We start from the raw sequence: 70,711 nt of genomic DNA on the forward strand, positions 1-70,711 counted from the left end.
TGACCAGTAATCAAACCATGACCTCCTGGTTCATAGGTTGACACTCAACCACTGAGCCACGCCTGAAGGCTCCAAGCTCTGAAGGCTCCAAGTTCAAGTACAGAGTGCCAGCGTGGGCAGGTTCTAGTTAAGGCCCTCTTCCAGGTTGCAGATGGTAGCCTTCTTATTGTGTCCTCCCATGGTGGAAGGGGTGAAGGTGCTATTGGTGGAAGTGGAGTTCTTAGGGTGCTCAGAGGAAAAGAATTTCCTGAGACCCCCTATAGGAGGGTGGAGTTTCATGGAAAGCTTTATTAATGATGTAAAATTAAGGGGGCTCCCCTCCAAGGTCCCATCACCATCCGTACTACCATGGAAAAAGTACAACTGTTCTTCAGCAGGGCCAGAATTAAGACCACTGCCCAGAATTTCTGTTCCCTATTACAGTCCAGTTCAGTCTAGCATCTGGCTAGCTTAGCTGTTGGGTTCCCAGCTGCAGTCTATTGCTTGTGGGTTTCGGAAGTTCACGGGCCATTGTCTTATACACATGGCTACGGAGAAAGAACGGGAGAGGGGGGTCATGGAGCAAGAGAGAAGCAAGAAGGACACAAGAGGCGGGGAGGGCAGTGCCTCACAAACGCTCAACCAGAAAAACAAAACCACCTCAGGCCTCCAATCCCCGGATGGAGCAGCCCCGCCCCCGTGGCCTACAGTCCCCGGATGAAGCAGCCCCGCCCCCGCGGCTCTGCTGCGCGTGCGCATCCCGGGGGCCGCTGCGCCAGGCGGGGGGACAGGGAGGGCGGGGCGCGCGGGGAAGGGAAGGAAGGGCGGCGGTTGGGCGAAAAGGAGGCCACGCCCATCGCGCCGACGTTTCTGCGCATGCGCCACACGTCAGCTTCTAGTAATTTCGACGCGTCGGCGACCGCCCAGCTCAGTTCGCGTCCGGAGACCGGAGGTGCTAGTCTGGTGTTCGGGGTCGCGAGAGGCTGTGGAACTCCCCTTCGTCCTCGTGCCTGGCTGTGGGAGGGAGGCGTCCGTTGGGCCTTTCTCTTCGTCCTGCGTGGAGGTCGGCGGCCTGTGGTAAGTGTTTTGGCGGCGGGGTCGGACCCGCGGGAACCTCGGCGTGGGTGGCGGGGAGAGTGCGGGGCCCAGCGTGGTGCACAAAGGGGGCCGCGGGCCGGGCGGGAAGGTCGGCGTCCGGAACTGGAGAGTCTCTTCGCTTTGTCTAGGCCCGCGGTCCCCTCCCCCCCCCCCAGCCGCCCGCGGGCCTTACTTCCGGGGCGTCACTCCTCCCCTCCCCCTCCGTTTCTAGGAACCGAATCTTCTGGAACGTTCCTCAGAGACAAGGAAGCTTCTTGCCGCAGGTTCCGATGTCCAACTACGTGAACGATATGTGGCCGGGCTCGCCCCTGCAGTCCCCGGCGGCCGCGGGCGGGTCCAGCCGGCTGTCCTCGGCGGCCCGGAGCCGCTCCCGCTCCAGCGGCTCCAGTCGGTGGTCGTCCGGCAGCAGCGGGAGCCGGCCCCGGCGCAGGAGCAGGTCCAGGTCCCGGTCCCGAAGGCGCCAGCAGAGGAAGTACAGGCGCTACTCGCGCTCTTACTCGCGGAGCCGGTCGCGGTCTCACAGCCGCCGCCGGTACCGGGAGAGGCACTACGCCTCCTCCAGGAGGTACTATCGTTCTCCGTCTCCCTCGCCAGACCGATCGCGCAGCCGGTCCCGCTCTCGGGGTCGGTCCTATTACCGGAGGGCCTATGCGGTCACGCGGGGGCGACGCTTCTACGGCTTTGGCCGCACAGTGTACCCGGAGGATCACGGGAGTTGGCGGGGAAGATCCAGATCCAGGTCGAGGTCGCGGAGCCCCACGCCTTTCCGCTTAAGTGAGAAAGGTGAGTGAGCGGTGCAGTAGTACTACCTCCTTCCTCCGCTCCTTTTCACACGTGCGCCCACAGTGTGAGAAGCTGCGGTGTGGTTTTCAATAATTTTGTTTTCTTAGGTGCCTAACGTCTCAATTTTGTTAGGAGGGAGGAAGCAGGCTAATAGTTAAAACTACAGTTTTTTAAGTGGACACCGTTTCTTCCCTCTTGGGATTAAGCTGTGGGCGGTAAGTGGCTCTGGCCACGTGGAGGTAGATAACCTCCTCTCCTGGTGGCTGCACTTTGTGGAGTCTCGTAAATGTTCGTGACTTCCGGTTGCCCGCCCTAAGTTTCTGCTAAGTTCATTGTAGAACGTGAAAAACAGGATCAAAACATTCCTTTTTTCAAAAGTGAATACTATATTGCCAAAAACAACAAGGATTTTGTTCAGTATTTCAAAACAAATGACTTCCGGGATAGGATCATGAAACAGAAAAGGGAATAGGTTTAAAAAAAATAATACTTTTGCCGAAACCGGTTTGGCTCAGTGGATAGAGCGTTGGCCTGCGGACTGAAGGGTCCCGGGTTCATTCCGGTCAAGGGCATGTACCTTGGTTGCGGGCACATCCCCAGCAGGGGGTGTGCAAGAGGCAGCTGATGGATCTCATCGATGTTTCTGACTATCCTCTCCCTTCCTCTCTGTAAAAAATCAATAAAATATATTTTAAAAAAACACCTTTGTCTGAAAATGGACTTAGTAATTTATCAATGATGGTTCATCAGTTGAGAGAGATGTACTTTATGAAAATCTTTTTTAAGTACAGTGTTTCAGAATACATACTTGAAGAGAGCAAAAACAATGTGAAAACTAGGACTTTGGTCAGGAAAACTGAAAACTTGAAATTATTTAGGGATGCTTATTTTACTCAACAAAAGAGGTAGAAATTTGTTTCATGAATAAGGGTATATTTTGCATAAGTATTTGTTTTGCTATTATAAGTAAAATGCAACCTTATTTTGTGATACTGAGTTCTCTTGGGGAATACTGTAAGACTAAGGAATATCTTGTGTTTCTTTTGTAGATCGAATGGAGCTGTTAGAAATAGCAAAAGCCAATGCAGCAAAAGCCTTAGGAACAACCAACTTTGAATTGCCCCCTAGTCTCAGAATTGTATCAAATAACGGTGCAAAATTTGAGGTAAGTATTCTAGGTTTATCCAGACAAAATCTTCAGAAAGCTGCTGCCAGAAAAACCTGATTAGCATTTTTTTTTTCTTTTTTCTTTTTCTTTATTTTTTTTTATTTCTTATTTTTAAATTACATATTATTTTCAAAACTTGAATGTCAAGAGCAAAACTCTGGCTATTAAGTAATAATGCAAATGCAAAACAACAAAATGAGAAATCAGAATTATGGACATATTAATATTTTTAGCTACTAAACGAGTCTTTTGTTGCTGGTGTAGATTTACTCAGAGTCCTTGGACTTGCTGCACAAGACTTTGCAGAAGACTGGAAGCTAACAGTTGCTAGCATGAGCAGGAACATGATTAAAGTAGCAGCTTCCATTTCAGTCTGATTAGCTTTTTTTTCAATTTACCTCAGCCTTTTTGGAAAGGCTAGCTAAATATAATTTGTTACTAGACTTGGTCTCTTCCATAAAAGTGGGAGTTGAATGACCATTATTTTCAGTTGACACAATTGTTTTCATGATTGTAGCTGGTACTTTGGTGATTTCTATGTAGTTACCAAAATTCTCTTGTCTTTTCAGAGTATCTGTAGTTTTCATTTCCAGCATAATGTTCCCAGAAATTCTGTACTCAACATACAGTATAGTTTACCTGCTTTATTTCTGTCTTATAGAAATCATGAATGTGGTCTCCAGACATTGCTGAAGAAAATCTGTTGGTAATTGATACATGGGCATAAAAGCACCAGAGGTTTAACTAATTTGAGGTTTATATTCACACTCTGAAAGCTTAGTTTTTCTTGGTAGATTTATGTGCATATTAGAATTTGGGATAGGTAATATTTGCATAAGATACTGAAGACAGTTTTAAACTAAAGTGCACTTTGTAATGTTGGGGCATCTGTGATCGAGATGTCCATTTCATAATATATGCAATATATTCCAGATGTTTTGAGAGATTACAGAAGAGGAAGCCTGGTTCATTTGCAGATAAGTTTATAATTCTACATGTGCAGGATGTGCATTGGCAAATTGCACTTTGTTCTTTAAGTTATTTTGAAACCCAGAGCATAAAGTCCATAGCTTTAAAGGTTTAAGGTAGTTAAAAATTGATAGTCTGTGTAAACAGGAAAGATAGTAGATAATCCTATCATTCAGGCCCAGAGTTATGGGTATGCTTAAATATTAGTAGACAAAGTCTTAGTTGAGTTGCTTTTAAAGATGACTAGGTGCCCACCTGGGCTAATGCCTTAGTTCAGCGATTTTCAACCTCTTTCATCTCATGTGGCACCAAAAAAAAATTTTTTGCTGATATGCTTTAAAAGGTATAATTTTGATTCATTTACACCAGATGGCTATTGTGTTGGCTGTTGCCAAATAAAAGGGAAGAGATCAGTGCCCCTGACTAAATAGTCAGGTATTGCATGTTGTAGAAATACTTGCAGCACACTGGTTTAAAATCGCAGCTTAATTCTTTACAACTACCCTGTTTCCCCGAAAATAAGACAGTGTCTTACATTAATTTTTTTCTCCCAAAGTTGCGCTAGGTCTTATTTTCGGAGGATGTTTTATTTTGGGGGAAACATGGTAGGTATTTTCTGGTATGGCTTGATTTTGAGTTAAGTTGTATTTGGGAATACAATATAGCTTTATGGGGAAGCCATTTCTTCATCAGATCCATTTATTGTATCAATTTTGTTAACGAAAAACATTCCAGTGTTTGTTTACACTGTTAGCTGTATGGTTAGATCCAACTTGATTCGCTGTGTTTCTACAGCTAAATTTATGTGCAGTTGGGCTGCTTGTACACAGTACTGTAAACCAAAAATACGGTTTTAAAAATACATATTTTCTCTTCCTGTCTAGCTGTCGGAAAAGCTAACAGAAGATGGAACTAAAAATGCCAATGAAAAGTCTTCCCAGCAAAAAAGCATTAGCTCTAATGTAAGTATCTAACCACTGACTACTCAAAAATTGGACTTGGAACATAACATCCAATTTATGGGCTTTTTTGTCTGCTGTGATAATTGGGGGTCTACTAAGTCACTTTATAGACTTAATATTCTCTACACACACACACACACACACACACAAGTTTTAATTCTCACCTGAGGATATTTTTCTGATTGCTTTTCAGAAAGGGATTGAAGAGAGGGGAGGGAGAAGAGAGGAAAACATTGATTTGAGAGACACATGGACAGGTTGCCTCCCGTAGGAACAGGGGCAGGGAGTGGACAACAAATAGAACCCTTGACCCGCTTAGGTGTGCAGGTCAACACACTATGTGACACACTGGCCAGGCCTAATCTCAATATATTTTTGTGTCAGTTTAAAAAATTTTAAATTAAACTTTGAGAGACATTGATGTGAGAGTGAAATTAGTCGGTTGCCTCCTACAGGTCTCCTTTGGCAGTGGTCTGCAAACTCATTAGTCCACAGAACCAAATATCAACAGGATTGAAATTTCTTTTGAGAGCCAAATTTTTTAAACTTCTAACATTTCTTCAAAATAGTCTCGCCCAGGCTGTGGTATTTGGTGGAAGAGCCACACTCAAGGAGCCAAACAGCCACATGTGGATCAAGAGCCACAGTTTGGCACTAAGCCAAATTGGTTAGGCCTTGTCCTTTTTAACACCTTAATATTGTAGTATGTCTTGTATATATGTTTAATTATACTTGGCCATTTCAGGGCTTAAGTTAGAGTGAGGTTACTTATAGATGAGGTTCACACTTGGCATTTGGTTGGTGTTGCTTAAATTTCAGTCTTAAATGGAGTTATTTAATGTATTGTGTAAAGCAAATATTCTAAGTGTGTACAATATATGTGTGCCTGGGAAGCTGACTTGGAAATTTGTTCTCTTACAGAATTCAGTAGCAAAAACTGCTGAAGAGACCTCTTCAGGATCCCTAAAAATAAATAAGAAAAAAAGTCCATATGAATTGTGGAAACCTATTTAAAAAGAGAACTGATGGCTAAGGTTGCTTGAAATGCACTTTATTGCAAGTTTGTGTTTTCTATGGCATTTCATCCCTATGAGCAACTTAATGGTAATTAACATTTTAGATTTATTTTGCAGATATTAGCACAGATGGACCAGAGTTGTTATGTATAGGTGGGAGTCTTGTATATATTCTTGTAAATGTTTTGTATAGTATCAATTGGTTACATAGAAATGGAATTTATAAGAAACAGTAATTAAACTATTGTATATATTTGTAAATAAATTTATTTTTACTATTTTAGTCTGACTTTATGTATCTTCTATATATACAGTATATATAAAAAGCTAAGCAATGACCAACCAGTCGACTACTAAACTGACAAACCTGTCCTGGCGGCCCAGCAGCCACTCAGTCCTGCAGGTCCAATCTGAGAACAGGCCAGGCACCAACGGACTAGTGCTACAGGCATGATCCTGACAGCGCCATCGGCCTCGGGCACTGTGGCCGCTTCCCCTCAGGCACCCCGCAAGGAGGAAATGATATAAAAGCAGCTGCCAGGTGGCCCCCAACAACCAGTGTAAAAGTCAGCAGGATGGATCTGGATCCTGGGCTAGCAGGGGCATCCCACTGCCCCCACATCCTTTGGGATGGGCACAAGCCTCCCTCATGAGCCCGTAGCAGGCACTGTGGGGCCAGGATAAGTGCAGGCAGCATTGGACTTCTGGTTTCAGCCCAATCCCCAAAGACCATGATGAGGGACCCCACCCGGGCATGAATTTGCACTGGGCCATTAGTATCTCCCTAATACTCAATAGACCGAACAGTGGAACAACCAGTTGCTATTATATGTGCTGACCACCAAAAGATGCACGTAGAACAAGGTGGGCATTAACCTGGTTATACAGTAAGTCAGAGAAAACAAGAATTGGCTTTTAGATTTGTAACTGAAAATGTTAATCTGAGCAATCTGTTAGTCATTTTATTATAGTAAAATGTTTGTGTCTCCCCCTCCCATTCTCTTAAAAAAAAGAAATCCATGGGGACTCTGGTGTTGCTCAGTGGTTGAGCATCTACCTATGAACTGGGAGGTCGCTATTGGGTTCTTGGTCAGAGCACATGCCCAGGTTATGGACTCAATCCCCAGTGTGGGGTGTGCAGGAGGCAGCCGATCAATGATTCTCTCCCATCATAGATGTTTCTCTCTCCCTCTCCTTGTAAGGGAGACTTGAAATAATTGACAATACTAGATTTTTATTCACTGTCATTTATCTGGTAACGGAAAGTACCCAATCTGATTATGACCTATATTCAAATAGCTATTTAACATGAGAGGTCTGGCTAGTTGCTATGGATATGTGCCATTTCTGAGATTGCACTTCTACAGTGATTCAGCCTCTTAATATGCTTGATACTTCCCTATTTAATTTCCTTGTAGTCTATTCATTTTTCTTCCCAGTATCCTGGAAAGAATATAGTTATATTCATTTTTTTCTCATAATTACTCCATCCTTGTCTAATTTAACCTTAGTTCAACCTAGACAGGACTACATTTAATCTCCTATGCTTTGAAACGTAAGAAACTGCATACCCCCAAACAAGCTGTCATTACATAATTGGAATACAATAACTCAGTGTGATACGCTGTTACCACATAATCTGTGGACAATACAGTCATGTGCCACTTCAACCACAGAAAGGTAGTTAGCTGATTTCATCATTGTGCAAACGGCAGTTACACAAACCTGGATGGTACAGGCTACACACCTAGGCTACTTGGTAGCCCAGTGGTCGGCAAACTCAACAGAGCCAAATATCAACAGTACGACGATTGAAATTTCTTTTGAGAACCACATTTTTAAAATTTAAACTAATACCATTTCTTCAAAACAGACTCCTGGGCCATAGTATTTTGTGGAAGAGCCACACTTAAGGGGCCAAAGAGCTCGGGAGCCCATTTGCCGACCATGGGTATAGCCTATTGCTCCTGGGCTAGAAATAAAGCACACGAGCAAATACAACCAAGAGTGTAAACATGATGGAACACGGCATACTGTTTTTATAGCAAACTAAAAGTACACTTGCAGATAAAAAGCACAGCTGATGTGGCACTGGTTGAACTCAGGAACCAAGAGGACAAGGTTTGATTCCAGGTCAGAACACATGCTCAGGCTAGGCTCAGTTCTTCGTGAGGGATGTTTCTCTCTCCCCCTTACTTTAAAAAGCAGCATTATTAAAAATAAATACATAAACCAGTAACAATCATTTGTCACCTACCGTGTTTCCCCGAAAATAAGACATCCTCCGAAAATAAGACCTAGCGCATGGGAAGATAAGACATCCCCTGAAAATAAGACCTAGCGCAACTTTGGGAGAAAAAATATAAGACACTGTCTTATTTTCGGGGAAACAGGGTATATACTGTACATAATTATGCTATACCTAAGTCGATTTTTTGTTTTTTGTTTTTTTATATATATATTTTATTGATTTTATACAGAGAGGAAGGGAGAGAGAGAAACATCGACGAGAGTCATCGATCAGCTGCCTCTTGCACACCCCCTACTGGGGATATGCCTGCAACCAAGGTACATGCCCTTGACCGGAATCGAACCCGGGACCTTTCAGTCCCCAAGCCGACGCTCTATCCATTGAGCCAAACCGGTCCCGGCCTAAGTCGGTTTGTTTACATAGCATCACCAGAAACACCTGAGTAATGTGTTTGCTACAGTGACTATCTCACTAGGTAATAGGAATTTTTCAGCTCCATTGTAATCTCATAGGACCACCCTTTAAATTTGCATTCCATCATGAACTGAAACATTGTTATGCATCATATGACTGTATGGCAAGATCAGAATTTGTATCAAGAGTCTAGATTCAGTGCTGTCCAATAGAAATACAGTATTAATTCACACCAGTGAATTAATTTATCCCAGTGTATCTAAAATATTTCAAGACAATATAAGAAATGCTGTGAGGAATCCACCTTGCCTTCTCTCTAGCAGGCTTGGTCCCAGTGTCATCCTCATCTGATGTCATCCGGTCTCAGGAACTCAGGGTAATTGCTGTGTGTGGTTAGCGTGATCCAAAGGTAGAGAATGGATCTTGAAGGAAAGGGTCATTGCTGGGCCTCCAAAGGAGACATTGAGATTCTTTGGCCTCCTGACCTCTGGGGTTTACTGTGGGCAGACTTTGAGTGGACCGAGATAGATCCATGAGTGGGGAATGATTGAAGAATGTACACACTTCTCCTAAGTGCCATGCTCACATGGCTGAATAGACATAGAATCCGAGGCATGGAGGAGGTCAGGGACCTTTGTGCCATTGGTCAGAAAGTAGATTGATTATGTTGGATCTTCCCCTTGGCTTGGTTCAGTCTGTCCAGTAGCAGTTTCTAGCCCAGGGAGAAACACAAGGCCTCTTAGGAAAGACTGACCCTAATTTTCCTGATAAAGAATAATAAACTTTGTAGGCTTCCTATCTAGAGAAGGAAAGTAAAAGTTATTTAATTAAAAAAAGAAATACTGTGATATTTTACCGTGTGTGTGTGTGTGTGTGTGTGTGTGTGTGTTGTGACTTAGGGTGTATTTTTACACTTAAAGCCCAGTTTAATTTGCCCTAGCCACATTTCATGTCATCAATAGTCATATGGTGGGTGGCTACCATTTTGGGGCTGTCCTAAATCTGTTTTCATTTTGGGGCTTACTTATTCATTTCTACGTCGAAATGAATTAGTGGTTACTAGTGCAGAAAATAATAATTTTCATACATTCCTCTTGTATCCAGCACCTTCCTTTTATTAACTTAACGCACCGTTTCCCTGTTGGAGACGAAGAGTAAACAAGATGGACGCATCTGCGCCTCTTCAGTTTACAACGTTGTTCGGGAAATGGAAAACGAACCGAGAGAAATCTCTAACGCTCTTGAGGGAATATGGGGCCACAGGTGACGGTACTAGAGGCCCACGTGAGACAAGGTAGTCGGGGGAGAGCTGACGATCAGGATAAACACCTTGCGCTCTAGGGAGCACACGCCGTGGAGGCGACTTTCTTACCAGGTCCAGAGTCCGCCCTGCTTCCTAGGCCGTCCCCTTCCGCTCGCGTCCCTGCCCTTCTCTCCCCATCGCCCCGCTCTCCCCGCCCCCGTCTTCTGCGGCTGCGCAAGGTCCTGCCCAATCGAAAACCAGCTCACTTGCTAGAAAAAGCAGGGATTGGTCCCAAGCTCCGAGGCTGACCGGAAGGGGCGGGGCTTCCCGTAGGTTATTAACATCTATCAGAAGGCCGACGGAAGTGCTGTGTTGTTGCCGGAAGTAGGGAGGAGAGGGCTGTGATGGCAGCTGCGGTTCTAACCGAGAAGGTAAGTGCCACGGGCTCTACCCGGGGGATTTCGTGGGGGGTCTGAGAGGGGCCGACAGGGCCGAGAGGCGGAGGAGATGCCTGGGCGCTAGAACAGGGAGGAGTAGACACTGTGGAGTCGGGGTCGGCAGTGCGGGCCCGGCGCGGCCTGTCGGGCCCGGCGGGGAATCGGCCTGGGCAGCCCCGGGAGGAGCCGAGCCAGCCCTGCCAACAGCCGACCCTCCCTGTCTCAGGTGCTGGCGACCAGCGCAAAGGAGGAGCAGCCCCTCGCGGCGGCGGAGGAGCTGTCCGCCCAGAAGCGCGAGCAGAGACTGCGCAAATTCCGGGAGCTGCATCTGAAGCGGGTGAGTAGATGCCGAGACCTGTCACTGGTCAGGCCCCTGCGTGTCTGTGGGGAGACGAGGAAGTCGCAGCAGCGTGCCTGACAAACCCGCGTGGTCGGATGCAAGATCTTTCCCGGTGGTTCTCAACGCTGGTAGCACGTTGTAATCACTTTTGAAAATACAGTTGATCCTTGAACATCGCCTGGGTTTAGGTATGCTGAATCCCTCAGTCGAAAATCCATATATGACTTTGGACTCTACAGTTGCCCCGTGGCATACTTAGATTCAATCAACTGCGCAGAATGAAAACAGTATTAGTTATATGCGAATTTTCGACTGTGCGGGGGTGGCACCCATAATCCCTGTCTTGTTCAAGGGTTAGCTGTATTTTTTATTTTACTGATTTCAGAGAGGATGGGAGAGGGAGAGAGAGATAGAAACAGCAATGATGAGAAAGAACCATTGATCGGCTGACTCCTGCATGCCCCTTTCTGGGGATCGAGCCCACAACCCAGGATGTGCCCTTGGCCAGAATTCAACCAGGACCCTTCAGTCCACAGGCCCACACGCTGCCTGCTGATCCAAACCAGCTAGAGTGGATCAGCTGTATATATATTTTTAAAATATACTTATTGATTTCAGAGAGAAATGAAGAGGGAGAGAGAAATAGAAACATCAATGATGAAAGAGAATCATTGATCGGCTGCTTTCTGCATGCCCCCTACTGGGGATGGAGCCTGCAACCCGGGCATGTGCCTGGGACCCTTCAGTTCTCAGGCAACACTCAGTCCACTGAGCCAAACCAGTCAGGGCTGGTCAGCTATATTTTTGATCTGCGGTTGGGAATGTGAAAATACTGTTTTAGATCTGAGGTTGGTTGAATCCATGAAAAAGCTCAATGAAAATCTGTAGTGTCAATGGTTGAGCTAGTCAGTGGGGAACAAGATGATGAAGATAAGGCCTCTGTTTTTAAAAGAGGAGGCAACTTTACAGCTAGAAATTTTATTGTGGTAAATGCCATGCTAGAGTTAGGAACAAAGGCTGGGGAGTACAGAGGAGAGATTAAAACTGTGTGTGTGTGTGTGTGTGTGTGTGTGTCTCCAGGGAGTGTCTTATATATAAGATACCTAAACTATTTAAAAGATTAGTAAGGTATTATCAGACAAAACTTGGAGGGAAAAAATATCCAAGCAGAGGGGACACATGTAAAGGAAGAGAATTCATATTAGAGACAAGAGTCCAGCCAATAACTGGCTGCAGTTGGAGCTGAGAAAGAAAAAAGAACAGCTCTTAACTCACCTTGACAGCCCGGCCATGGTTCCACAAAACTCCAGCTTCACTCTGACTGTTGTAGTGAGACAAACCACAGAAATGACCACATGTCCCCCTATTCTGCTAACATCATAGACTGTTATTTCCAAGTAAAACATTGGTCTTGCTCCATTAATCCTGCCTTGTATGTAAAAACTTAAGATACTCAATACAAAAATTCGTTGGCTTCTGACAGTGCAATCCAGAGCACAACCATGCTTCCTTGAATTCCCCCCCCCCCTCCAGCCGCTGATACCCTAATCCTATGCCTACCCCCCTAACACCTTCTCACTGAAGTGCCTACAGTTCATTATGGTTTTCTGCCTCTTTCAGGGCAACAAACACAACTTGGTTTGATTTCAGGTGTTTTCTTGGTGTCTTCACCTGGAGGGTATGGTCAGCTTCAAGAATAAATAAGGATGGTAGTTGAGAGGAATTTCTCTGTCCCCAAAAGTTAATCTAATAAAGACTTTAAACACACTTAAATATTTACTTGGATGGGCAGTGTAAAGAACATCTGGTTGGAAATTAGGAGACATGGCTTCCTGGACTTACTGCCACCAGTCTGTGACCTAAGAAACATCAAACTTAATTTTCCCTTAAGATGATATGCTCATTTTATTTTATGCAGTTAAATTTATTTTAAAACGGACTCTTCACAGAGTAATCCCACTGGAAAAATTCTTTCATTTGCCATAATGTAAACTGTTAAAATATTTAAAAAGGAGGGGGACGTGGAAAGGATTAGAGGTATTAAGAGAGGTTTTAGAGCACCAGCCCTAAATTGAGGCTTTTTCCTTGAGTTAATCAAGATTAAAAGAGACTGGAGAGGAGAAGGTCATTCTCATCATGTGTTTAACATTATTTCATGCCATCTGAAGTCGTTAGTGCCACTGCAGTAGTCCTTCCCCTTTGTGAAACCGTGTCCCATCCAACCCTAAGGGACCTGCTCAGAGGGACTGCACAGCTCAACAGGTGGAGCCGACATGAACCATCAGGCCTCTGGAGCAGCAAATCAGTGCAGCCAGCACTTATTTCAGATGCAGACCTAGTTAGGTGGTCCCCTTGCTTAAAATCCTTTGCTGGGTCTCTGTTGCTTTAAGATAAAATGGGGTCCCCTTGGTAAGGTGTCTTTCCTGACCCTCACAGAAGGCAAGATCTATTTGGATTGATTTTCATGCTTCAGCTGTAAACTTTCCGTTACGTTTTAGAATGAAGCCCGTAAATTAAATCACCAGGAAGTTGTGGAAGAAGATAAGAGACTTAAGCTACCTGCAAATTGGGAAGCCAGAAAAGCTCGCTTGGAGTGGGAACTGCAGGAGGAAGAAAAGAAAAAGGTCAGGAACGCCTCTGCTGTCTCATAAGTGGTTATTCCGTCTTTCTGTCATATTGACACAGTAAACAGGTGGTTTTGTCCACTGGCTCTAGAGCTGGACTGCCGGAGTCCAGATCTTGGCTCTGCTTTTTACTAGCTGCAACACTTTGGGTGAGTTAATTAACCTGTCTGTGCCTCTGTTTTCTCATCTGTAAAATGGAGACTGATAATAATTGAGTTAATTATGAGTTAAATGAGCCAGTGCCTGTAAAACAGGGTCTGACACCTGATAAATGCTGGATTTTCCGACGTATAAGACGACTTTTTTTTTTTTTTTTTTTTTAATATATTTTATTGATTTTTTACAGAGAGGAAGGGAGAGAAATAGAGAGCCAGAAACATCTATGAGAGAGAAACATCGACCAGTTGCCTCATGCACACCCCCTCACCGGGGATGTGCCCGCAACCAACGTACATGCCCTTGACCGGAATCGAACCTGGGACCTTTCAGTCCACAGACGCACGCTCTACCACTGAGCCAAACCGATTTCGGCTAAGACGACTTTTGAAACGAAAAAAAGTCAACCGAAAATCGGGGGCAAAAGACCAAAATTGCACAAAAATTACCTGCAGATCTTGACGGCAAAGTAAGTCTTTTCTTTGAAGTAGGAGGGGTAGTTTTTTACAGCGAATATAGGCCTAAACCTATGTTTTAACTGTAAAATTAGGGTGTCGTCTTATATGCCGGAAAATACGGTAAATATTATTTTTAAATCTGTGTGCTTATTTGTTATATACTAGAGCAAATTCCCGAATTTTCTTTGATTAATCATTATTTTGAAAGTATTGCTAGATAATTTTATTCAATCTTTCTCGTTTTAAAATAGATAAAATAATTGCTTGTATCATAATTGCTGGTTTCAGCTTTTTCCTTTCTTTTTAGGAATGTGCAGCCAGAGGGGAGGACTATGAGAAAGTGAAGTTACTGGAGATCAGTGCCGAAGATGCAGAAAGGTGGGAGAGGAAAAAGAAGAGGAAAAACCCGGACCTGGGATTTTCGGGTAAAATTGCTTTTACTTAATGAATGGGCTGTTAGGTTAAGCATCGCCTTCAATGTTTCTGACTTATGAAAGGATACTCCCCTTCAGGGATGTCCTCTAAGGGGCATAAACCCAAGAAAATACAAATGCACCTCCTGGGGCAGCAGTAATGGCTGAACTTCAGTCAGCTGGATCCTTTTATTCTTCGTGGTAAAATTAATTGAGGCTTGGATTGTCAGCATCTTCAGGATCAGAAGCTCTGCTTAGATTGGTGTCTTGTGCATATATTACTAATAATAATTTAGATTCCCCCCACTGAATTGTAATGACCAAACAAGGAATATATTATGTCGGATTCTCATTTTCTTTTTAGATTATGCTGCTGCCCAGTTACGCCAGTATCATCGGTTGACCAAACAGATCAAACCTGACATGGAAACATATGAGAGACTGAGAGAAAAACAGTAAGTTGACAGTAATGCAAGGGTTTTTTATTTTTGTATCCTGAAGTAGACATATTTGTGTGTGAGTATATATACAACAGTACACACATAAATAATGCTTAGGTAATGTTTAGGTATGGGTTATCAGGCAGCTGTGTTAAGAATGATTTCTGATCTCCACAACAATATTTATTGCTCACGCCACAGCCTTTAAGCTCATCATCTGGTTATCTATCTAGCTGGGCATCCCAAGACTTGAGTGTGGAGTGGTTAAAACCAGATTATCCTTTTCACTCAGATATTTTCTTAAGAGGCAGATGCTTTAGTGCCAGCATGTGCGGTTTTTTTTTTTTTTTTTTTTAATATAAAGAACCAAATAATAAAGATTTTAGGCGTTGTGGGCTCTATGGTCTCTGTCACAACTGCTAGTACTCAGCTCTGCTGCTGGGATGTGGAAGTGGCACAGAGGACCTACAGACAAATGGCTCTGTCCCCGTAAAACTTTTTAAAAACTGTTTATAAAGTTTGCCAACCCCTGCTTTAGTGGAGAGGGAAATACCTGGACTTGGAGGCTAGCCCTTGACTCTGGCCCTTGGCTCTTTCATCTATAGAACGAAGGGGTCAGAATAAGTGACTTATTAGATCCCTTCCAATTCTATATTTTTATTTATTTATTTTTTAAGATTTTTAATTGATTTTTAGAGTAGGAAAGAGAGAGAGAAAAAAACATTGGTGTGAAAGCGAAGCATCAGTCAGCTGCCTCCTACATGCCCCTTTCTGGAGATCAAGCCTGCAATCCTGACATGTGTCCCGATTAGGAATTGACCCAGCAATCTTTTTATTTTTAAAAAAATATTTTTATTTATTTCAGAGAGGAAGGGAGTGGATGAGAGAGAGAGAAACATCAATGATGAGAGAGAACCATTGGTTAGCTGCCTCTTGAATACCCTGACTGGGGATCAAGCTGACAAACCTGGGCAGATCGCCTGACCAGGAATTGAACCGTGACCTCCTGAGCCACGCTGGCTGGGAAGCCAGCAATCTTTTGGTGCATGGGATGATACCCAACCAACCGAGCCATATGGGCCAGGGCTCTGTATATTTTTTTAAAAGTTAAGGTGGGCCACCCCACAGTAAATATATGTCTCTCTTTTATCTCTTCACGTGAATGGTTGTTTACTTTGAAATTAGGAAATGTGGTGCACTTGTATTGTTACTATAAGTTCATTTTGCTGTCTTTTCAGTGGAGAAGAGTTTTTCCCAACATCCAACAGTCTTCTTCATGGAACACATGTGCCTTCCACTCAGGAAATTGATAGGATGGTCACAGATCTGGAAAAACAGTAAGTACTCAGTAGATCAGTGTGAAATTTTAAGTGCTTAATGGCAAAATGGACATAATAAGCTTAGGATGAATTGAATAGACAGATGTTATACTTGCTAATTTCTGACTTAGCATCTACCATGGTTTTGGGGATAGCAATATGAGTTGAGTCCATACGATTTGGAATGGAGAAGCAAACAAAATATTGATAAAATTGAATTGTTATAATTGAAGTAGGGAAGGATTTAAAGAAAGTTCTTCTTTAAGAACTTTTATTTAGTAATCACTCTGCTACTTGATTTGAAGACTTAAGAAGGTTCTAGTGAATGTACCTCCACTACATTTGTGTTTCTTATATTGATAGAGGTGAATATGAGGCAGAGTGGAATGAATCTGTATTTTAGAAATTAATACATGTGAAGTATTAAGGGTAGTGCCTCAACATACTGCGCCCTCCATATTAGCTGTGGTTATCCTATCTAATAAAAGAGCAATATGCAAATTGACCTTCATACCAAGACATAAGAGGGCCACCACAAGATGGCCGCCACAAGATGGCCTGCAGGGGAGGGCAATTGGGGGAAGTTAGGGGTGACCAGGACAGCAGAGGAAGGCAGTTTTGGGTGACAAGGCCAGCAAGGGAGGGCAGTTGGAGGGGGACCCAGGCCTGCAGGGGAGGGCAGTTGGGAGACAGCATCCTGGATTGTGAGAGGGATGTCTCAGATTGGAGAGGGTGCAGGCTGGGCTGAGGCCTCCCCCGCCCCCATGCACAAATTTCATGCACTGGGCCTCTAGTTCATAATATAATTATTGTAGTCATCTTCTTTTAATATTTTATGTATCCAATCCAGTTGCTAACAAGGTTATCATTGCTCTTTTAGAGGCATTCTGAAGATGAATTTGTATTTTATGGTTCTTACCCAGGGTTGTGCTATTGTGCTATTAATTAGCAGCTTCAACTTGATCTTGATGAAAACTGCTTCTCCCACCCACCAAAGCGTGCTGTTCTAAGTGTAACGATGCTATTCTCAACTACTAGGCTATTTCTGTAGACAAAAAAAAAAAAAAAAAAAAGACAAGCCCTGGCCGGCTAGCTCAGAGTGCTGTTATGATATGCCAAGGTTGCGAGTTTGATTTCTGGTCAGGTCACATGCAAGAATCAATGAATGAATGCATAAATAAGTGGAACAACAAATCAATGTTTCTCTCTCAAGTTAATAAATTGAAAAAAAAATTAAAAACCTTTAAAAATTTAAAAATTATTTTCTTTTCCCCTCAGAATTGAAAAACGAGACAAATATAGCCGGAGACGACCTTATAATGACGATGCAGATATCGACTATATTAATGAAAGGAATGCCAAATTCAACAAAAAGGCAGAAAGATTCTATGGGAAATACACAGCTGAAATTAAACAGAATTTGGAAAGAGGAACAGCTGTCTAATCTCCTTCAGGAACTGTTTATAGAAGCTTGAGATGGAGTGAAAATTTCTGCTAGCTGAACTCAGTCTATGCCTTCCCACTCAGCATTTAAAAATAAATGATTTTTCTTAAACATATATTTCCAAATTTTTGTGTTTGGATATAAGATGTATTTCTTGTAGTGTACTTGTTTTGTAATAATCTACTTTGTATAAATCCTAATTATATTATTTTTCTATGTATTTTAAATGTGTGATTGTTTAATCTTTGAAGCATTTTGGACTTAAGATTGCTTGTACCAAACATAAATTCAGTCACTCTCGCTTTGAAGCATGTTAGGAATTTGACAGAATCTAGAGTTGGACTCAGGAACCATATGGGGATTGTAGACTCTGAAGCTGAGGAGAGTGTGAAGGTGTGGCAGTGGCTACTGGAGGACTGGTGCAGGCTGGACCCAGGACTGCTTACGACCAAGTTCAGGAAGTAACAGAACTATCCTCCTCTGAATATGGACCATGTACTGTTCCCTTTTTTACAAAGCAAATACCCTGTGGAATAAAATCCCTACTAAACCCTCTGCTTATCATTCAAAAGTATGTCTGTATGTATATATATATATATATATATATATATATATATATATATATACACACACACCAATATACATGCTTCCAATTCCATAAACTTAAAATTTATTTTTTATGGGAAATTCGAAACACATTCAAAAGAAGACAGTTTAGTACAATGACCCCCACATACCCAATCCCCATCTCATGGCCAATACAGTTTCATCTTTATTTCTACTTTCCCCTCCATGAATCCCACGTTCTTCTGAAGCTAATACTAGGTGTATGACTTTACCTGTTACACATTTTAAGAATCTGAAAGTCCATGAGCGTCAGCCCATGGAGGTTGCTGGTGTGATTCCCAGTCGGCACATGCCTGAGATGTGGACTTGATCCTCATTGTGGAGCATGCAGGGGGCAGCCAATCGATGTTTCTATCTCTCTTATCCCTCTCCCTCTCTAAATAAAAAGAAAGAAAACATTAAAAAAAAGAGGAAGATATAAAAAAGACCCACATCAAACTGGTAGAGATGAAGACACATTTCTGAGATGAGAGGTACCTTGGGTGGGTTTAACCCAATTGCTGCTGAGTTCCCATTGGCCACTGCTCATTCTGTTCATCTCCCACAAAGCCCATGGCTGGATGATGCTCCTCTCACAGTGCTCCTCTCCTGCCCCTGCCCATCAGGACAGGGCTGACTTCCCATTAGCTCCCCCGCCCCCCCCCCCCCCCCCCCCCCCCCCCGAAAGCTGGGACACCTTAGTGGGGACAACGTGGCTCATTTATTTCAAAGGCCATCTCAGAGAAGTGGGCCTTAATTATTACTTTCAACTGTGTTCTCTCATGTGGAAGGCCCAGTTGAGCAGTTTTTGGCCGGGTGGTGGAGCTGAGCATAACAAAATGACCTCTGTTAGAATAAACATCTTTTCTGTCAAAGAACAGTTTAGACAGCTGCCATTTTGGACCAGGTGACTTGTCAACCACCATGTTGGCCACATGGCTTGCAGTTCCCCTGGGGGCCACCATCTTGAAACAGTAAAGGCCAACCCCTCCCTTTGAATTGGCCAATTGTGAAAGACTGTGTGTCCGACCTCCAATCAAGAGCAAAGGACAGGTCACGTGCATCAGGGATTATAAAGCCAAGCAGCCCCACTGCTCGGTGTGCACGCGCTTCCAGACCAAGTGTGTGCCCCCTTCTACGTAGAAGTAAAGATGTTTGCCTTGCTGCCTGAGTGTTTTATATTCTACCAGAACCCCTGACATGGGGGGCTCGCCTTATTTCTAACATCTACAATAGTTATCATTAAGTGTAGTGCGACAGTGTTCCAAGCTGGCTCTGGAGTGAGTTTGTCCGCATCGGAGTCCTCCGAAGGCCTTAGGGGAATGGGGATGATAGCAGCACTAACCTCACGGGTTGTTGTTGGTATTAAATGGATAATCCAGGCAAAGCACTTAGCACACCGGGCTGTGGAGAGTGAACGCCCATGCATGTTGGCAGTTCCTGTAACATCACATTCTCCAATAAGACTCTTGCTATCTCCATTCCCAGGGCAAGAAGCACTGTGCAAAAGCCAGTAAAAACAGCGACTAAGGTGCCCGACAGCCTGGATTCGAATGTCAGTTCTTCCATTTGCCCCGCAAAAGATCTGGGGCCATTCACTGCATTAGTCTGCTAGGGCTGCCCTAACAGAATACAGACAGGGGGGCTTAAACACCAGAAATATGTTTTCTCACCGTTCTGAAGGCTGGAAGTCCAAGAGCAAGGGACCAGCAGGGTTGACTTATGGTGAAAGCTCTCTCCTTGGCCTGCAGGTGGCCACCTTCCCGCTGTGCCCTCACATGGCCTTTTCTCCCTATTCGTGCCCCCTCCTTTCCCCCCCACAAGGACATCAGTCCTATTGGATAAGGGACTACATCCTTATGACCTCATTTAACCTTTTTTTTTTTTTTTCTGATTGGAAATACTTTTTTTTTTGTGTGTGTGTGTGTGTTTTGCATATTTCATTTATATGACAATCTGGATAAAACAAAACTTCAAGTATAGAGAATAGATTAAGTAATTGTCAGGTATTTGAGGTGGGCACAGGTTAACTACAAAGGAGCAATATTATTTTAATGTTACTATGTTTTTTTAATCAAAACCAGAACTATATATAAAAAAAGTGATTTTTACTATATGTGTATTAAGACAAAAATAGCAACATAAAAAGCAATTAGGTTCTATATATGTCCCTTTCTATACTATATATGTGTAACTTGTCTTCTAAGTTTTCTTTTTTTTCATTTATTTATTTATTTATTTATTTTTAATATATTTTATTTTATTGATTTTTTTTTGCCCCCCTCCCTCCCTCCTGTACATACCCTCCCTCCCCAGAGTTCCATGTCCATTGGTTGAACCTATATGGATGTACACAAGTTCTTCGGTTGATCTACTATCTCCCCCAGATCTTCCTCCCCTCCCCACTGTAATTTGACAGTCTGCTTGTTGCTACTGTCTTTATATCTGTCTTTTGGTTCATCAGTTTATAATGTTCTTTATTATCCATAAATGAGTGAGGTCCTGTGGTATTTATCTTTCATTGACTGGCTTATTTCACTCAGCATGATGTTCTCCAATTCCATCCAGGTTGCTGCAAATGATGAGAATTCCTTCTTTTTTATGGCAGCATAGTATTCCATTGTGTAGATGTACCATAGTTTTTGGATCCAATCATCTGCTGATGGGCACCTAGGCTGTTTCCAAATTCTTAACCTTAATGACTTTAAAAATATATAACTTTATTGATTTCAAAGCGGAAGGGAGAGAGAGAGAGAAACATCAATGATGAGAGAGAATCATTGATCAGCTGCTTCCTGCACAGTCCACACTGGGGATTGAACCTACAACTTGGGCATGTGCCCTGACCGGGAATAGAACCGTGACTTCCTGGTTCCCAGGTCAATGCTCAACCACTGAGCTAAGCAGGCTGGGCTTAATAATTTTCTTAAATAGAGTCACATGGGGCTGAGACCGGTTTGGCCCAGTGGATAGAGCATTGGTCTGTGGACTGGAGGGTCCCAGGTTCGATTCCGGTCAGGGGCATGTACCTTGGTTGCGGGCACATCCCCGGTTGGGGGGGTGTGTGCAGGAGGCAGCTGGTCGATGTCTCTCTCTCTCTCATTGATGGTTCTAGCTCTCTGTCCCTCACCCTTTCTCTCTGTAAAAAATCAATAAAATATATATTTTTTAAAAAACAACCCAAAAAACAAATATTCCTTAAAAAAAAAGAAGTCACACGGGGGTTAGAGTTTTAGCACATAAATTTGGGGGGGACTCAATTTGGCCCATAAAATCACGCACCCTCTTTGTGATTCAGTTTCCCAGCTCTGAAGAGTGTTAATGATGCCTACCTCAGATGGCTGTTGGGGGATTAAATGAAAACAATGTGCTATGCCAGTGCCTGTTCATAGCGGGTTCCGTGTGAGTTATAACAGTAATGAGTCGATAAACACTCTCCCCTGGGCATTTCCTCTACCTGGTCTGCTCTCTTTCCTCCCCTCCTCATCAAGACAGTGCCACATTATTGACTCGGAAATCTCGGAGGGAGGTAGGGTTTCCACGTGACTTACTCCCTGCCCCCCACGTCTTGGCCCCCCCCCCCTTTTTTTTTAGAAAAGTCTCAGCAGAGACTTTCTCTTTTCACCAATTCGGAGCTGCGTAGCAGTAGGCAACCCAGGAGCTTTGAAGCGCCCCGCCCAGACCTCTGTGCACCTCCAGCACCAGCCGCTCCCTTTTTTTTTTTTTTTTTTTTTTTAATATTTTTATTGATTTTTTTTTTTTTTTACAGAGAGGAAGAGAGAGGGATAGAGAGTTAGAAACATCAGTGAGAGAGAATCATCGATCAGCTGCCACTTGCACACCCCCCACTGGGGATGTGCCCGCAACCAAGGTACATGCCCTTGACCGGAATCGAACCTGGGACCCTTCAGTCCGCAGGCCGATACTCTATCCATTGAGCCAAACAGGTTTTGGCCAGTCGCTCCCTCTGGAAGCTCACCGCTTACACAGGACGAAGTTTGCCCTCTGCCTGGGCTGCTTCTCCACTTAGAGTCACAGTCCCGTTCCTGACAAAGGACAACCCCTGGCAGAACTCAGGGATCTGAGACCAGAGTCCCACCTGGCTTTTTGCTTTAATAGAACCTCGTGGTCAAATCATTAAAAAAAAACACAACAACAACAACAAAAACCAAACAATCCCCAAACACCTCTTATCTATAAAAATGTTCACATTTTGGGTGGATAGTTAAGTCTTGTCCCCATGGGTGGGGATGTCATATTTGTGTTGAAAACTTACAGGCTAACGGGAGCTCTATAAACTGTAGGGACCACAAGAAACTAGAAGATACAAACAGCCTCTCACCTGTCTAAAACCTGTGTGTGTGTGTGGTTGTGTATGTGTGTGTGTGTTGGGAGGGGACAGGAGTGTGTTTCTGCAGCTGGAAGTGGTCTTTGGGGGAGAGATGCAAAAAACAAAAATCTTAACGTATGGAAGATGTTCATCACATATTTGTAAAATAAACATAAAACATTTAAAATGTATCACTGTTTTTACAAAATCTTGTAATAGCACTTCTCATTCTTATTAATAAAATAGAAGTTCTCAAATAGGAACTCAGCTATTGCTCTCCGGTTGCTCAGAGGCTGGTATGGCTAGATAGAGACAGAGACTGAAAGTAGAAAGGGGATGGGGAGGGAGAGCAGGGCCGCAGTGATCACTGTTTAGTGATCCACTGAGGCCCTGCTCTGTTTAGTGAGGAACAACTGTTTAGCGCCCCCTTGTGGGATGTGAGGAACATAACTTCAAAATCAGTCTCATTAAAAACAAAACAAAACAAAACACAAGCATTGGTTTTTTCCCTAGATATAACATTAATACGTAGTCATTGTAAACTGTTGTTGACACAGGCATTCTAAATCAGTGACATGTGAATCAGTCAGATTTTAGTAATATTTCGTTCATTACTAGGGAGAGAGAATTTTGGTTTCATAATGCAGCTTCCCAAAGTTTCCATCAAAATTAGCTTATGTAAACATGCTTCAATGGGTGTCTGTACATTTTCTAAACAAAGATATAAAAATGGCCAGTAAACACACAGAAAGGTGCTCAGTGCCCCTTGCCCTCAGAGTAAAACTACAATGAGGTACCACTGTACTTCCACCAGAATAGCTCTAATCGACAACACAGATAATCACAAGTGTTGACAAGGTCGTGGAGAAATCCAGACCTTCTGTTCACTGCTGGAGAGGAATAACTCAGTTCCTCCAAAGGTTAGCCCTGGAGTTACCGCATGAAGCGACAATTTCATTACTAGGGATTCCTAGAGAATTGAAGACACATTGCCACAAAAATTCTTATAAGCAAATGTTCACAGCAGCATTACTTGTAATAGCCAAAGAGTAGAAAGAGCTCAAATGTCCACCAGCTGATGAATGGATAAGTGTGGTATATCCACATAAAGGAATATTATTCAGCAATAAAAAGGAATAAAGTTCTGATACAGGCCACACCACGGTGAGCCTTGAAAACATTTTGCTAAGGGACAGAAGTCAGACACAAAAGACCATGCATACCTTGTCTGACTCCATTTATACAAAATGTCCAGAACAGGCAAATCCATGGGGACAGAACGTAGACTAGTGGTTGCCCAGGGCTGGGGGGGCGGGGGGGGGGAGGGGTGAAGGAGGGAGTGGGTGGGGAATGACTATTAATGGGGACAGAGTTTCCTTTTGTGATGATAAAATGTTCTTAAATTACAGTGTTACACACCCCATGAATATGCTAAAAGTCACAGAACTGTGCACTTTAAAAGGTGAATTTTACAGCATGAGAATTACATCTCAATAAAGCTGTTATGGTTTCTGTTTGTAATCATATCATGAGAAGACTTCCGTTGAGTTTGGAAGGTCTGTTTGACATGCAGGCTTCATAAAATTCATTTGGGGTGATTTCCAGGAGGCCCCTCGAGACGTCAAAACAGCCAAAACAGCCAAGACAGCTTCCCAAGAGGCACACGTGATTGCCTATCCCGAGAAATAGCAACAACTCGACTAAAGGACTCATTGAACAATTGGTTCTGAGCACCTAGCATCGACATGCTAGAAAGTGTTCCAGAAGCTTGGTTATACCAATGAGCAGGTTCAAGGGCTGATTTTATCTTATTATTTATTTATCTTCTTCTTCTAATAATAATAATAATAATAATTCTTTATTGAAAGGGTTGATTTAATTAAATTAATTTATTTAATTTTATTTTTTTAATAAGTCTTTATTGTAAGGGCTGATTTTAGTGAAGCTGCTTCTCAGGTGGGTGACTCTGGACTGATGGCTCCAGGGTGAGCACAGCAGGCATTGAAGGATGGATGTTACCAAGGATTCTCGGCTACCCTCCTCCTGTTCCCGGGGAACCAGGCGATTTAAACAGGTGAGGGAGATAGGAAGTTATGGCATTTGTGAAAGTGTATCCGTACTTGAGAAAGCCAACCGCAGCTAGGAATGTCTTTGGCTGGGAACAATAGAAACCCCAACGAAGAGGCGTGGACAAAGGGAAGACGAGTTTTCTCACAAACACGAGGAGGCGAGAGGTCACTGGGTGCTGGACAAGGTCATCGAGGGCCCGGGACCCGCCCTTGCTGCTGGGGCGTCCTCGGCGTCGGCCTTTTGTGTGTGTCGCCAGCTGTTGCTCAGCACGAGGCAGGAGGCATGACATCCTCATATCAATGTCCCAGGACAGTGGTTGGCAAACTGCGGCTCGCGAGCCACAGGCAGCTCTTTGGCCCCTCTGGTGTGGCTCTTCCACAAAATACCACGGCCTGGGCGAGTCTATGTTGAAGAAATGACGTTCGAAGAAGTTTAAGTTTAAAAAATGTGGCTCTCCAAAGAAATTTCAACGGTTGTACTGTTGGTATTGGGCTCTGTGGACTAATGAGTGTGCTGACCACTGGCCCAGGAGGACGGCCAAAGGGGGCAGGGCTCCCTGTATTCTGGAAAGCGTTCCTGGTGTGTCGCCGACCAGGGCGGGGTCACGAGCTGCACCAGTGCAGGAGGCAGTGTGGTAACCAACCCGCGGGCTGGGGCTTGGTGGTGAAGGCTTGATTCTCTGGGGCCTGGCTCTGGGCTGCAGCCCAACTTGGGTTGGTTCCATGAATCTCATGATGGGGCCTATGAGGATAAAGGGTACGACAATGGTGCAAGCACATGGCAAGCCCCTGTTTGAATCACCTGGTGAAACATCTCTTTGGCCAAATCAACGCACATGGCTGAGCCCAAAGTCCGGGGCGGGAAATCCCCTTAGCCTGCTATGACGTCACAGTAAGGGCGAAAGTATAATTCTACTCCAGGGGCGGGAGGCACCGACGGGCCTTTCCCTGGACCAGGCAGCAGGGTCGGATGGCCACGGGTGGCTTAGACCAAGCTCGACTCACCAAGTCTTTTTAAAAAAAATATATATTTTATTGATTTTTCAGAGAGGAAGGGCGAGGGATAGAGAGCTAGAAACATCAATGAGAGAGAGAGACATTGATCAGCTGCCTCCTGCACACCCGCTACTGGGGATGTGCTTGCAACCAAGGTACATGGCCTTGACCGGAATCAAACCCGGGAACCTTTCAGTCCACAGGCCGACGCTCTATCGGATAGGCTATCCACTGAGCCAAACCGGTTTCGGCATCGACTCACTCACGAAGTCTTACGGTGCAGTGGTTGAGAACGTGACTCTTTGGAGAAGGACTTTTAGGATCAAACCCCAGCTTCTCCACCCACCAGCTGTTTGACCTGGGGCAGTCAGTTTCATGTCCAGATTCTCATCTGCAAAAGGAGGGAATAACAGCACCTGCTCCACGGGGTGGCTGTGAGGACTACGGTGCTTCTGATTCTCACCCGAGGACATTTTTCCCATTGACTTTCTTTTTCTGCTGCAAAAAGCTTTATTGTTTCATTCGGTCCAATGCACGGGAGAGGGCTCCGGGGGTTAAAGGAATGGCTGGTAGTTGGGGGAGAGGCTCGGGTAAAAGCCAGACACCAGGGGAGGCAGAGGGCCCCCCAGAGGCCTGTGGGCTCCACAGGCTCCAGCGGTGCTTGAGGGGGAGCCTTTCGGAGACACCCCCCGGCCCAGCCTGGGGCCAGCAGCCTGCGGAGGGGTGTCAGGTGGTGGCCCATCTTCCTGATGAGTCTCACCTCCTCACCCGGAAGTGGCTCCCCAGGAAGCCCCGGAGCTGAGAGTCCAGGCACGTGGAACCCAGGGCCCGCAGCTCCACCAGGCCGGGCTCAGGCTCCTCTCCGAGGCCAGGCGGCTGCCATGGCTGAGCTGTGCCCACTCCCCTGGGCAAACTTTAAGATACTCCGCACCCTCGGCTTCTCCGCCAACCTGGGGAGAAGTGGCCCTGCCCCACCTCAGGAGCCACGTGGTCAGGGTGGAAACAGAGGCCCAGAGAGGCAGGCGGAGGCCGCAGCCTCCCCTCGGGGGTACAATGCTGACGCATTTGGGAGCTCACGGGGGTTCGGCAATGAGGAGCTGAGGTAGAAAACACCCTGTGTGTGGGCTGGTCCCGGAGGGGGTCCTGCAGGTGGTGACTGGATAAGGGGCGTCCCTGGGTCTGTTCCCTCCAAACACTGCTGAAGCAAGAGGCAGATCTGGGACCGCCGAGGGCATTCTCCATTGATTAAAAAAACAAACTATTTTTATTGATTTCAGAGAAGGGAGAGGGAGAGAGAGAGATAGAAACATCAATGATGGGAGAGAATTATTATTATTATTATTATTATTTTATTTTTTTTTAAATCAATCTTTATTGTTCATATTATTACAAAGGTTCCTCATTTCTTCCTCCCTCCACCAGGTTCACACCCCACCCTCTGCCCCCTCCCCATCCCCCATTGTCCTCATCCATAGGTGCACAGTTTATGTTCAGTCTCTTCCTCCCTCCCTTTCCCCGATAGTAAATCCCTTTTCAGATAGTAAATCTGTTACTTAGCATTTTCTCATATCAATAATACCTCCACATGCCCAATGATACACTTCACACAGAAGACATTTTCAAATAGGTCAACCAGCCTCATCCAGGCCCCACCCAAGGCACTCACAGATCAACACCCCAGCGCTATACTAACTCAACACATCCAGATCTAAGCCTTCATCACTTGATTCAGCAGACCCTCAAGTTCCCGCAAAAGTTTCCAGCCATGTCTGAGAGGCAGCCGTGGGCAGGTACAGGCGAGGAGCAAGCTGTTTCGGGCCTGGCTGCTCCGGGCCTGGCCTCTGTTGCTCTGGTTCGTTCCACAACCAGCTGCTCCGGGTCTGGTCACTGCCGCTCCCGACCTAGTTGCTCTGGACTTGGCTGTTGCTGCTACAGGCCTGGCCGCACCCGACCCGGCTGCTCTGGGACCGGTTGCTCTGGTCCCGGCCGCTCCGGGCCTGGCCACTCCCAGCCTGGCAGCCGCTGCTCCGGGCCTGGCCGCTCCCAGCCTGGCAGCCGCTGCTTCTGGCCTGGCCGCACCAGACCCGGCTGCTCCGGGCCTGGCCGCTCCCAGCCTGGCAGCCGCTTCTCCGGGCCTGGCCACTCCCAGCCTGGCAGCCACTGCTCCGGGCCTGGCCGCACCAGACCCGGCTGCTCCGGGCCTGGCCGCTCCCAGCCTGGCAGCCGCTGCTCCGGGCCTGGCCGCTCCCAGCCTGGCAGCCGCTGCTCCTGGCCTGGCCGCACCAGACCCGGCTGCTCCGGGCCTGGCCGCTCCCAGCCTGGCAGCCGCTGCTCCGGGCCTGGCCGCTCCCAGCCTGGCAGCCGCTGCTCCTGGCCTGGCCGCACCAGACCCGGCTGCTCCGGGCCTGGCCGCTCCCAGCCTGGCAGCCGCTGCTCCGGGCCTGGCCGCTCCCAGCCTGGCAGCCGCTGCTCCTGGCCTGGCCGCACCAGACCCAGCTGCTCCGGGCCTGGCCGCTCCCAGCCTGGCAGCCGCTGCTCCTGGCCTGGCCACACCAGACCCGGCTGCTCCGGGCCTGGCCGCTCCCAGCCTGGCAGCTGCTGCTCTGGGCCTGGCCGCACCAGACCCGGCTGCTCCGGGCCTGGCCGCTCCCAGCCTGGCAGCCGCTGCTCCAGGCCTGGCCACACCAGACCCAGCTGCTTCGGGCCTGGCCGCTCCCAGCCTGGCAGCTGTTGCTCTGGGCCTGGCCGCTCCCAGCCTGGCAGCCGCTGCTCCGGGCCTGGCCGCTCCCAGCCTGGCAGCCGCTGCTCCTGGCCTGGCCGCACCAGACCCGGCTGCTCCGGGCCTGGCCGCTCCCAGCCTGGCAGCCGCTGCTCCGGGCCTGGCCGCTCCCAGCCTGGCAGCCGCTGCTCCTGGCCTGGCCGCACCAGACCCGGCTGCTCCGGGCCTGGCCGCTCCCAGCCTGGCAGCCGCTGCTCCGGGCCTGGCCGCTCCCAGCCTGGCAGCCGCTGCTCCTGGCCTGGCCGCACCAGACCCAGCTGCTCCGGGCCTGGCCGCTCCCAGCCTGGCAGCCGCTGCTCCTGGCCTGGCCACACCAGACCCGGCTGCTCCGGGCCTGGCCGCTCCCAGCCTGGCAGCTGCTGCTCTGGGCCTGGCCGCACCAGACCCGGCTGCTCCGGGCCTGGCCGCTCCCAGCCTGGCAGCCGCTGCTCCAGGCCTGGCCACACCAGACCCAGCTGCTTCGGGCCTGGCCGCTCCCAGCCTGGCAGCTGTTGCTCTGGGCCTGGCCGCTCCCAGCCTGGCAGCCGCTGCTCCGGGCCTGGCCACACCAGACCCGGCTGCTCCGGACCTGGCTGCTCCCAGCCTGGCAGCTGCTGCTCCGGGCCTGGCTGCTCCTAGCCTGGCAGCCGCTGCTCCAGGCCTGGCCACACCAGACCCAGCTGCTCCGGGCCTGGCCGCTCCCAGCCTGGCCGCCGCTGCTCCGGGCCTGGCCGCACCCGACCCGGCTGCTCCGAGCCTGGCCGCTCCAAGCCTGGATGCTCCGTGCTTGGCTACTGCTGTTCTGGGCCTGGCTGCTCCCAACCCGGCTGCTCTGGACCGGGCTTCTCCGGGCCCAGCCACTCCATGTCTGGGTGTTCCTGGACTGGCTTCCCTGGGCTTGGCCACCTCTGCCTCAGGCCTGGCTGCCACTGCCCCAGGTCTGGCTGCTCCAGTGCTGGCCGTTGATGCTCTTGTTCTGGCTGCTGCTGCTCTGGGGCCTGGCCACTGCTGCTCTGGGCCCAGCTGCCACTGCCTTGTGCCTGGCCACTCTAGGCCTGGTCGCCGCTGTTCCAACATTCTGTCCCTTTTTTCTCCTTTTTTTTTCTTTAAAAAAAACAAAAAAAAAAACGCATTTATGTTGCAATGTTGGCTGGTGCGTTGAGTTCTGACTTAGTCTTTGATTTTTCAAGATCTTCTTTGTATTCTTAAGTAATTTTACTATCATTTGCTCTCACTTGATTTCTTCACATTGAGAACTTCTTTGGTTTCTTCCTCCTTGTCCTGGGAGCTCAGCAGGTTGGCCTGTGGCACCCCTTTGTTCTCCATGGGCTCCCGCGCTGCTCCAGCCTGTTGCCGGGGTCGGCGCCGCCCAGGAAGCAGCCCCCGTCCTTGGCTCCGTTGCCAGCGCTCAGCAGTCGAAGGCTCAGGGGCACCCCCCCCACTGGGGGCCCCGTCGCCCGGCTCCTTGCTGGCGCCCGGCTGGCCGGTGTCCGGCAGGGGCTCCTGCTCCTCGTGGCGTTCCTCCAGTCTGGAGCTTTCTTTCTCCCTCCCACTAGGGGAGTCCAGGATCAGAGTCAACAGACTGTCCTCTGCGCACAGTGTGCGCGACTCCGGGGGCTCGGCCTTTCGCCGCGCTCCCAGGACTCCACCTCACAGCTCCGTCTCCCCCTGCCCGAGCCTGGGTCCCCAGGGACTGGCCCAGACCTGGAGTTCGGGGCGGTCTGGACTGAGGCTCAGAGCTGCCGCCGGAGGCTTTGTTTCTTCCGGCTAGGGTAATCCAGCATCAGAGTCAACATTCAGTCCTCTGCGCGCCATGTGCGCGCGACTCTGGGGGCCCCGCATTTCGCCGTCCCCCGGGATTGTCTCCCCCTGCCGGAGCCTGGGTCCCCAGGGTCTGGCACATAACTTGGGGCTCAGCGCTGCCGGTTCGGGGGTTCAGCCCAGGCTGGGGGTTCTATTTCCTTCCTGCTAGGGAACGCCAGGCAGCACCCAGCCCTCTCCTCCTCTCCGGCTGCGACCTCTCCGCGCGCGCGTGCGTGCAAGCGCGCAGCATGTCTCCGTACCTTAGGCTTTTTTTCAGCTCCTCTGATTTTCCTTCTGGTTTTCTCCCTCCTTCCTATTGTAGAGTTTTCAGTCAGTCGACTACCTGTAGCTCTGGGCAATGTCCACTCTACATTTTAGTTGTATTCCCTTGAAATTGTTGTGAGCTGCTGCGGCTAGGTGTATACCCGAGCAGCCATCTTGGATCCTCTCGGGAGAGAATTATTGATCGGCTGCCTCCTACACACCCCGCACTGGGGATTGAGTCCATAATCCGGGCATGTGCTCTGACCAAGAACTCCTGGTTCAACCACTGAGCCACACCAGTGGTCTCCACTGATTTATTTATTTATTTATTTATTTATTTATTTTAGAGAGAATGGAAGGGAGGGGGAGAGACACAGAGAAAGAAACATCGATCTGAGAGAGACTGGTTGCCTCCTGCATGTACTCCAACCTGGGGCTGAGGATCGAGCCTGCAACCAAGGCACATGTCCTTGACTGGAATTGAACCCAGGACCCTTCTGTTCATGGGCCGACGCTCTAACCACTGAGCAAACCCAGCCAGGGTAACTACAGTGCTTCTAAAAACGCCTGGCACACAGTAGGGCTTCCTTGGTGTGAGCTCTGGTCCTCTGGGGCCGGAGGAAGAGAGGCCTTGCTGCTCTTTGTCTCCCCAGCAGCTGTAACCGCTGAGTTTGGCCACAAAGGAGAGGGAGGGGCTCCGTGACCTCCTCATGGTGCCTCTCGGGTCACTGAGGGCTCCCATCCCGCTCTGCGCGTCCTCTCCTTCCCCCCAGACAGCCCACCCGCCAGCGCACCACAATCGCTTTCTCATTAGCAGCCGCAGAATTCACATGCAGTAGCGCTCGACCACTGAGGTCTGCAGTGGGCGGCGGCCTGCACACTGAGCCGTGAAGCCGCGCCATCCACTGTTGTCGGGCTGGAATCAGCCGCTTGAATGAAAAAGAAAACCCCAGACCCCAAGCCCCCACAACAAGCCCACGGCGTCAGGGCCGCGGCGCCCAGGCCGAGCCCGAGGGGAGAGAACGGCTCACCAGATGGCCCACGCGCGGGGGCTCCGAGGGCGCTCATTCCAGAGAATTCCCAATCAAAGCACCACCGCGGGCGGACGCGTTTTCACACGGGCCTGCCCACAGCATGTGTGGAGGAGGGCGGGGGAGCCGCGCAGATCTAAGTGGGACTAATTGGCTGTCAGCTGCCTCGCATCTGGAGATCAAATATAAACTGTTGGCATCCAGAACGGTTCCGGTCCCTGTCATTTCCGTCCTCCTGGTACCACGCCATGCTTTGTAGCGGGGCCCCGCTCCGCTTCTCCACGCTGACACACACACACACACACACACACACACACACACACACACAAACCCAGCAGCCTGCCGCGCGGGGGACCCGCCATCTGCTGTTGGCCACGGTGGCGCCCCGGTGTGCTGGGCCAGGTGGCGTGAGAGCGCCTGGCCTTTGCTGGGTGAGTCGATGGAAGCGGGCAGTTGCCCTGGGCCGTGTTGGAGTGCAAATGTTTGCACGGGTGCCCATGACCAGGGCCCATCTCCGTGGCTACTGTTCTGTGTGTGCAAAGGTCACAAGGTCCAGGGTGTGGAACGGGCTCGCCGCGGCCCGTCATCTGAATCCCGCCGGCTGCACCAGGTACAAGTGGTGCATCACTGGCAGGCAGAAGGGCTGAGGTGTGGGTTTTGCCTTTTATTTATTTATTTTTTAAAAAAATATATTTTATTGATTTTTTATAGAGAGGAAGGGAGAGGGATAGAGAGTTAGAAACATGGATGAAAGAGAAACGTCCATCAGCTGCCTCCTGCTGGGGATGTGCCTGCAACCAACGTACATGCCCTTGACCAGAATCGAACCCGGGGCCCTTCAGTCTGCAGCCTGCCGCTCTATCCACTGAGCCAGACTGGTTTTGGCGGGTTTTGCCTTTTAGGAGAAGCACGAGCATCTGGCGACGGGAGAGTGGCCAGAGCCAGCCTCGGTTTTATTCCACGCAGATATTTAAAGTTCTCTTTCTTCGCCTGGTGGAAAAGAATCTGTTTCTGGTTTAAGCCGGTTTAATTTTTTTTTTTTTTTTTTTTGCCATGCTATTGTAAATAACGTGTCCCCTTGTTTCTTTAAAGGAGCTTGGAATATGGTTATCGAATTCCAAGTATACAAAAGACAAGCTGGCTTTATGCATTTGATTCTTCCCCGTGACAAGAGATGGGGAATTTCGAGTGCACCTAAGAAACAACAGGAAGTTGCCCGGCGGCGTGGCTCAGTGGTTGAGCACTAACCTATGAACCAGGGGGTCGTGGTTGAATTCCCGGTCAGGACACATGCCTGGGTTGCAGTCTCCATCCCCAGGGTGGGGTGTGCAGCCAATCAATGATTCTCTCTCATCATTGATCTTTCTATCTCTCCCTCTCCCTTCCTCTCTGAAATTTAAAAAAAAAAAAAAAATATATATATATATATTAAAACAATAAAAATAAAAATAAAAGGAAGCTGGCATAGGGTACTACTAAGAACTACCCACTAGGTGGCAGTATACCTTTAGTTTTTTAACATAGTTTTCAAAGCATGGTCCCCAAACCCGCATCGCTGCCTGGGAATTTGTTAGAAATGTGAACCCTCTGGCTCCACCGCGGACCCACTGCGTCAGGGTCTCTGGGAGTGGGGCCCAGGGACCTTTTAACAAGTCTTCTGGGCAACTGGGTTGCGCTCTTAAGCTTGAGAGCCGCTGATACAGTCAAGCGGGAGGTCATTCTGCAATCTGAAAATGCCAGCGTTCGAGGTGACAGGGTGTGGTCAGCTTTAGGCACAAGTGTTGTGACTGAGAGACACCCAAAGACACCCATGTCTCAGATATCTTTGATGCTGGACTTTTCCCAGTGTCTAAAATGCCCCCCATTGGTCCTGTCTTAGGGCCAATGAATGAAAAGGCCCAGCCAGGAAGTGAGGATGTGAGCCTCTGGACCCAATATAGTCACCATTATACCTCACTAACACCTGAGAACTCTTTAGAACCAAATTGGCCCATCACCTGTCTTTGTAAATAAAGTTTTATTGTAACACAACCACGCTCAGTGACATATTACCTATGGCTGCTTTCAGGCCACAAAGGCAGAGGTACAAGAGTGTGTGGCCTAAAAGGTTTAGGTTTATTTATTTTATTTTATTTTTAAATGGAATCAGACTTGGAGGCAAAAGATCCAGGTTTGAGACCTAGATCTGCCTCATTTATTTACTTACTTATTAAATTTTTTATTTTATTTATTTGTTTTTAATCCTCACCCAGGGATATTTTCCATTGATTTTTAGAAAAAGTGTGAGAGAGAGAGAAATGTTGATGTGAGAGAAGTACATCGATTGGTTGCTTCCTGAAAATGAGGTACATGCCCTTGACCGGAATCAAACCCAGGATCCTTCAGTCTACCCTATCCACTGAACTAAACCAGCTAGGGTCTGAAATATAATAACTTAAATAAGACTAACTATATTAGGTTGAGGCAAAGAGTTACCTAGCAAGGCTTTGAGGGACTGGGCCACCAGTCCCAGGGCAGACGAGGGTCCAAGGTGGGAAACCTGTGTAGGGATCTGGCCGGGGGTGGGGGGTGGGGAGGAGGGGAAGGAGCAGCCTGGGGGGTGTAAGAGGCCTGGGGGAGGCACCCAGGGGCATGGAGATGCCCTGGACTGTTAACTGATATGCGAATGCCCAGAACCCCAAAGGCCAACGAGCCACCCTGCTAGCTAGAATCCCCTTTACATAGAGATTGCTAACTCATCCGCAGCTAAAGATGTGGATCCACCTATAATCGACTAAGATGCCTCTCTTACGTTTCGTCCACTTACTTTCTAAGGACTTGAGGTGAGGGTGCGGATTTAAGTGAAAAATAAGACGTTTGCTGATACAACAGAACGGACCACGCTGGACAGGGGCTCCTTCTATTTAATTTTTCTCCTCAATCCCAGCTACCGTACTGGGATTTCCTGAGCCACAGTTCCCAAGCCTTTTAAACCCATTTTTGTCCCGGGCAACTTTCGTACGTTGCATCTATCGGATTTCCAAACGTCTCTGACAAGCACACCTCACTCCTCCCAGCTATTGAGGGAGGACTCGCTCAGAGAAGGCGGGTCACTCTTAGGCCACACCGCTGAGCCCTGGATTGGAACCCTCTCCCCTAAGCCTGGCATCGTCGAAGCTGGGCCTGCGACTCCCTGTCCCCTCCATCTTTAATGTCTTTGAAATTGTGCTATTCTTGGTATTCTTTCTTTAAAAAAAAAAAAAAATATTATGCCTGGGATTCTTTTTATAATCTGGCATCTGGGCCTTGCAGTCTTATTTAAGTTGTGATATTATTATCCTTCCTAGGAGGACCCTCATTAATTAATCATATAGAAATGGTTCCCTGCTTAGTCCATTAAGTTAAATCGAGGTCGTGAGCGAGAGGAGCCAGCAGCTGTGGCTGAGGCGTGGCGGTCCCCAGCTGCGGGACAGACGCGGGGCCCCGGATCAAAGCAAGCGGTCGGCATTCAGAACAGATGTACCTGCGACTTGCCGTCGTCTGGCCTCGGGAAGGAGATCAGACGCAGACGAGCTCCGTGGGCCAGGACACCGCGGGAGCCTCTGTTCTCAGCCTTCACGGGGAGTGTGGGCCGGGGCAGGACCCAGCCACCCCGCCCGGCGTGGCTCCTGGGCACAGCCCGAGACTGGCTGGGGCGGCGGGAGAGGGCCCTGTGTGGTGAGTGAGCACGGCATGGAACAAGGACATCTGGAAGCGAACGTGTCCGGGAGCACGCTGCTCCCTGTTCCTCGGCGTCTTGTTTGTTGTCTTGGAGGTGCTGACGGACATGCCGCTCAGAAATGGTCCCCGGGTGTGGGTGCTCCTGGGAAACGCGTCCCCGAGGGCCTGAGAGCGGAGGAGGTGCTGAGAGCGGGGGAGGTGCTGAGAGCGGAGGAGGGTCCTGCCTATGGGGCGCAGGTTTGGGTAACTGACTTCCCACGGCCTTTAGGACCACGTGGCTGGGAGCAGAGGCACATTCTGATGACACGGTCCCCGCTCCCCAAGGAATTCCTTACTTGTTGACTCTATGTCTTGGAAGGCCCTGGGGAACTTGTCTCCGACAGGTGGCTGCCAACCGGTGGGGTAAAGGTGACAGGGGAGCTGCCGGCCGGAGGGACTGGTGCCTGCAGTGGTGTCTACCAGACGGGCAGGTCCGTGGCATGGCCGAGGCACAGAACAGCAAACGGGGGTGCAGTTTTAACAGAGGGTGAACTCACAGTGGGTGGAAGAAAAGATGGAGAGGCCCTGACCGGTTTGGCTCAGTGGATAGAGCATCGGTCTGCGGACTGAAGGGTCCCAGGTTCGATTCCGGTCAAGGGCATGTACCGGTTGCGGGCACATCCCCAGTAGGGGGTGTGTAGGAGGCAGCGGATTGATAATTCTCTCTCATCGATGTTTCTAACTCTCTATCCCTCTCTCTTCCTCTCTGTAAAAAATCAATAAAATATATATTTAAAAAGAAAGAAAAGAAAGCAAAGATCCAGAGGTTTGCATGGCTGCCTCTATGTACTCACCACACACACACACACACAAACACACACACACACACACACACGTCTCTACTGTGAGCCATGGGCTGGGCCTGCACCTGGATTTGCTGGCTGTGAAAGCCCAAGCGCTCAGCCCCCACGCCTCATACCTTCTCAGTGTTGCCTGTGCACCGAGGTCCCCCCCCCCCTGCATCCCCAGGCCCAGGCTCCACCTTCCTGCTCCATCATCGCCCACTTCTGCCTGCCAGAGCTTGGGTGCCACAGGGCACTGGCCTTCCACTGGGCAGGACTTTGCCAGCCCAGCGTGGCCCTGCTTGGGAGAAGGTGGACTTGCTGCGTCTTGGTGCCTGACATCCCTGTGGCCCTGTTCTGGATGTTTCTGGCCACGCAGAGCGAGCGCCAGGGGCTCGGGGCTGGACTGAAGCCGGGCCCTCACATCCCTGCCGCCTGCCAGAGCTGTCTCCAAACGCCTGCCGGGGGGGCGAGAGGGCGAGGATTCGGCATCGGCATCGGGCTGCCGGGAGGAGCTCGGAGGACAACTGCTTTGGAAAGAGACGAGCTGCAGATGACCCGTAATGACCAGCGCCGGCTGGATTTGGTGAAGCATCTCAAGACATTTTCCCCAAGCCCTGGGTTTGGCCAAGCCTGATGGTTCTTTGTCAAATGCTCTCTTTGCCTTAATTTTTAAAGTTGAGGGTATGTCAAAGGCAGTCTCCTCCACTGTTTCAGGTTCGTGGACTCTCGACACACCCCGAGGCGGCCTAGTGTGTGGCTTACAGAGTAGAATTTGGGAATCAGAGGCCAAAGCAAGACACTTTGTCCATCCCACAAGCATGTCCCCTACTCAGAGAGAAATGCCTATTCCTCCACAGTACAGAGTCCTCCAGAAGCACACGTCCCTCCATGCAGGGAGAACGTTCTGGAAGCAGTGACTGAGGTTTGGGATCCCTGATGGAGGTGGGAGGTAGCCCTTGGTCTCTCCTGGGACACCTTAGTGACGTGAAAGATCCTCACTGGAGCCCCAACGCCTCCCCCTTTGCTCCTTTATATGTATATATATATATATATATATATATATATATATATATATATATATATATTTATTTATTTATTTATTTATTGATTTTACAGAGAGGAAGGGAGAGGTATAGAGAATCAGAAACATCAATGAGAGAGAAACATGGATCAGCTTCCTTTTGCACGCCTCCCACCCGGGGATCAAGTTGGCAACAAGGTGCATTCCTTTGACTGGAAACAAGCCCGGGACCCTTCAGTCCTGGGACCAAGGCTCCATCCACAGGGAAGACCGGTCAGGGCTCCCCTTTGCTCTCCGCTCGGATTCTAGAACCCGACCCACAGCTTCCCGGGCTTTGGTGACACGTGGGCCAGCGTCTCCCTCCCTCCCGGCTCTCCCCAGCGCCTCTGACCCCCGTAGCCTCTGGAGGGTCCTGTGTGTGGCTTCCCTGGAGCTGGTGCCAAAGCCCCCAGCTCCGCAGTGAGGCCCAGGGACCCAGGGCTGCCGAGGACACAGGCGTAGAATCCCGAAGCCTCTGTCCTCCGTTTCTGCCCCGGGACCCGCCGAGCCCTCTGCTGGGCGCCGTCTGCGGGGAGAGCAGACAGTGCGTGGCTGGGCCGCCCCGCTCCCCGCAGCGGCTCAGGGCAGAGCGTGGGGTCCATACGGCCAGGCCTGCTCCTTCTCAGCAGCCTGGAGCTCCATGACGAAAAGCCGTTTCGAACACACGCAGCCTCTTTATTTTGGCCTCGTTTTGGGCAAATCTGCAAAACAATGCCTTCTGAGTGAATCCCGCTGGGGCCCTGGTGACAAACCACCCAGCCGTGTCTGGCGGTTCACAGTGTCACCAGAGGCCGGGATGGAATTACAGCGGTTACCCTGTGCTGCTGCTGTCTCCGCCTCTCTCCCCTCCATCTCTCACCCCCTCCCGCCGCGGCAGGAGCTGGAGCCACACGGGAAGGCACCCCTGGGCAGCCTCTGTCCTCAGTCCCAGCCTGGCGTGTCTCTGCAGTGGCGGCACAGAGGGTCCTGGAAGAGCTAAGCCGATGAATGGGTAATTAAACCAAGTGTTTCTTTACGGATGCTCATCTCGCCGCTTCCAAATTTATTACTTAATTAAAGGGTGTTCACAGCCTGCCAAGAGATGCTGGGTCTTTCCTTCCTTGTGCCAATGCATGATTCATAGCTTACTCCCTTCAGCCCTTAATACTCTCTCTCTCTCCCTCTCTCTCTCTGTCTCTCTGTCTCTCTCTCTCTCTCTCTCTGTCTCTCTCTCTCTCTCTCTCTCTCTCTCTCTCTCTCTCTCACACACACACACACACACACACGAGCTTTAGATCAAACAAGAGTAGTGGCAGCTTTTGGTAATTTGAAATTACTCTCTGGTTAAGACCCTGACACTTTTTTTTTTTTTTTTGCATCAGCAGAAGAACTGGTCCCAGCTCCTTGTTTTATTTTATTTTTATTTTATTGATTGAGAGAGAGAGAGAGAGAGAGAGAGAGAGAGAGAGAGAGAGAGAGAGAGAGAAACATTGCTATGAGACAGAATCATCCATCAGCTGTCTCCTGGATGCTTCCCTGACCAGCAACACCCAGCCCACTGGGCCACACCGGCCAGGCCCGGCTCCTTCCCGTGGCCATGGAGCGGGCGTGAGCTTGGGGTCCAGGGAGGGAGGAATCTCTGGGTGGCAGCTCAGACCTCCCTGTGGCTGGCGGTGCCCGTGGGGACGCGCCGGGCTCCGAGGCCCCGGTGGCCGTGTCCAGATCGGCTCGGCTGGCTCTCGGTGGCGGCCACCTCGGATGGCCCCCAGCCCTCCCCTTCCCAGCGCCTGGCCCCTCTGAGAGCCGTTGGAATGCAGGGGCTATTGTTCCAGAGACAATAAGGAAGATTGGGAAATACAGAAGCCATCACTCCCGGAGCCCCCGAGTCAGAATTCGATGTGTGTGTTCGGAGCCTCAGACAAGAAGGAACGGGGAGGGAGAGAGACCGGCTGGGTCAGAGCTCCCCCTCCCCCCAAGGATGGATGGAGCCGCTCCTGCCGGGAGGGGCCGGTGGGTCCTCACGCGAACGACCGGCCGGGGCCCTGGGCCGCCGGGCGCTGTCACCGGCGTGGTTTATGGCTTCGGAGCACGGGGTCCCCAATGGGCAACACGATCTTTTCCTCCTGGCCGGCCAGCAGCCGAGAATGTGGCCGCTGGAGCTCGTAAATCAGCAGCTTTCCCAGGGCCGGCTGACACCGCCGAGGTGCCCGCCGGGATTTACGACCGCGTCCCGGGAGCCACAGGTGCCTGGCGGGGCCGGGAGGACACGGGGTCCCCCAAACCAGCAAGCAGGGCCCCACGGCGGGGCTCAGAGAGAGGATGCGCTGTGGGCCTGCGTCAGGATGTGTGGTTCAGCACCGAGCCCGTGGCAGCCGATGTTTCCCGAGGCGCTGGGCTGTCTCTCTCCCTGCCCCGGGCGCTTCCGTCCAGGGGCCGCGCCCGCCAGGATCCGGTGCCAGCCTCTCCCCGGGCCTGCCTCACCTCCGGCGGCCTCCACACCCATGGCTGGCCGTGCCCACTTCCAACAACCGCAGGCTGGCTCTGGCTACAGGGAGATGGGGACGTGAGGGCAGGGGGCAGGATGTGCCGTCTCCTCCGCCCAGATCCCCCCACTCAGACCACAGCCCCGTCCTGGCTGGAGTGCATCTCCTGGAGCCAGGCTGCTGGGCCAGGTCCTCGCGCGGTCCCTTCCCAGCTGTGCGATCGTGGACTCATTATGTCCCCTCTCTGGGCCTCAGCGGCTCATCTGTAAAACCGTTTTGGTTTTTTTTTCAGTGTGTCTGTGTCCTAGGGCTGTTGGGAAGGTTACATGATGATCTGTGTATGTGCCTGGCCTACAGTAAACGGCGGAGCAATGTTAGCTTTCTATAGATATTATTGTTATTATTTAAAAAAAATATATTTTATTGATTTTTTACAGAGAGGAAGGGAGAGGGATAGAGAGTTAGAAACATCGATGAGAGAGAAACATCCATCAGCTGCCTCTTGCACACCCCCCATTGGGGATGTGCCTGCAACCAACGTACATGCCCTTGACCGGAATCGAACCCGGGACCCTTTAGTCTGCAGGCCGACACTCTAAACACTGAGCCAAACTGGTTGGGCTTCTCTTATAGATAGTATTGTTAGCATCACCCTAACTCGTTGACCCCTCCCCTGCCGGGCCCTGGGGGAGACACCCCTCCCCGTGTCACACTTCCAGTGTGTGCCGGACACTCCTGGGAGCCCCTCGGACTGGCTCCCCTCGGTATCCCCTAGGCCTGTGGTCGGCAAACTGCAGCTCCCGAGCCACATGCGGCTCTTTGGCCCCTTGAGTGTGGCTCTTCCACAAAATACCACAGCCTGGGCGAGTCTGTTCTGAAGAAGTGGCGTTAGAAGTTTAAGTTTAAAAATTTGGCTCTCCAAAGAAATGTCCATCATTGTGCTGTTGATACTTGGCTCTGTGGACGAATGAGTTTGCCGACCACTGACCTAGGCATGCGTCACAGGCAGGAGGAACGCAGACAACGGTTCATCGCAGGTCAGGGTGTGATCCCTGCTGCCCCCTCTCCCCTCTGCCCCCCGCACCAGGTGTGTCCTGAGCAGTTTAGGCTGCCGTCAGGGTGTGTGGATCTGGATTTCTCAGGGGACATGAGGCCACCCAGGAAATGCTCTCCCCAACATTCTTTCAGGGTTCTTTACGGGTGTGTGTGTGTGTGGGGGGGTGCCAGCCTGTCCGGGGCCCTTGGGTCCTCCTCGGTGCCCACCCTCCAGGGTTATCCTGCTGTGGCCTCCACCTTCGAGGTTTCGCCGTCTGGGCCCTGTGTGTGCCTGGCCCCCCCCCCCCCCCGCCCCTCCCCGCGCCCTCCCTGGCAGGAGGGGGCCCACGGCCCGGATGGGTGCCAAGCGCTCCGGCTGGGCAGGGTGGGCCGCCCCCGCTTCCTGCCGGCCTCTCGCACACATTGTTCCCGCAGACAAAGGAGAGTGGATTTCTGGTTTCGAGGTGTGATCACCCTGGCACATCCATCAGGCTCTGCCGTCGCCCTCTTTCTTCTGCTCCCCCGCTCGCTTCCGTTCTGGGCTGCGGAGGGGAAATAGCAGCTGTGAAAGGGCCACTTGTCAAGATAAGGATCTCTCTGCTCGACAAGCCTCTGCCCCCTGGGCTGCCAGCCCGGGGAAGGTGTGCCAGGGGGCATCGCCCAGGGGGAGGGGGGAGCTCTAAGGCCCAGGCCTGCCTCCTCCTGGCTGGGCTGCCTGGCCACTCAGTGCCTCGGTCTCCCCGTCTGTCTAATGGGGACAATAGCGATTTCCACACCTCAGGGCTGGAAGGGAGGACCCGGAGTCCCTCCATTGAAGTGCCCGGATGGAGCCTGCCCAGAGAGGCTGTCCGTACACAGAGACCGGAAATCAGGAAGGGGCAGAGCTTCCCTGGGCACGTTCATCGTCCCCGGGGAGCTTGGGTGAGAGCGTTTGCCATTCAGGAGGGACAGTTCCAAACCCAGCTGTTCATCAGAATCATCCAGGGAACCTAAAAAAAAACCCCCCAAAAACCCTTCCCACCAATGCGGCGTGTCTCCTGTTTTCTTCACCGGCGTTTCCACGGGAGACGCCCAGGCCTGGGGGCTGACCCTCCGGGGTTCCACTCCGGGCTCTGTCACCCGGAAGCCGGTCACTGGACACGGCACCTGACCTCCCAGAGACTCAGTTTCCTCATCTGCAGAATGGGTGCGCTGGGGGCGGCTGCCTGGATGGAAGGGGGCGATGGAGCTGAGTTCTGGTGACTTCGCTCCTCACTCAGTTCCCCTGCGGCGGCTGGGGTGCGGCGGTGAGGAGACGGAGGTGCCCCTCTCTCCTCCGCCCAGGGGGCTGAGCCATTCTGGGTGCAGACAGGCTGCTCCTTCCCCGGAATCGAAGCCACGGAGAAGCTGTGGTTCCAGAGCCTCCGGAGTCACGAGCGGTCGCCCTCGGTGTTGTCGGCCTTGGTTTTGAGCTGCTGCTGCATCGAGGCCTAAAGACACGGCGGCTTTGGCACCTCCCGTCGGTGGCCGCTGCATCTTCCATGTGTGAGAAGGAGCCGCCCTTCTCACGTCCGCTCAGGACCTCCGCGGGCCAGGGACACGTGGGCGGCGGAGGCCCTGGCGGGGGCCCAGCCCTGGCCCCGCCACGTTTCCTCTGTTCCCTGCCAGATGGGACCCCGGCGAGCGGTTCCAACTCTCCCACATCCTTCCGTCCTGGTCTCCCAAGCAGGGCCTGTGTCTGAGTGACGGGCGGGCGGGTCCCTCATGCAGATTAGACCGGGCAGGAAGGACCAGGGCTCGGCCAGGCCAGCCGGGGTGTGTGGGGCCCGTCCCCTCGGGGCTGTGCTCCGGCGGATGCTGTGGGTGAGAGGTTGTGGAGTGGGGCGAGTGACTGCTGTGTGAGGGTGTGAGATGTGAGAGTGTGTTGTGGGCGTGCGTAGCTGTGTGTGGGTGTGCATGAGGGTGTGTGATGTGAGAGTGTGTGTGGGCGTGCGTAGCTGTGTGTGGGTGTGCATGAGGGTGTGAGATGTGAGAGTGTGTGTGGGCGTGCGTAGCTGTGTGTGGGTGTGCATGAGGGTGTGTGATGTGAGAGTGTGTGTGGGCGTGCGTAGCTGTGTGTGGGTGTGCATGAGGGTGTGTGATGTGAGAGTGTGTGTGGGCGTGCGTAGCTGTGTGTGGGTGTGCATGAGGGTGTGAGATGTGAGAGTGTGTGTGGGCGTGCGTGGCTGTGTGTGGGTGTGCATGAGGGTGTGTGATGTGCATGCGTGAGGGTGAGCGGGAAGGAGGGGAACGGGGCCAGAGCCCTGATCAGGGAGGTGAAGGCCCTTCTGGATTTCGCGGTGATTCCCGCGGTTGCCCAGAGGCGCCCTCACGCACCCTCGCCTGGCCGGCCGCCTGGCTTCTGCTCCCTGTGCTCCTCCTCCGCCCCCTACCCTGAGCATTGAGCAAGCGCTCAGGCTTTCATGCTAAGCTCTCAGGACCACCCCCTCAGGGGAACATTATCACATTTTATTTTTTAAAAGTATATTTTTATTTATTTCTTACAGAGAGGAAGGGAGAGGGATAGAGAGTTAGAAACATCGATGAGAAACATCGATCAGCTGCCTCCTGCACACTCCCCACTGGGGATGTGCCCGCAACCAAATGCCCTTGACCGGAATCGAACCTTGAGTTTGCAGGCCGATGCTCTGAGCCAAACCAGTCAGGGCCATTATTACACTTTAGACCAGCGGTCGCCAGCCTTTCGGCCCTCGGGGACCACGGGTGGGTGACCACTGTTCAGACATCGTCTGGCAGAGGGGCTGGGGTCCCATCCCACAGGCGCGGACACGGAGGCTCAGAGGGGAGCACAGAGCTGGGGCGATGAAGAGCTGAGAAAAGGCCCGGTGGGTCTGACTCCAGGTTCCCGGGAGGACTCTGTAACAGCTGAAGCAGATATCGGGGTCACTGTTCAGTGCTGTATGGCCAGCACGGAGCACGGTGCCCGGCACGGAGGGTCCTCAGGAAACTTTTGGTGAATGAATGAGGAGAGGTCGTGAGTCCTCTGCTGGCGGAAGTCTTCGAGCCAAAAAGCGATCAAAGATGCCGTCCGTACAGGCATCCAATCAGGGGCCCCTGGGGCCTCTGGCCCAGGATTCTGAGCGTCTGTGGGTGGCCACACGGGGAATGAGAACATTTCTGAAACGTGTGCACCGCCAGGAGCCCCTGGCGCAATGCTCACAGGTGCTGTCAGCTCCTCCCCGAGGCCTCCAGGCAGCAGCAGCCTCGCCAATGGTCGGCAAACTCATCAGTCCACAGAGCCCAATATCAACAGCACAACGATGGACATTTCTTTGGAGAGCCACATTTTTTAAACTTAAACTTCTTCGAACGCCACTTCTTCAAAGTAGACTCGCCCAGGCCGTGGTATTTTGTGGAGGAGCCACACTCAAGGGGCCAAAGAGCCGCATGTGGCTTGGGAGCCGCAGTTTGCCGACCACTGGCCTAGCCCTTTGTGAGCACAAAGCCAGGGGCACTTCCACCCCCTCACAGCACCCCCTGCACGGCCACCTGTGCCTGGCAGGTGTGTCAGTGACCCTCGCCTGCCCCTGGCTCTGGTCCCCACGTCCAAGGACAGGTCCGTGGGTGTCCCGGTCCCGTAGTTACACCCTCGAGTCTCTGCACGGCGGTGGGCTGGGGCAGGCTGGTCCCGATCTTGAGAAGCACTCGTTAAGTCTCCAGGAACCTCACGAGCTGACCATCTTCCAGAATTAAATGTAACAATGAAGTTACGTTAAAAACAAGGACAATAAGCAATTCATAACTCACCACTTCCTAAGTATGTTCCTACTCCGTTTGCCATTGTCTGTGGGCTGGAGGTGTCCGTGTGGTGGAAGCTACCAAGCTCTCTCCCCAAGGCCGTGCCCAGGGACTTCACGTTCTGAGTGTGACATTGGCTGTGGTGGGAGCATTTACACCGCGGGAATCAGCAAGCACTGCCCCGCTCCGAGAGCCGGTGGTCCAGCACTTACCAGCACCCCGCTGCTGCCGCTGCCCGCACTGACTTTTAGGTCGACAAAGGGTGTGCACGTGAGGCTCCACAGAAGTCACGAGACCTACGGCCTCATGTGTTCAGAAATGTCCTAGTCAGGCTCCTATGCCCCAAGCCAGTTGGTGACGCTGTCGGCAGGCTCAAAGGCAACATTAAACTACCTACTAAACGCGCCCCCCCCCCTCCCGCCCCCTGCCCTTCCCGCCGAACTCCAAATCCAAACAACTGGCTTAGCTGGTGAGCACTTTGGCAAGGGGCTTGGGACAAGAGCTGGAGTTTTTTCTGTTTTTTGAATATATTTTATTTATTTATTTATTTTTTAAAAATATATTTTTTATTGATATTTTACAGAGAGGAAGGGAGAGGGATAGAGAGTTTAGAAACATCGATGAGAGAGAAACATCAATCAGCTGCCTCCTGCACACCCCCTACTGGGGATGTGCCCGCAACCAAGGTACACGCCCTTGACCGGAATCGAACCCGGGACCTTCCAGTCCGCAGGCTGATGCCACACCGGTTTCGGCCCAGAGCTGAACTTTCTTGCTGGGAGGATGCTGGCCCTGTAGCTTTTCTCTGAGGCCCTGTGGATGACCGTGGCATTGTCCTTGGTGAGTCCGCGTAGGGGGGTCAGGAGGGCTTTCCTGCTGCGTGTGGCCAAGTGCGTCTGACTGGGTCACAGGGGGGTTTGGGGAGATGGCGAGGAATCCGTGCAGGCCGGTTGCAGGAGACCCCGGTGTGTGCTCCAGCCCTCGTGTGTGTGTGTGTGTGTGTGTGTGTGTGTGTGTGTGTGTATGTGTATATATGTGAGAATGTGTGTGCATATATGTATGTGTGTATGTGTATGTGTATATGTGTATGTGTGTGCATATGTGTGCACGTGTGTGTATATGTGTGTATGTATGTATGTGTGTATATATGTGTGGATGTGTGTGCATATATGTATGTGTGTATGTGTATGTGTATATGTGTATGTGTGTGCATATGTGTGCACGTGTGTGTATATGTGTGTATGTATGTATGTGTGTATATATGTGAGAATGTGTGTGCATGTATGTATGTGTGTATGTGTATGTGTATATGTGTATGTGTGTGCATATGTGTGCACGTGTGTATATATGTGTGTATGTATGTATGTGTGTATATATGTGTGGATGTGTGTGCATATATGTATGTGTGTATGTGTATGTGTATATGTGTATGTGTGTGCATATGTGTGCACGTGTGTATATATGTGTGTATGTATGTGTGTATGTGTGTGTGTGTGTGTGTGTGTGTGTGTGTGTGTGTGTGTGGAGGCTCTGGTTCTCCAGTCTGGGAACCTCACAGTGGGCGGTCCCCTTGGTGCTTAGCAGACACGAGCCAGGGGCCCGGGAACGCCTCCTACTGCCCGGACGCGTGATGACAGATGTGTGCTTCCGCGGAGATGCAGACCCCGAAGGAAAGCTATTTGCGAGATGAGTCAGTTTGTCCAATCTCCCTGCCTCTGCCGCCCGAGCTTTTCATTTATGACCTGGTGACGGGCCGAGGTGGGCGGTGAGGAAGGGCACTAGGCGGGAGGAGTGATGGGGAGAGAGGGGAGAAAAAGATTTGTGTCAGCAAAGGAAAGAGCCAAGTTTTTCATGTGTTTCTGGGGAAATAAAATAGAATTTGCGGCGTGCACGCTTGACTGTAAATCACGGCGGCTGCTTCGGGTGGCCGTTGGCTGTGTTTGCTCTGGAGCCTGGGATGGAGGTGGGTCCAGAGCCAGGCAGAGCACACCCTGGCGCTGGGCTGCAGACATGAAACGGGTCCCAGCGATGGCGTCTGAGGGAGAACAGAAGCTGGCTAACGGGAACCACGCTGAGGGCTGTGGAGGGGGAGGGACAAGGCCCCTGCTACCCCCGCTGGCTCCCTGTTTGTTCTCTCTCATACCAAGTTCAAACCCAAGTTCAGGTTCTTGCTGTGGGTGGCAATTGTTGGAGTCTTCTTCTTCTTCCTCTTCTTCTTCTTCTTCTTCTTCTTCTTCTTCTTCTTCTTCTTCTTCTTCTTCTCCAAAATATATTTTTATTGAGTTCAGAGAGGAACGGAGAGAAAGAGAGAGAGATAGAAACATCAATGAGGAGAGAGAATTATTGATTGGCTGCCTCCTGTACACCCCCTACTGGGGATCGAGCCCACAACCCAGGCATATGCCCTTGACCAGAATCAAACCCGGAACCCTTCAGTCTGCAGGCCGGCGCTCTATCCACTGAGCCAAACCAGCCAGGGCAATGTTGGAGCCTTCTCTTTGCCAGGTGGTGTGGGAAGAGGTGGGGGAGATGCTAGGGGATGGGTGGGATGAAAGGGGGAACGGTTTGGGAGTGTTGGCGGGGGGGTGGGGATCACATCAGTGAAATCGGACGTTTGCGGAGCTGAGTTTGGGAAATACTTTGCAGTTGCTCCAGCTCGACAGGCCCCCGGGAAGGGGCCGAGGTGCGAGCTGGGGAGCATCTTGCTTTGTTTTCCAGTGTGATGAGTTGTTTTGTAAAGTGGAAGCAGGTGGGACTGGCTGCCCCTCCCACCTGGAGACCCTCTGCTTGCCCAGGGGAATCCCTGACCGCCCCGTCGGCCAGCCACCACCGTCCCACGGGTGCTGGGTGTCTGTGTCAGCACCCCTCACCTGCGTTTCACTTCGGCGCTCTTAACTGGGTGGGAAGTGCACTGGGAAGCCTCCCAGCCCCGAGCCTGTTCCACAGACGCAGTGGGATATTTTATCACACACGTACCTGTGTGTGCAGGCTGGGTGCACCTTCCACATGTGTGTGCATGCAGGGGGCCTCGGCCACCTCGGCGGATCACCAGGATGTCCTGAGCCCCGTGAGGCCTGGCAGGACGGGGGGGGAGCTGCCTGCAGGATGGCCGCTCAGGCCCTCGGGGAGGAGGGGCTGGTTTTCAGGCCGCGGGGAGTCAGCGGCAGGAGCACGCAGTGGTCCCCGGTTTCTGGAGGACCAGGGTGAGGTGCGTTCAAGCCTTCATTTGTCTGCCCTTCGGCCCAGCAATTGTACATCCGTGATCTTCCCTTAAGGAAAGAGTCACGTGTACTCACACACTCACCTGCACCTTCACACACATTCGCTCCCAGACATGCCCAGACACTCCCATAGTCACAGCACACGTCCCCTCACGCACTCACTCATGCACCTTCAGACATACCCACTGAGCCTCACAGTGCTCTCCCACACGTACACATGTACTCACGTGCACTCACACGGCCATTCGGCCACTCACACACGTGCTCACACCCTTGCCTGCACCGCCCCGCTTCCCGGCGCCCTGAATCAGCTTGGACAGGCGGTCGGGTGGTGAGGGGCTGCCCTCCGGGGCCTGCTGCGTGAGGGAAGCTGACAGGTGGGGGGACGCAGCCCTCCACGCGGCTGAGCGGCCCGAAGAGGCTGATGGAGAGGGAGCTTTTTATTGCTGGTTGGTTCTGAACACGCTGGCAGCGTGTCTGCTGGGGCAGGTGGGTTGTGGGAGAGAAGCAGAGCCTCATCGCAGGGCAGAGACGTGGATTGAGGCCTGGGCTGGAGCAGGAGGCCAGGGAGCCCGCCCACACGGAGACCCCTCCAGGAGCGCTCTGGCCGGGAAGCCACCGCCCACAGAGCTGCTTTTGAGGTCTGATCAGTGGGGCCGGAGAACAGGCCCCTCTGTGACAGGAGGGGGAGGAGGGATGGGACCCCCCTCTGTGACAGGAGGGGGAGGAGGGATGGGGACCCCCCCTCTGTGACAGGAGGGGGAGGAGGGATGGGACCCCCTCTGTGACAGGAGGGGGAGGAGGGATGGGACCCCCCTCTGTGACAGGAGGGGGAGGAGGGATGGGACCCCCCCTCTGTGACAGGAGGGGGAGGAGGGATGGGACCCCCCCTCTGTGACAGGAGGGGGAGGAGGGATGGGGACCCCCCCTCTGTGACAGGAGGGGGAGGAGGGATGGGACCCCCCTCTGTGACAGGAGGGGGAGGAGGGATGGGACCCCCCTCTGTGACAGGAGGGGGAGGAGGGATGGGACCCCCCTCTGTGACAGGAGGGGGAGGAGGGATGGGACAGAGCTCCGGGAAGGCTGTGGGTGAGGAGAGGGGAATAGTGGCAATGCACTGTGCGTGCACGTGGGTGACGCTTAGGGGCCTGCCAGGCTCTGAGCCGCGTAACCGTGCCAAAGCCACTTCACCGCACTGGGCCTCAGTTTCCTCCTCTGTAAAATGGGTGGGTGTGGGGGACTGCACATGCTGTGTTGTGAGGGTTTAATGAAACAGTGAAGGCAAGCCTGGGACGATGCACATGCTACAAGTTCATGCTGTGTGGACTCTGTCCCCTGCGCCAAGCACACCTGCTAAGAACCCCAAGCCGGGGTAATTGCATTCAATCCTCACAACAGCCTAGGGCCGTGGTCGGCAAACTGTGGCTCTTGAACCACATGCGGCTCTTTGGCCCCTGAGTGTTCTAACGCCACTTCTTCAAAATAGACTCGCCCAGGCCGAAAACCGACTTCTGAGCACGGGCCACGAAGTTTCAATCGCCCTGTACGTGCGCGCCCACACGTGGTATTTTGTGGAAGAGCCACACTCAAGGGGCCGAAGAGCCGTATGTGGCTCGCGAGCTGCAGTTTGCCGACCACGGGCCAAGGGCGTATGGTATAATTATCATCTTCAATGCTTTACACATGAGGAAACTGAGGCACAGGTGACTTGTTCAGGGTCGTCTGGGGCCAGGGCATGCGCTCCTGACCGCTGTGCTCTGCCATCGTGACTCGGCCTGCCTGGTCAGGGGCAGGGGTGTGGGGAGTGTGGGGGGCGGGGAGGGGGATGATGGCAGTTACTGTTGTTTTCAGGAGGCGAGAGACGGGGATCAGCGGGACCTGGCTCCTGGGCTCAGCACGTGTTCATACATCTTCCTCCTGCCGTGGTCTCATTAGATGGCGTGTTCTCCATGCATGGCACAGTCCTTCAGGAGGCAGTCCACCGTGGTCCATACAAGTGACTCATCCTTCAGCCACTTTCGGGCCACAGACTGGGGGTGGGGGGACCTTCCCTAGAGTTAGTAAGGAAGCTGCCCCGCTGAAATGCTGGGGGGCTGGGATCCAAACCATGGAGAGTTCATGTCTCTGCCCATAACTGGGCTCCCGGGAACCAGGCTCCCTCCCTGTACCAAGCTTGTGTCATGCTTTTGGGAGTTCCTGGCCTTGATGGATATTGGTGATGTTGCTATAACCCCCATTCATTAATTCCTTAAACACTTCCCCATTTGCTACGAGCGTCGTGTCTGCGTTCAGGGTGCAGGTTCCAGAGTGAAACTGTGTGGGTCTGCCGCAGAGCCTCGGGCCTCAGGCCTCTCATTTGTGAAACAGGAACAGTGACAGCACCTGCCTCAGCGGGCTGTGCGGATGGAGCAGCATGTGTAAAGCGATTGGGATTGGATAGTATGTGGAAGGCCTGGCCGTATTCAGAGCAATAGATGTCAGCTATTCCAGCGCCTGTGCTCTTAGCACCATCAATGCTTGCTGCTGGTCTCCAGAAAGCTGACATAGAGGAACATGGTACCGATCTGTGGGTCATTCCCCCCATCATCATTAAAATTCCTGTTTCCCCCAGTGCTTCCTGGCACTGGACTGGAAGCCTCTGGGCTTAGGGCTGGAGGTTTCTTTGGCAATAGTAACTCTTATGTTGGGAGGGCTGTTCCCGCCAATGCTAGTGGTCCCTTCCTCCCGCCCTCCCTGCCTCTCTTCATCTTGTTCATCTTTTCCCTACTATAACTTTAAAAAAAAATGTATTTTATTGATTTTTTTTTTTTACAGAGAGGAAGTGAGAGGGATAGAGAGCTAGAAACATCGATGAGAGAGAAACATCGACCAGCTGCCTCTTGCACACCCCCTACTGGGGATGTGCCCACAACCAATATATTGGGTCGGCAACTAAGTAATTGCGGATTTTTTAAAAAATCAGACAATTTTTTCATGGAACTAAATAACTTTATTCTGTAATGTATTGCCCATTTTGATCAATGACCTTTTGCCATCTTTTAGGCAGCATCATAATCCCACGTTCAAAAAACTTCTGGTTTTTATTAGCAAAAAACTGAATCAGGTACGATTTGACATCATCATCATTATTGAAATTTTTACCATTCAAGGAGTTTTGTAAAGATCGAAACAAAAAGTAATCAGATGGTGCAAGGTCAGGACTATATGGTGGATGTGGCAAAACATCCCAACCAAGCTCCATTAATTTTTGCCAAGTGACCAAAGATGTGTGTGGCCTTGCATTGTCATGATGGAATACAACACCTTTTCGATTTGTCAATTCGGGCCGCTTTTCTTCAACTGCATTGTTTAATTTCGTTAGTTGTTCAATGTAGACATCAGAATTGATCATTCGGTTGGGTGGTAAGAGTTCAAAGTAGACAATTCCTTTGTAATCCCACCAAACTGATAACAAAACCTTCTTTTGATGAATATCAGCTTTTGATGTTGTTTGAGTTGGTTCACCTGGCCTGCTCCATGATCTTTTCCGCTTGATATTGTTGTAAACAACCCATTTTTCATCGCCAGTTATCAGTCATTTTAAAAATGGATCATTTTCATTACGTTTCTTTAGCAAATCGCAGCTGCTAATGCGTTGCGTTAACTGTGATTCTTTCAGTTCGTGAGGAACCCATGTATCGAGTTTTTGAACATAGCCAAGTTGTTTTAAGTGATTTTCAATGCATGTATGTGATACATGAAGCTTCTCTGCAATCTCACGTGTTGTACTGTGACAGTCCGAATTGATTATTGCTTTGATTAGGGCGTCATCAACTTCAACTGGACGACCAGAGCGTTTTTCATCTTTGAGTGAAAAATCACCAGAACGAAATTTGGCAAACCAATTTTGACACTGCCGTTCTTTTAAGGCTTCGTCACCATAAACAGCACATAACTTTTTATGAGCTTGCGATGCGTTTTTCCCTTTGCGGAAATAAAAAAGCAAAATATGACGAAAATGTTCCTTTTGATTTTCCATTTTTCAACGAACGCCAAATGAAAACTACAAAACAGATCAAAAAACTTTTTTTACTGATTAACAGCTGAATAGCCAACTATCAAATAACAAAATGTGTTTTACATTTGTACTACGTCTGCAAACCTAAAAATTCAACTGAAGCCATATATGTGTGAAATCCGCAATTACTTAGTTGCCGACCCAATACATGCCCTTGACCGGAATCGAACCTGGGACCCTTGAGTCCGCAGGCTGACTCTCTATCCACTGAGCCAAACCAGTTTCGGCTCTCCCATAACTATTTACTGGGAGCTTGTTAGGCCCGGTGTCACACTGTGGTCAGCAGAAACCGGCCTGGTCCCTGCCCCGGTGAAGCTTGCATTCCCGTGGAAGAGAGAGCCCTGGCTTCAATAATCACACGCGGGCAATGACATCCCGGGGCTCAGCAAGGGCTGCTGCAAAGGACAGGTCGGGGGCGTGAGAGCGAGACCCCCACCTTCTTCTCTGCTTACCGGAGGGGCTGGTGCACAGCCCGGAAGTCAGCAGCGACAGCCAGGTCGGCAGCCACCGGTTCACTAGGCCACTCTTTTTTAATTTTTTATTTATTTTTATTTTATATTTTATTTATTTTTTACACTAGGCCACTCTTGAAGTTAAGCCGGGAAGAAGGTCCTGGTTTACAAAGTAATGATTACAGCTGACAATGCTATGTGCCCACTCCTGTTCGAAGCACTTTCCATACATTAACTCAAGTAATCCTTACCTTATGCCTGTCAGGTTGCTGATACTATCATCCCATTTTACAGGCGAAGAAACCGAGGCCCAGATTCAGAAACTTGGGCACATGGTAGATGCTCAATAAGCAGGGCACACATAGCTGGGTTTCTAATCGGTCCCCACCGACAATGGATCTTCATGGGGAGCATCCAGAGGGCAGTCAATAACAGTCCGAGGTCAGCTTAGGAGGTCTTTCCTCTTCCAGGAGACCGTGGAAATGACAGAGAGCTACCACATCATCCACGATGCCTGCTGCCATCCCCAACGTTGTGCCGGCCCCCCACGAGGTGAATTCATACCACTATCCCATGTTGACACGTGCTTCAGTCCCAACCAAAGCTTGTTCCCCTTCGTTGGCAAAAGAAGTGAACAAACCCAAATCCCGCCCAGGCTGCAGGTTTCAGCATCTCTCTTATTCTCTCTTTAAACAACTTTATTGAGGCATGAATTTTGTGCACTGGGCCTCTAGTATGATACATCCATGTTTAAGTCTTTTTTAAAAATATATTTTATTGATTTTCCACAGAGAGGAAGGGAGCGGAATAGAGAGCTAGAAACGTCGATGAGAGAGAAACATCGACCACTGCCTCCTGCACACGCCCTACCGGGGACGTGACCGCAACCAAGGTACATGTCCCTGACCGGAATCAAACCTGGGACCTTTCAGTCCGCAGACCGACGCTCTACCACTGAGCCAAACCAGTTTCGGCTCATGTTTAACTCTTTACGAAATTGGTTTCCAAGGTGGCTGTGCCATTTCACGTTACCAGCAGCAATGGGTGAGGGTCCCGGTGCCTCCCCATCCTCGCCAGCACTCACCGTGCTCTGTCCTGTCCAGCTTCTCTTAAGAAGATTGGCTACGGTGGACACCCCAGAAGGCTCACCACGTGCCAGGCCCTGGGCCGGCTGCTCCCGGGCTTTGTCGTCACAGCCCTGTGAGCGGGAGTCCCGTCCCACTCAGCCAGCAAACGAGGAGACTGGGGTGTGGAGAGGCCAGGCGAGCAGCTCAGGCCACAGATGAGGCTACCCCTGGTGTGGGGGAGTCAGAGTCCGGCCCAACGAGAAGAGAGGGGAGAGCTGGCCCAGAGAAGAGGATGGGCCTGAGGGGAGGGCCTGTCTCCGTGAGGCCTGAGGACCCTGGAAAGCCAGGCCAGAATGTTCCCTGCACAGCAGTGAGGAGGGAACGGGCGGGACTCGGAGCTGGTTCCTGGAAACCCCGCCCTCGGAGTCTCTTCTGGGGAACAAAGAGGCCCTCACTCCCCGACCCTCTGGTTTGTGGAGGATCCCAGCGTCCGTGTCCTAAGGCAGAGCATCCTGTTCTCCCAGGGCCAGCCGAGGCCTCGCGCTGGGCGTTCTGTGCTGGACCCTGGGCTGTCCATCGTGACAGGATTGGAGCGGGACAGTTCCCGCTGGGCGGCCGGCAGGTAGGCGGCGGCCGGCTCCCGGGCCTCGGTCCATCACCCCGCTCGCTCGGCGTCTCGCTGGATTGCAATTACAATCCTTCAGCCCCGACACAAAATCATTGGGCTGGTAAGAGGAGAGCACCTGGGTAATGTGTTTAACAGAGACTAACCTGGTTAGGCCCTGACTCTATTGAAAATGAGAAAGTGTGGATGGGCCTGATCGATGGGCCCGCGGCCCGATCTACCCCAGAGAGGGCTTTGGGTTTCAGCTAAGTGGGCCGACCCGAAACCAGGGGTACGCGTCTTATTCGATTACCCTCTGACTCCGAAGTTCAGATGATGGCGGACTGGTGTTGTGTCGGCCACGGGGGCCGGTGGACAAGGGGACAGGGTCCTGGTGCACACATGTGCTTGCAGGCCCTGGCACCCATGCACACCCCCCCCCTTCTCCCCCCTTGCTCACACAAGGGTGCACACGAACTTTCCAGAGTGAAAAGGTTGAGCAAATATCCCCGGCTGGGCGAGCGGAAAGTATGGATTTGATCAAACACTCATTTACCCTCCCTCCGCCCCCGCACTCCCCCCCCTCGGCCTCTTGGCAGATAAATGATGTTATTTGAAGGTATTCTTGAGATTTCTGACAGACCGTTTCTTAAGTGCTTTTAGAGCAGGCCTATACTTCGTAATACTTGTCATATTCCGGCTGGTAAACTCCGGGCCTCTAAAAGCCGGAACCTCACGCTGTTTCCTGAATCCGAGGGAACAGGTCATTAACTGTGAATTCCAAATGAAGCAGATTTACAGTACATATCACAGAAGTATGTTTATGAGAGACAGCGAATACCGAGGAACCCGTGGAGCAGAAAACGCCTAGAGCCCAGAGCGAGCGAGGGCCGCTGGCCTGGGGAGCCAGGGCTTTTCTCTTCTCGTTCAGGTTTTTTTTGTGGCTGATTTGGCCATGTCTGGGTCTCTTCGTCCAGGTTCCAATAGACATGTGGTCGGCAAACTGCGGCTCGCGAGCCACATGCGGCTCTTTGGCTCCTTGAGTGTGGCTCTTCCACAAAACACCACGGCCTGGGCGAGCCTATTTTGAAGAAGGGGCGTTAGAAGAAGTTTAAGTTTTAAAAAATGTGGCTCTCCAAAGAAATGTCAGTCGTTGTGCTGTTGATATTTGGCTCTGTGGACGAGTGAGTTTGCCGACCACTGCCCTAGAAGGATCTTTCTGGCTCCGTTCCACCCCCACCCCAATGAACCCTGCTGGGTGCGGCCCCTGGAGAGCCTGGCCATGGAAATGGCACTGTGTGTGGGTCAATCCTGAAGCCACCTGAGCTCAGACAAGGCTGGGGGGTGGGGCGGGCCGGGGCGGGGAAAGGGGAGAGGGCGCAGGGGGGCACGGCTGAGGTTGATGGTCAGTGTGAGGTGTCGGCTCGGCTCGGCCATAGAACCCAGTTATTTAATCACACGCTCATTTCGGTGTGCCGTGGAGGGGTTTTGCCGATGTGGTTAACAGATGTGGTCAGTCAGTTGCCTTTAAGGGAAGGAGATGGCCCCCGATAATGTGGGTCGGCCTCACCCAATCAATTGAAAGCCTTAACAGCCAGACGAGAAGACATGCTGCCCCAGGACGGTGGCAGTTCCCAGGCTGCCGGGAGATGCCCGCTGCTGCCCTATTGATTCGGGACGTGCTCACCCCACAATTTGTGTGAGCTCGTTCCTTAGGATAAATTCATCCACGCATCCGTCCATCACCCATTCATCCATCCATCCACTTATGTATCTACCGTGCAACCATCCAACCATCTAGCCACCCATCAATCATCCATCCATCTAACCATATAGCTATTTATCTTTTAACCCGGGGTACACTGGTTTCTGGCAACCATTCCTAGACCTTTCCCCCTCATCATTTCTTGTGCATCCTTCTTCACCTGCCACCATCTTGAAGAAGCAGGAGAGCCCCCACAAGTGCTTAGCCCAGCACGTGCATGTGGGCGTGCCCTGGGAGCAATGGTGAGTTTCACTGTCATGCTCCCTGCCTAGATGGGCTCTCACTTCCTGGGGCTGTCTCACCCATCTTATCTTGTCACTGAACCCTAGTTTTGTACAGCAACGGGGTGCCCAGCTCCAGGGACCAGTCATGGCACTTCCAACCTCCTTGGCTGGTGATGGGTACTAGGGTGTGCATGTGACCCACTCTGGCCCAGCAGACATTGGGGAAAGCTGCTGGAGCCTTTGGGAAAACCGCCTCCTGATCAGACAGGTCCATGTGGTGGATGCCCCATTTCCTCTTTTCCTTTCGGTGATTTTATTTTTAAAAAATCGAGATATAAGCATACACACGGCCACACGCACACATCTCGATGAATTTTTGCATGTATGCCCATGTAACGCCTACTCAGATGGACACATAAAACATTCCCAGCGTTCCAGTTGTCCTAGAAGGCAGCTAGTCTGTGTATCTCTCTCATTCCCCCGCCCCCCCCCTTCTCTTCCACTCTCTCTAAAGATCATTGGAAGCCACCCGCATGGCTCAGTGGGTGAGAGAATTGGGTGATTGTAGGACCACAGCAGACAACACCCTTCCCACACATTCCAGAGGCTTCCGCCCTGCCAGCCTGCGAGCCATTCCTCCCTCAGGCGCTACCAGGGCACCTGGGTTGAGGTATAAACAGACACACGGTGACATGCTCACATCTCGATGAATTTTAGTAAAAGTAGTGACGTTGGAGTGAACTGTGGAGTCCAGTTAATACCAGGGTGTGGTGCTGACTCCTCCGCTGTGACAAAGGGACCCCACTCATGGAAGATGATGGCGATAGGGAAACGGGGTGAAGGGTATTTTAAGCATTGACTTATGAACCAGGAATCGAACCGTGACCTCCTGATTCAGGGGTAAACACTCAACCACTGAGCCACGGCGGCCGAGCTCTGACTGCATTTAATCACAGAAAACTGGTGGGCCTGGGGCTGGGCTGGAGGTTTATCCCAGGGGGTTCTCTTGGAGGCCCAAGGCAGCTCCCCACCCTGGGCCAGCCCAGGGGGCGCTCTGCCCCTCAGCTGCCCTCAGCCCACTTCTAAGGTGGGTTGTTTCTAGGGTGTTGGCGTAAGAAGAGATACCGTCTGTTGAACATGCCTATTATCATTGCACTTGGCACCTTTGGGAGGTCAAGGTCAGGAGGCCATCATCTGCCCAAAGACCCGAGGTACTAAATGGGTGTATTTGGGAGGGTGGCCCCGGTGTCTGCATTAGTCCGACTGCCCCTTGTGCTTCTGGGAGGGGCCCTGGCCAGGGAGTTCAAGGGTCTGGGCCAGCTGTGTGACCTTGGCCAGCTGTGTGACCTCGGCCAGCTGTGTGACCTCAACATGCTGTGTGACCTCAGTCAGCTGTGTGACCTTGGCCAGCTGTGTGACCTCGGCCAGCTGTGTGACTTCAGTCAGCTGTGTGACCTCGACATGCTGTGTGACCTCAGTCAGCTGTGTGACCTCGACATGCAGTGTGACCTCAGCCAGCTGTGTGACCTCGGCCAGCTGTGTGACCTCGGCCAGCTGTGTGACCCCAGTCAGCTGTGTGACCTCAGCCAGCTGTGTGACCCCAGTCAGCTGTGTGACCTCGGCATGTTGTGTGACCTCAGTCAGCTGTGTGACCTCGACATGCTGTGTGACCTCAGCCAGTTGTGTGACCTCAGCCAGCTGTGTGACCCCAGTCAGCTGTGTGACCTCGGCGTGCTGTGTGACCTCAGTCAGCTGTGTGACCTCTGCCAGCTGTGTGACCTCAGCCAGCTGTGTGACCTCGGCATGCTGTGTGACCTCGGCCAGCTGTGTGACCTCGGCCAGCTGTGTGACCTCGGCCAGCTGTGTGACCTCGGCGTGCTGTGAGTCCTTTCCCTTGCCCATGGCAAGCATAGGAATACCGCCCCTGCCTCCCTGGTGGTGTGCTGTGCCCACGGGCGATGCGGCTGCCCCGTGGCTGGCTGGGCGCTTCTCCGGGTGGCCATCCAGCTGCTGCCCATGTCCCGCCTCCACCTCCCTCCTCACCTGGGAGGGAGAACGGTGCCACGAGACCGGGCCGGGCGCTGTGCTGTGGGCGGCTGCGGGGAGCTTTGATCTCTCCTCTTTGATGCGGAGGCTGTCGGCGGGGCCAGGACAGTGCTCAGACAGTGGCGTCTTTGTGAGCCCTGCCCTGGGACACCTGCCCACAGAAACCTGCGGGCTCAGAACTGGCTCCTGGGAGGAGCCGCCGTCGGGAGAAGGGAACAATGAGCTTGTCATGTTGGGGATGAAGCCGGGCCCGGGCGGGGGCTGGCACTGGTGGCTGGGGAGGCCAACCCAGGTGCCCTGGTAGCGCCGAGGAAGGAATGGCTCGAAGGCTGGCAGGGCGGAAGCCTCTGGAATGTGTGGGAAGGGTGTTGTCTGCTGTGGTCCCAGGATCAGGACCCCACCTAGTTCTCTCATCCTGTGCCACCTTGTCCTTCCCTTCCTGCTCTCCAGCCCACACTGGCTATGCCCTACCCTGCCCCAGGGCCTTTGCACATGCAAAAGCCTTTGTCTAAGATGTTATTTTTCCAAATATGCAGAAAATTAACAGAACATAATTATTCAGGTAATCTGGGTACCCATCTCTGAACAGATATTAACATTTTGTTGCTTTTGCTTCACAACACTTTTTTATTGTGGTAAAAAAAAAATAGTAGGGTGGGAGTGGGAGGGGAGAGGTTAATGGGGGAAAAAGGAGACATGTAATACTTTCAACAACAAAGAATTTAAATTTAAAAAAAAAACACACAACATTAGGTTTGCCATCTGAGCATTTCAATTAAGCATTTAGTTAAGGTATTTGCATTGTTGTGCAATCAATCTCTGGAACATTTTCATCTTGTAAAACTGGAACTTTATCCCATTAAACACCAAAAACGTGGGCCGCTTCACAGACATGCGTGTCGTCCTTTCACAGGGGCCGGGCTGTCTCCGCGGTGCGGTTCCCGTTTCAGTCTCTGTGCTGCCGAGGCAGGCACAGATCGCCTCATTTTTAACCATGTGTGCTCAGAACTCAAAGGTGGAGCGGCGTACGCAGTGTCCTCCCCTCCCCGTCCTCTCGGAGGAGCCCAGCGGGTCCTCCCGCACACCGTCAAGGTCGTCAAAACGAGGAGCGGCTGCGAAGCTGAGTGGCAGAGGCCAAGGTGACATGACAGCTCTGCACAATGAGGTGCCTGGGATGGCATTCGAGTGGAGGACACCACGGGAAACGCAGTGGCATTAGTGTGAACTGGGGAGTCTAGTTGACACCAGGGTTAGTGCTGACTCCTCAGCTGTGAAAAATGGACCCCGCTCATGGAAGATGATAGCAATAGGGACCGTGGTCAGCAAACTGTGGCTCGCGAGCCACATGCGGCTCTTTGGCCCCTTGAGTGTGGCTCTTTCACAAAATACCACGGCCTGGGCGAGTCTATTTTGAAGAAGTGGCGTTAGAAGAAGTTTAAGTTTAAAAAATTTGGCTCTCCAAAGAAATTTCAATCGTTGTCCTGTTGATATTCGGCTCTGTTGACGAATGAGTTTGCCGACCACTGTACTAGGGGGATCATTCCAGTTGCTGGGTGGACAAGGGGTAAAAGGTAAATGCAGAAAGGATTGTTGTGTGCCGATGTCCAGGTAAGAGGCCATGGGGCCTTCGCGTAGGGAGGATGTGGTGAAGGGCGACAAGTGGCTGGATTCAAGGTTTATCTGGAGAAAGAGCTCACAGAATTTGCCCCTAGATGAAATGTGGAGCATAAAGGAAGAGAAGCCCAGGATGGCCCACACATTCTGACCTGAGACCCAGGGGAACGGATGCTGCCTTTGCTAAGATGGGAAAACTCAGAGACGCCTTCCCTTATCTCGAGAAAAATCAAGGGTTCTCACTCACTCACGTTAGTTTTCAGATGCCCCTTAGACAGCCCGGCGTGGAGGTTGAACAGGCTGCTGGGGTTTCCAGACGGCTGTGTTCGGAGAGGCCTGGTTGGAGCTGTTGATGGGAAGGACACTCAGAGCTGAAGTGGCCCGGAAGTGAGCACAGATCTGAGCGATCGCTTAGCCTTGGGGCATTTGAGAATTGGAAGAGGAGTCACTAAAGTAGCCTGAGATATTAGTTGCCTCATCTGTAAAATGGGTGCAATATCTCTGGCGGGATCATGAAGGATTGAGTTGATAAAGACGCTGATGGGTAATTAACCTAGACCTTTCTGTCTCTCACTCCCTTGCAAACTTGCCTTCCACACTTTCCATTGTCCCAGATGCTCCTGACTCTCTTATTCCCTTTGTGTCTCTCCCAAAAATTTTTAATATATTTCTTTAAAAAATATATATTTTATTGATTTTTTACAGAGAGGAAAGGAGAGGGATGGAGAGTCAGAAACATCGATGAGAGAGAAACATCGATCAGCTGCCTCCTGCACACCCCCTACTGGGGATGTGCCCACAACCAAGGTACATGCCCCTGACTGGAATCGAACCTGGGACCCTTCAGTCTGCAGGGCGATGCTCTATCCACTGAGCCAAACCAGTTTGGGTTATATATTTCTTTATTGATTTCAGAGAGGAAGGAAGAGGGAGAGAAAGATAGAAACATCAATGATGAGAGAGAATCATTGATCGGCTGCATCCTGCACGATCCTTACTAGGAGTCGAGCCCACAACCCGGGTATGTGCCCTTGGCTGGAATCGAACCCATGATCCCTCAGGCCACAGGCCGATGCTCTATTTACTGAGCCAAACTGGCTAGGGCACTCTCCCAATTTTTAGGTCCATATCACAGTACACGCAGTGGCCCTTCTTCCCTCCTTTCAATGAGGATTTGCTTGCAGAATTTTCTTCAGTAAACTACCATCGCCTCCTCTCTCCCTCCCCATCACCTACCACCCAGTTTAACAACAACAACGTAACCACTATTTTTGAAATCTTTTGTGTGCCACTCTTCTCATCTTCCCCCCTCACCTCTCTCCTCAGAGGTAGTTCACCCAGATGAATAGGTTTCTAATGATAAGAATTGTCTGCTTTTTGCATTTTTGAACTTTGTAAAAACCGGACCTTGTATTCTGCTGTGACTTGCTTGTAGTATTCAGCATTTTGTTCCCGAGATACAGCTGCATCACTGCATGCAGTTGTAATTCATTTATTTTCTGCCATATGGATATCTCCCCACCCCCGTTTATTTATGCATTCTGCAGCAGATCGACTTTCTGGCTGTTTCCAGATTTTGCTGTTACAAAGAGTGCTGCCATGAGCATTTTGTCTGTCTTCTGTGGTGCAGCTTCTGAGAATAGGCACCTCGAATGGGATGTCTGCTTCAGAAAGAATGTGCCTTGTCAACTATTCTATATGTTGCAACATTATTTTCAAAGTTCTACCAATTTATACTCCCAACAGTGTATGTGTTTTCTATAAGGTCAGGAATCAGCTTTAATTTGCGTTTTCTGAATACCAATGTGGTTGGATGTCTTTAAAAAAAAATATATATATATATAATATATAATATATATAATATATAATATATAATATATATAATATATAATATATTATATATAATATATATATGTATATGTATATGTATATGTATATGTATATATATATTTATTGATTTCAGAGAGGAAGGGAGAGGGAGAGAGAGAGAAAGAAACATCAATGATGAGAATCATTGATTGGCTGTCTTCTGCATGCCCCCTATTGGGGATTGAGCCCACAACCCGGGCATGCCCTTGACCAGAATTGAACCCAGGGCCCTTCAGTCTGCAGGACAATGGTCTATCCACTGAGCTAAACTGGCTAGGGGAAGGTTGGATGTCTTGACATGTTTTTTAGTCATTTGAATTCCTCTGCTGTGAAGGGCTTGCTTTAAATCTTTTGATAATTGAATTAGTTTGTCTTTTACTTCTTGGTTTTTAGGAGTTCTTTGTTAAACTGACTATGGGTAGCAAATGACTTTTCCTAGTTCATGGCTTGCTTGTTTACTCTCTTCCTGATGTACACTGATGAAAAGTTCTTATTTTAAGGTAAGTAAATTTACCTGTCTTTTCCTTTATGGTAAGTTCTTTTATGTCTTATTTAAGAAGTCCTTTTCTTATCCTAAAGTCATAAAAATTACTTTCTTTTGTCTACTGAAACCCTATGTCTTTACCTAGGACTGATTTCAGTGTATGGTGTAAGGTAAGGATTCAGTTTCATCCCCTGCTCCCATAAGTATGCCAAGTGTTCCAGCAGCAATTATTGAAGAGTCCATTCTTTTCTCATTGATTTGCAATGCCGAGTTGGTCATAACTCTTGCTCATATATGTGTGGGTCTATTTCTAGGCTCTCTGTTCTTTCCATTGGTCATTTTGTTTATCCTCATATCACTACTTTATTATCTTAGTACAGAAAGCTTTAAAATGATTTTTGATATCTTTAAAGACACACCACTATTTGTTCTTCTTTTGAGATTTCTTTGTGTTTTGTACTTTCACATGTATTTTAGAATCAGCCTGTAGGTTCCACAAAAAGAATTCTACTGTGGATTTGATCAATTGAAGGAAACTGATACAGATTTCTTATTATGTTTTGCTACCCATGTAACACTCCATTTATTTGATATTCTTAATTTTCTCTACAAAGGCCTTGTACATTTTTTGTTCAGTTTATAGTCTTGGGTACTTTATTTGGCATCAAAAGAGAAAATATTTGATGCAAAATTTTAATTATAAATTTTGACTTTATTATATTTTAAAACTTAAATCCCCAAATTTTATTGCTGGTGTTTAGAACTGCAAATGAATCCTATAGCTTAATTATGTATTCAGCAATCACTCTTAAGACTCTTTTATTAGTTCTAGTAATTTGCATATACATTTTTTATTTCTATCTGTATGATAATGGCATGCTTTTTCTTCCTTTCTAGTTTGGATACTTTTGTTCTTCTTTATCAAAGAAATATATTGGAACTGTCATATATATAGAGGAATGATAAAGAGACCATATCCGGTTCATGATCTTAAAGAAAATGCTTTCAGTGTTTCACCATTGAGTATGATGTTGGATGTAAGGTGGGTTTATTTTTTCTCTTTCTCATTTCTCTCTCCCTTTAACAAACTGAGAGATTTCTTTTACTCATAATTTGCTAATTAAAAAAAAATCATGAATGAATGTTGAATTATATCAAATGACTTTTCTGAATTACTAAAATAACCAGATTATTTTTCTTTTAAATCTGTTAATGCGATGAAGTATATGAAGTGATTTTTAAAATGTTAAACCAATCTTGGATTCTTAAAATAAATATGTACCTATTAACTTTTTTATTACCAACCAGAGGCCCAGTGCACGAAATTCGTGCATGGGGAGGGGGCGCTCAGCCTAGTCTGCACCCTCTCCAATCTGGGCCCCCTAAGGGGATGTCTGACTGCCAGTTTAGGCCCGATCCCTGGCAGTCAGACATCACTCTCACAATCCAGGACCACTGGTTCCTAACTGCTCACCGGCCTGCCGGCCTGATTGCCCCTAACTACTCCCCCTGCCAGTCTGGTCATCCCCAATTTGCCCCCCCTTCCCCTCGCCCACCTGGTTGCTCTTCACTGCCCCTCTCTGCCAGCAGGATCACCTCTAACTGCCCCCCTGCTGAGCTGGTGGCCCCATACAGCCTGCTGTTCAATCATTTGATGGTCCTTCACTAACCCCTTGTTGGCCTTGTTGCCCCATGAAGCCTGCTGTTCAGTTGTTACTGTGAGGGCATCCTGACCAATTTACATATTGCCTTTTAATTAGTATAGATTGCTGGGTTTGTTTTGCTGGTATTGCTTAATTTAATTGCTTGCTTGCTTGATTTCAGAGAGGAAGGGAGAGGGAGAGAGAGACAGAAACATCAATAATGAGAGAGAATCATTGATAAGTTGCCTCCTGCATGCAACTGGGGATCTAGCCCACAAAGCAATCTGGGCATATGTCCTGACCAGGAATCAACTGTGACCTCCCTGTTCATATGTCGACACTCAACCACTGAGCCATGCCGGTCAGGCACTAGTATTTTATTTAGGAGTTTTCATCTATGTTCATGGGTGCAATTTTTATTTCTTTTATAGTCCTTAGTAGATTTTAGAATTGATGTTATGCAAAACAAAATGAGTTGGGTAGTGTTCCTTTTATTTCATTACTTTGGAGTGGCCCAAACATTTTGCTGATCAAACCATTTGTGTTGATATTTTCATGTGGTAAGGTTTTTATTGAAGCAAAGTTCTTTAAAGACATTAAAATTATTCAGAATTTCTATTTCTTCCTGTGTCAGTTTTGGTAATCTATGTTTTTTTCTTAGAATTTGTCCAATTCATCTAAGCTCTCAAATTTCTTGGTATATAAGTTTATAATATCTGCTTATTGTCTTTTTCAATCTCCTCAGCATCCTCTGTTTCATTATTTGTTATTGTTTATTTTTACAAATCAATTTTTCCAAAAGTTTTTCATTTTGTTATTTTTATTTCTCTCTCAGCTTTAATTTTATCACAGCTTTTTATTTTGAAAGATTTCAAACCTATCAAAAGTTGCAGGAATAATACAACCAATGCTTATTTATCCTTTACCTAGATTAAAGAAATATTAATATTTTACCACATCTATGCTTTCTATCATTGTTATATTTTAGAAAAATATTAGCATAAGTTAGAGACATCATGACACTTTATCCTGAACCCTTTAAGTACATATTTCTTAACCACAGTACAATGATGACACCTGGGAAATTAAACATTGATAAAATACTACTATCTAATATATAGGCCATATTCAAATTTCCCCATTGTCACAATGATGAGTTTTATAGCTGTTTTTATTCCTTTTAAGTCCAGGATTTAATCAAGCAAAGGGCACATCGCACTACTAAAACACATTTAGTTGTCCTGTCTCTTTACTATTCTCTACTCTACAACGATTCGCCAGCTTTTAAAAAACTTATGCCATTGACATTTTAGAAGGGTTCAGAGCAATGACGGAATGTCCCTCTATAGGCTGAGTAATAGTCTGAAGATGTCCGTGCTCTGATTTTTGGGGCCTGTGAATATATTACCTTATATGGCAAAGAGACTTTGGAGATATGATGAAAGAGTCTTGAGATGGTGAGAGTATTCTGGATTATCCAGGAGGTTAATCTAATCACACAAGTCCTTAGTGGAAAACCTTTACTGGCTACATCAGAGAAAGAGGAGATGGGCATTATTTAGTGACCTTTTTGTTTTTAATAATAACCACTCTTGCATCATAGTCTATTTTTCTGATATTAATATAATTATACTATCTTTCTCATTTAGTTATTATTTGCCTAGATTATCTTTTAAAAAATATATTTTATTTATTTATTTACAGAGAGGAAGGGAGAGGGATAGAGTGTTAGAAGTATTGATGAGAGAGAAACAATCAGCTCCTCCTGCACACCCTGCATTGGGGGTGTGCCCGAAACCAAGGTACATGCCCTTGACTGGAATCGAACCTGGGACCCTTGAGTTCTCATGCTGACCCTCTATCCACTGAGCCAAATCGGTTAGGGATGCCTAGCATATTTTTTTTTTATTGTTTTACTTTAAATCTTCCTGGGTACTTATGTTATGGGACTCTCATAAATGGTACTTACTTGTACTTAAAAATATCCTCCCTGAAAATGGGGTTTTTAGATAATCAGTGATTTATTTGATTTTTTTTTGTCTTTTCTAGCCATTTTAAAGGGTTTGTTTTTGTTTGTTTGTTTGTTTTTTCTGTTTGCAAGTTATATACTTTACTAGTGACCCGGTGCATGAATTCATGTACATAGAAAGGAAATTAATTAGAAAGTGGTTGGTGGGGCAGGACTGGGTGAGACAGGCTGGACATGCCCTGGAGCCAATGTCCCTCTCCGGCCTGCACCTGGAGAGGCGCCAGGGCTCGAAGGGTGTCTGTGGAGTGAGCAGGGTCCCTCTTGTGGGTGGGGTCCCGTGGTCTGGTGGAATTGTGCAGTCCCACGAGGAATCTGGCTTCCTCCTCTCTGGTTCCAGGTGCGTCACCCAAGAACTGCCACTGCCAAGTCACCACAGCTCAGCAGCTCCTGGGTTGAGCGTCTGCCCCCTGGTGGTCAGTGCACGTTATACCTACCAACCGGTCGGATGGTCACTTAGCCTTTTTTGTATATATTGCTATAATTTTAGTCATTAATTAGAAATGTCAACATACCCACTTAGTTAACATTTAAAATTAATTGCCATTATCCTTTTCCCCAAAGTAAGATCTAAAACTCTATTATCATCTCTCTCCCATTGTATTTGTTGTCATGTATTTTAACCCTACTTTGATTTTTTAATCCCATGTGATATTGTTTGTTTGTGTGTGTGTTTTGTTAATCCTCACCTGAGAACATTTTTCCATTGATTCCCCCCCCCCAAATATATTTTTATTGATTTCAGAGAGGAAGGGAGAGGGAGAGGGAGATAAAACATCAATGATGACTCCAGGACCGGTTTGGCTCAGTGGATAGAGCATCGGCCTGCGGACTGAAAGGTCCCGGGTTCGATTCCGGGCAAGAGCATGTACCTTGGTTGCGGGCACATCCCCAGTAGGGGGTGTGCAAGAGGCAGCTGATCGATGATTCTCTCTCATCGATGTTTCTAACTCTCTCTCTCTCTCTCTTCCTCTCTGTGAAAAATCAATAAAATATATTTAAAAAAAAAACACACATCAATGATGAGAGAGAATCATTGATTGGCTGCCTCCTGCCACTGGGGATGGAGCTTGCAATCCAGCATGTGCCCTTGACTGGAATCAAATTCAGGACTCTTCAGTCTGCAGGTCAATGCTATATCCACTGAGCAATACTGGCCAGACCTCCATTGATTTTTAGAGAGAATGGAGAGGAGGGAGAGAGAGAAACATCAATGTGAGAGAGACATATTGATTGGTTGCTTCCCGGCACACCCTGACCAGGAAGGATGTGGGAATTGAACCTTAAACCATTCAGGCCATGGGCTGGTGCTCTATCCACTGAGCTAAACCGGCTAGGGCTAATCCCATATGGTATTAATGGTTTAGTCAATCTGTGTTTCTTAGATTTATCCACATATTCACCATCTTTCTTGCTTGCCATTCATTCTTGCTTCTGACCTTCCATCTGGGATTACTTTTCTCCTGCCGGAGGAGTCCTTAAGCATTTATTAAAAAAACGAGGATCTGTTTATGGCAAACTTGTTTAGTTTTTGTTTGAAGCTGTCTTTATTTTAGTCTCATTTTAAAGGATATTTTCTCTCTATATAGATTCTATATATAGTTATGTTTTTCCAACACATGGAAGATGTTATCCACTCACTTCTGGCATTTCTTGTTGCTGTTGAGAAATCAGCTCCAGTCTAGTGTCGCTGACTTAGAAGCCATCTGTCTTTCCTCTTTGGCTGCTTTTATGAATTTCTTTTATTCTTTGGTGTTTTGCAGTTTCAACATAATGTGTCTAAATGTTAGGATTGCCAGAAAAACACACACAACAGGATGCCCCCTTAAATTTAAATTTCAGATAAACAACACATATATTTTCAGGGTAATTATGCTCCGAAGATTGCATGGGACATACTTATACTAACATTTTATTTTCATTACTCATCTGAAATTCAAAGTTAAGTAGGGAGAATCTTATATTTTTGTTTATTCAATCTAGTAACGCTGTTAGGTGTTCATTTCTTTTTCTTTACCCTCCTTGGGATTCTTTAGGTTCTTAAATCTGTGGCTATTTATTTTCACTTGAACAGGGATTTCTCAGCTCTCATGATTGACTCAGTGACCACTATCTCTTCAAGTAGCCTTTTGCCTTCTCCTTTCTTTCTCTCTTCTCCTTCTGTAACCATGATTGGGTATGTTACAACTTTGTGCACAAATCTCCACGTATCTTAAACTCTCTCTGATGTTTTCCACCTCTGTGATTTGTTTCATTATTTTTCAATGGCATTTAATTTGCTGTTAAACTCATCTACTGAGTTTAAATTTTAGTCATTATATTTTTCATTTCTGGAAGTTATTTTTTGAAACCCATGAAGTTACATTTACAGGCACTCACTCTTTACATATATTTTCAATACCCTTTAAAAATGTCATTTGAATATGTTTAATAATTCAATTATTATCGAATTATTACGTTCAATGACTCAATGTTTGCAGTCGTTGTGGGTCTAAATCTTCTGCCTGTTGTTTCCGCTGACTCTCACTCTTGATGCCTGGCTTCCTTGAGTGTTTTGTAATTGTGACTGTGAGCTCATGTATCAGAATTTTACCTTTGGTTGAAGGTGCATTTCTACAGAGGCATTTGCCCTGACTTCTGCAAGGAACCTGTAGACGTTACCGGCTTGAGACCATTTACACTAAATTCTTGGCTTGGTACTCTCGGACCACCCAAGTAGAGTGGATTCAGGCTGCAAATCCTCTTATTAGAGTCGGCTTGTAGCTACACAGTCTAAGAGGGGTTTCCCCCTTCCACTCATTGTCAATGTTGAGTATAAGCGATTTGCCTTGTAGTCTCCAGGGAGTAGAGAGGAGGGCGGTTTTGTTCTAGTTCGCCCTGACAACATTGTGTAACTTTTTGGGGGCCTCAGCTTCATGTGGAGGGGATCTTCTCTTATTTAATTTAATTTACTTATTTACTTATTTTTTAAACATTTATTTATTTATTAAATAACAGCCAGAGAATTCCAGAGCAGGTGGTGGGAAGGTAGGGATTTCAGAGAGGAAGGGAGAGGGAGAGAGAGATAGAAACATCAACGAAGAAAATCATTGATTGGCTGCCTTCTATACGCCCCCTACTGGGGATTGAGCCTGGAACCCAGGCATGTGCCCTACACTGGGATCGAACCTGAGACCCTTCAGTCCGCAGGTTGACGCTCTATCCACTGAGACAAACTAGCTAAGGCTAGTTAGTTTTTTTTATTTTTATTGTAAAAATATCTTTTGAGAGGTAATTGATGCAATTAAATTATTATTATTTTTTCTAGCTGGCATATTTGGTTGTTTTTTTGGAAGCACAAGACCCCGCTTTCCCCGCCAGCCATTCTTCGGTGAAATCATCTTCGGCGTTGTTTTCTCTCCTTACTATGGTATTGTTTCTGGATGTGTAAGCGGAGGACACTGTGGATATCATGACTGTGGCATCGAGTCTTTCAGGCGGGCTCTCATAGTCACCCATTCACTCGTAATTACTCAGTTAATGTCACGGAGCCTCTGTGCAGACCAGGCTTTTGGCTCGGTCCCGGGATTCGGGGTGAACACGGCAGACTCAGCCCCTGCCTGCCCGCCTGCGGCTCACAGTCCAGCGATAAAAATTTAAAGTGCTGAGCGTTTTATGTACATTATTTAACCTAAACCTCATCACAGCTGTGTGGATTCTGTACAGTCACTTTAAGATTAGGAAAAGGAGACGCAAAAAAAAAAATTATGCCATTTGCCTGAGGCTAGACAGCTAGTAAGAAGTCGACTGGGGCTTGAACCCAGGTCGGCCTGGCTACAAAGCCTTTGTCCTTAGCCATTGTGCTGCTGGATGTGCCCAGAGAGGGAGATACAGGCAGGTGCCATTGTTGGTGTTCTCAGGATGAACTGGGTGACAGTTCAGGCCAACCCATGCCCGGGGAGTAGAGTTCAGGTGAGGACTCATGTCGGGCCCTCGGGGCGATGGCCGCCCAGGGCCAGGCTGTGGCCGGCTGAGGGGGCCGGCCCGGAGGAGGAATGGCAGCATCTGGCAGTGTCCCGGGGTCGCGGTGCTGTTGCAGTCACTTCCTTCCGGAACGTGCACCTGCAGGACACGGTGTCAGAGGCCAAGTCTGCCCTGCGCGTGCGGCTACCGGTTCCCTGGATGGAAGGCCAGGAGACCCGGGGAGAAGCCCCTTCGCCTCACCGGGCCTCAGTTTCCTCATAGATACAGTTTGACTTCCTCGCCTCGAAGCGGCCCGTCCACCTCCATCAATCACCCTGTGGTGCCGTGAGATCCCGCCGAGGGGCCCTGTTCTGGCTGCGCCAGGGAAGGCCAGGCGGTGGGCAGGTAGGGAACAGGAGACCTGTCTTTTCCTGCCCCGACCGATGTCCCAGTTTGGGTGCAGTCGGGTGAAATGGCACCGGGTGTCCCCATCCTATAGCGCTCTCCTTCCCAGCCCAGCCCGGATGCCCTGTGCTAGGCCCCCTGGCTCTTCCCCTGTGATTCCCAGAGCACCCTGCGTGGACGTCCTCCGGGACCCGGTGTCCCCTTCCCCAGTTTCCGGGGGGCAGGATGGGTCTCTGCACCCCGGTGCCTGCCCCCTCCCCCCGGCAGCCGGAGGAAGTCAGCTCTCTCGTCCTACACAACTCGATCGAAAGATTTCACGTTAGGTAGCTTTTTTGTGGTGCACATAACATAAACACAGTTTATACAGCACATAAACATAAAACAGTGTTTTTAAGGGTTTCGAACGTTCATGGTAGAAATTTCATAAATGTTAGCAGTCTGACGGTGAAACAACCATCGGTCCTCTCGCCACTCGCCCTCCGTCCCCGCCAATCACCGGGCCCCCAGGGAAAGCCACTGCTGACATGGGGGGGGAGGGGGGGGGGTTGATTCCCGTGTGTTCCCTCCCCGCGGCCGTGCTGGCTGGCGGCTGCGGCAGTGCAGTCGGCCTCTCGGTGCTGATCACCCAGGGTCTTTGGGAGACTATCTTTATAAAAAAAATTTTTTTTTTATCGATTTCTTACAGAGAGGAAGAGAGAGGGACAGAGAGTTAGAAACATCGATGATAGAGAAACAAACAAAAAATTTTTTTTTATCGATTTCTTAAAAAAAAAATTAAAAAAAAAAATTAAAAAAAAATTTTTTTTTTATCGATTTCTTACAGAGAGGAAGAGAGAGGGACAGAGAGTTAGAAACATTGATGATAGAGAGACATCGATCAGCTGCCTCCTGCACACTCCCACCCCTCCCACTGGGAATGTGCCCACAAGCAAGGTACATGCCCTTGACTGGAATCGAACCCGGGATCCTTCAGTCCGCAGGCCGACGCTCTATCCACTGAGCCAAACCGGTTCCGGCCTTCACACCCCTTACCTATTCCTCGAGGACGTGATAGTGGTGGCTGC

The 70,711-nt window shown here is 49.5% G+C and overlaps 2 protein-coding genes across 2 annotated transcripts; both read left to right on the top strand.

Moving 5' to 3' along the window:
• The first annotated feature begins 890 nt into the window (after positions 1–890).
• Positions 891–6,258, top strand: RSRP1 (arginine and serine rich protein 1). The gene is made up of 5 exons (XM_084875129.1): positions 891–1,056; positions 1,289–1,860; positions 2,910–3,025; positions 4,882–4,959; positions 5,881–6,258. Exons 2-5 carry the CDS (start codon positions 1,347–1,349, stop codon positions 5,971–5,973), a joined length of 801 nt encoding a protein of 266 aa, XP_084731255.1. The 5' UTR covers positions 891–1,056; positions 1,289–1,346; the 3' UTR covers positions 5,974–6,258.
• A 3,915-nt stretch (positions 6,259–10,173) lies between these two features.
• On the top strand, positions 10,174–17,734 carry SYF2 (SYF2 pre-mRNA splicing factor). Its single transcript, XM_084875146.1, has 7 exons — positions 10,174–10,314; positions 10,547–10,657; positions 13,159–13,284; positions 14,206–14,323; positions 14,676–14,766; positions 15,990–16,088; positions 17,349–17,734. The coding sequence occupies exons 1-7, from the start codon at positions 10,288–10,290 to the stop codon at positions 17,512–17,514; spliced, it is 738 nt and encodes a 245-aa protein (XP_084731272.1). The 5' UTR covers positions 10,174–10,287; the 3' UTR covers positions 17,515–17,734.
• The last annotated feature ends 52,977 nt before the right edge of the window (positions 17,735–70,711 follow it).

The sequence above is a fragment of the Pipistrellus hanaki genome (assembly GCF_964339955.1).
Source record: "Pipistrellus hanaki genome assembly, chromosome: 2".
In the NCBI taxonomy this organism is placed as follows: domain Eukaryota; kingdom Metazoa; phylum Chordata; class Mammalia; order Chiroptera; family Vespertilionidae; genus Pipistrellus; species Pipistrellus hanaki.

Excerpts from the sequence above, each read along its gene's own strand:
- RSRP1 (XM_084875129.1), top strand. The coding sequence starts at position 1,347 with ATGTCCAACTACGTGAACGATATGTGGCCGGGCTCGCCCCTGCAGTCC. Across the intron at positions 1,861-2,909 it reads TTTCCGCTTAAGTGAGAAAG|ATCGAATGGAGCTGTTAGAA; the intron begins GTGAGTGAGCGG and ends TTTCTTTTGTAG. Across the intron at positions 4,960-5,880 it reads AAAAAAGCATTAGCTCTAAT|AATTCAGTAGCAAAAACTGC; the intron begins GTAAGTATCTAA and ends GTTCTCTTACAG.
- SYF2 (XM_084875146.1), top strand. The coding sequence starts at position 10,288 with ATGGCAGCTGCGGTTCTAACCGAGAAG. Across the intron at positions 14,324-14,675 it reads CCCGGACCTGGGATTTTCGG|ATTATGCTGCTGCCCAGTTA; the intron begins GTAAAATTGCTT and ends TTTTCTTTTTAG. Across the intron at positions 16,089-17,348 it reads GTCACAGATCTGGAAAAACA|AATTGAAAAACGAGACAAAT; the intron begins GTAAGTACTCAG and ends TTTTCCCCTCAG.